The 60,948-nt window shown below is 46.3% G+C and overlaps 1 protein-coding gene across 1 annotated transcript; it reads right to left on the reverse strand.

The window, feature by feature from the left end:
* Positions 1 to 24,627: 24,627 nt before the first annotated feature.
* Positions 24,628 to 59,637, reverse strand: LOC115309655. The gene is made up of 6 exons (XM_042289851.1): positions 59,560 to 59,637; positions 46,957 to 47,062; positions 45,370 to 45,455; positions 42,401 to 42,502; positions 27,487 to 27,543; positions 24,628 to 24,813 (listed from the first exon to the last, which is right to left on the reverse strand). The coding sequence occupies exons 1-6, from the start codon at positions 59,635 to 59,637 to the stop codon at positions 24,628 to 24,630; spliced, it is 615 nt and encodes a 204-aa protein (XP_042145785.1).
* Positions 59,638 to 60,948: the final 1,311 nt, after the last annotated feature.

Consider the following 60,948-nt stretch of genomic DNA (forward strand, 5'->3'; position numbering starts at 1 on the left):
GTAACTTAACTTAAATACTTGTATCGAGTATTTTGTTCAACGCTGGTGAACTAGTCATGAAATATTTCATGAACGTTGCAGGAAGCGGTGCTATGGTGCCGGTTGTTTGTCCTCATTTGATCGGAAGTTCGCGGGGGCGTAAACTGCCGCATTGCCAAAAGCGCCCCCTTCCGGCGCATTTAATAAAAGGGTCTAAAGAGCAATCTCGCCGCACAAGTGAAAACATGCTTACCTTCCACCGAGCTTTTAATCGAGGGTGAATCGTCAAAGACCTCCGCGACCTCCTTCTGGTAAACCACCAACGTCGCATAGATGATGATGCCAACCAGGGCGTCGATCTGGAAGAAAAGAAGGCAAAGATCAACAATAGAGATCTCGGAAATACCTAAGCCATGTTGACACTGGCCATGCACGGTGTACGCTGCATGAATAAAGAACGAATTACTTGTTCACATGCCTCAAGCATGCTGAAGCGTGTTCGCTTCATACAGCTGTATGCCTTGAACATGTTTGCAGTCCTTGAGCTAGGTGCGCTCGAAGTAAACTCTTCACATTCACAGGGCACGGAAGAGGCATTGCGACACCTCTTCCATGGGGGTAGGGCATACTTGAGTAAATTACTGCAGACATTCCAAAGAACCGATTAATTTTAATGCAGCAAAAATAAAAGTATGCTTTCTGAAGAACTTCTATTTAGCATTGTACCGTTATATCCGTAGAGGTTTCACCACGCAGGTTGAGCCCTTCGCAGTTTCAAAATTTTTATATTAATGACCATACGCTTAGTTCCAACATGCTCAGGTGAATCATATATCATCGACCAGGGCAGACTCATAGCTACATTTGTCTGCATTCCAAAGAATATTTAAAAATAAAAATGACAATTGAATATGGAGAGTGTGAGACCTCACGCTCTAAAGTAATTAAATTTTATAGATTTGTTTTTAAGGTTTAGAGGTTTAAAAAAAAAGAAAAAGCCGTGAAAGCTACATTTTTGCGGCCAGGGGACATATTATAGGGGATAATCGTAATCACCAGTCGGCTGATTAAGTATAATTTGTTATTTAACTTTCTAATTAGTTAAAATAGACAAGATTCCAATTAGAAACTTGCCTTAGCGTCATCACAAACCACTCAATGAACTGTTTTTAGAAAGATACAAGGCAGGGGCATCATTTTACGGCATTCTCAAAGAACGCTCAGTTTCAGTGCGTTTCTAGGTTTCGGTTTCTTATCAGAGCGCAGCTTTGCGCCCGCGGTCCTGCCACCCGGTGGTTGCGGCACAAAGCCACCGCCTCGCCTTCCTCATAGGATGGAGGAAAGTATGGCACACGTGTGTTGCGCGTCTCGGCCACTGGGGAGCAGGACAGCAGGCGCAGAAATGCGCTCCGATAAGAAACCGAAACGTAGAAACGCGTCCAAACTAGACGTTCTTTCAGAACGCCGTAAAATGCTGGCCCTGCCTTATCTTTCTAAAACGAGTTGATGAGTGGTCTTTAATGACGCTCAGCAAGTTTCTAATTGGAACGACATGTCCATTTTCACTTATAAAAAATTAAGTAACAAATTTTACTTAATTGGTCGACCGATCGTTACGAGTGGCCCTGTGTACCTCCGGCCATATAACTAACCTGCAAAATCTGCGAAAGTGTAGCTTTCACGGCTTTTTTAAAAACAAATTTGTAAAGTTAAAAGCAAAACAAAAAAAAAACTGTATATGCTTATAGACAGGCGGAAGTTAGTCAACTCCAACGTTCATCTGGACACCCAGCTGTGCATGAAACTTTTAACCAGTACAGTACGACCGCTAGCCTGGGGTCTTAAACATGAACTAAGCAGTAGTGGTACACGACCGCACGCCGCTACGATGCTCATCCTGACCAAAACGGGCGGGGGTCTGGATTGAACCCAGGATTCCTGGGTTCAGCAGCGCGAACTTTCGTTACACGTGCTCAGATCTGTGGTGCGCTAGCACACAGAAACAAGCAGAGTGGCCATAACTGGATTATATTCCAAATAGTCGAGAAACAAACGAGACCATTTTGAAAATTCTATCAAGCGCCACTGGTGGCCGCCACGTTTTGGGAATTTTCGGTTGCCACGTTCAAAAGTCATTACGATGCTGTGTGTCACGGGAACTTCGAGGAGGGCGCGGCGAAACACGGGGCGCGTGGTCACTATAATGGACCTCTTTCTAGTAAGCAACTGCGCGTGCGTTCTGCCTTGCCCCTGCTTTCGTCCAGCGACGCTGACGTTGTCGGCACCCATTTGCCATTAGTGTTTGTATTAGTAGTATGGATTTGGGCACTTTAACTTTCCACGACATGCGCTATATATTTGTGTATGCGATCATCATTTTGGTTTCACGTTTTGTATTCAGGTGAACTTTGGTTTGTGCGCATATGAACCGTGCGATGTTTTGATACCGTGTAAGTTCTCTTTTGTGCATGCTTGCCGTTGAACAGTTTAAGGGGCACGAGGTCCAGTCAAGCTGGCTACTGCTGCTTTTTTTTTTTTTTTTTTTTTTTGATCTCCACGTCAAAATCGACGGAAATAAAAGTTAATCGACTGCATCCGAAACCGCCGACGCCCGGGACTGGCTCTCCGAAGACAACAGTATGTGGAGCGCTGAGGAATCGGAATTTCCGTCGTTCGCCGAGTTGGAACCCCTGCGCTAAATGCTAACACATTTCGTCGAGAATTAACGTAGCGACAGCAGCGATTTCCGCATCACTTTTTCGCGCTTTCGTTTTTTCATAATTTGCAGTGGGGGGCTTAAGAAGCAATGAAAACCGACAAAATGGCAAGCCAATGTGTTCTTACGGGCGGAGTGATGTTGCCGTGTCCTCCGCTGGGTTTGGTGGAGGTGAGGACAGATCTTTGACCGGCTGTTTCTCATGAAAAAACATTTTTGGTGCAATTTATTTTTTACGTTTATATCACACGTTTCTCTTTTTTTTTTTTAAGTGGTTGAGACCATAAGAAAAAGTATGGAGGTTGGGGTTGTCAGTGGCCCTTTAAAATAAAACGTCCCCAGCCAAAACGTGCTCTACACCACCACAAATTGTTGCGTAGCAACGCTGTCTTTATTAATTATTGTTTTATTTATTTATTTATTTATTTTTAGTTTTTAGAACCGTTGCAGCTTAGCACACATTATAGGTGGTATTTCTTGGAAACTATATTTGAGCGCGTTGTTCAGAACGAGCTTTCATTTTTCTGTAAACAGCGATTTATACGCCCTGGCCCCTTCCCCCAAACGGACCCTAAGGCTGTGCCCAACACTACAACAAAATTTCGTACACAAAAGTGCACCAACCTCCCACGTGCGATCATCATCGACGTGTCAGCATCCGCCGCACGGGGGCTGACCTGCCCGACGGCCGCAGCCATTGGCAACGAGGATGGCGCGAACGTTGCTGACGTCACCCGAAGACCTGTCCACTCGCCAGGATCTTTCACCGCACTCCTGGGTCTCTAATCCACACTCTTGGCGAAAAAGTCGGTGATTAATGCAGCGCTTAACCTTGGGGCCGTCCAATGAGGGCGGTCGAATTCCTCGCCGACTTTTCCGCCAAGTGTCCAGATCAGAGCCCCTGGGTGGCGCAGAACGGAACCACGTTTTGCGAGCTAGGCCGCACGCACGTGTCTCCAGCAGTCGTGGGCGGCGTGTATCTACGTCAAAACTTCCTAACGTCGGATCGGTCAGTTTTGACCAGACTTGAAAAGTAATCCGTTACAAGTAACGGATTACTTGTAAACCGTTCCCTTTTTATATATATTTGTAATTGCCACGTTACTTTCTTTCGAAAGGAATTTGTAATGTAATTTCGTTGCAAAAAAAAAAAAATTGGTAACGTATAACTTTAATTACTCGTTAATTTCTTTAAAAAAATATGAGCATAATACCGTAACTGCAGCAATGCGAGCAGAACATTCAGCACCATAAAGAGAGCAAGTTCAACAAAATGGAAAACATCAGGAAGGGAAGAATAGCTGAAAAGTAAACACGATTTTTTGTATGACCGGTCACTAGAGCCACTCGAGAAACGGCAAAGGCATGCACAAATACACGAAAGACAAAGATTAGGTATGCTTGGGAGAAGAGCGTGTTGGTTTAAGTCATGGATGAAGAAAGAATAAAACAATTAAAGCAGGGACAACACATCCACATCTTTCATGGTTGTGAAAGATGTGGTTGTGTTGTCCCTGTTTGAATTGTTTTATTCTTTCTTCATCCATGACAAAGATTAAGTAAGACAACGCCGAGTAAGCCCTGCGTCGCCTTCCATCGTGTTTTTCTTCGTTTCCCTGGCAGGAGGAAGCTCTTCGTGTTTATTTGTTTTTGACTTTTACGCCGTTTCACCCTTTTCCAACTTCTTCGACGCCTCTCGCCAACTGCAGATATACATCAGACGCGGGTCCGTACCCCTTCGATTCCCGGGATCACAACTGGCATAACAGACGATATAGCCTCGCACGAGGGAGTCAAATTTTCTTTGTCTTTGATGTGCGCTAATTTAATTTAGCACGTCCTTGAGGCACGGCTGAAAAGCGCCTGGCGCGAGGCCGAGAGCATTGTCTTCGAGGGTAGGGACGATACTTCTTTGGGTTTACTTGTTTGCGCATGGTGGTCGAGTCCACTCCATTTTACAGTCAACTGTCAACATAAAAGGGGGGGGGGGGGGGGGGGGATTAGGCCATCTAAGGAGTGCTGACAGAGAGACAGAGAGACAGAACGCGTAAAAGTGGTGTGATCCTCTTGTTGCTCTGTTTTGTGAGACCGATGTCCACTTCTCTCGCTCTCTGCGCCCTCCCCTCCTCTGGCATCCACGAATATTGGCATGAAAGTGAGAACCGATGGACGATCGATAACCCGTAACCGCCACTTTTTCTCTCTGGTCGAGTTTTCGGTCATGCAGTGTCTGTCGTCTCCATGACCATCTCTTAATGAGATCTTCAAAATCCAGAGCATTAAGGAGAACGGAATCCTAGAGTTTCAGTGCATACTTTGCTTGCCAAAAAAAACAAACACACATTGTCATCAGCTAGAAAAACAAACTCTAACATACGAAAACACATCAAGGTAAGCTGGGACACCTGCATTCTGCATTGCCTATACATTGTAACGTTAGAAAGAAGTTTTTATTTTCTTGTGAATGACAGGTGTAACACCCGAGTCAAAAGGGAGCTTTAGTAGATCGCTTCTTTAGATACTAATCTCGTAGCGGAGATAGACGCTGCTACTGAGCATGCGCACCGCTAGCTTTGTCTGCAGAATTATAGGGACTATTTCCGGAGGCCGTAAGCTAGCGGGATGGCGGGTGTGGTTGCAGCTTTCGGTGCCTTGACAGCTTACAGGTGAACGGTGTGCACCTACACTCTTTGTCTTAAATACAATGTTTCATTTTCACAAGGACTACCATAATACGGGCGTATGAGGTTTGAAAAGTAGTGTTGCGGAGCATTTTTGGAAAATATCAAAATTATTTTTCTTTGTTCTGGATAAGTTTACGTAGGTAAAAAGTAACGTGAAAGTAATCTGTAACGTAACGAGTAAAGTAATCCGTTACTTTTCAGCGAAAGTAATTTGTAACGGTAATCCATTACTTTTGGGGCTCGGTAATTTGTATTTGTAATCTATTACAGTTTTCAAGTAACGAAAACAAGTCTGGTTTTGACTTACATAAATCTCGCGCCTATACTCCACTACGGAATTGTCTCCTGCTACCTAATCAGACGACCGAAGTCCACAGTAGCTCTTGTTATCCAATCTACACCCACTACCCGCAAGGACGAACGCTAATTCTGTACCACCTCGCGCACAAGAAGGGAAAAAAAAATTCATAAACGAGGAAATATTGCTAAAAACGTCATTTCCGACAGTATTTTAATTTTTTTTCTTCGTGCGCCTAAAGTGGATGACGTTTCGCGTCTCGGTTGACACGAACCGGCAGACGCCTGAAGCTAAAACGCAAGACCAGACCGCGCGTATCAGCTGAAAAACACAAGCGGTCCAGTAACAGACACAAACATCGTCCTTCACGCTATGGGGTATCACGCAGGCGGCGGGCGAAGCTAGCTGACGGCACGATTAGCAGACGGCGCGCGTAATGAACGGGACCTTGAGCGCAACCGGAATACCTTTTTTTTGGTTTTGTGTTGTCCGTTTACGTCTGCGCGTCTCCCACAGAAATGGCGACGAGAAGTTTTGGTGGCGCCAACTCTGCGGGCGCTCTTGTGTGACGGAGTGGGTAGAATCGAGCAGACGACGCGCTATGTAAAAGCACGGAGTGGTGGCCATGTTAGTTCGCATCTATGCCGAGTAAAAATGTGCTATTTGTTAAAGAAACGCCTATGATGTTTTTGTGTGTGATCTTTGTAATGAATAACAACGCCTCAAAATTTCTTTTAAATTAAAAAGAATGTTCAAAAACAAGCCTAGAGCTTCACATTACAGCTTGCGCGGTGTACGTAAGTAATATTCAAAGCCCCTCTGATTCTTGTTCTTTCGGATCTGCGGAGGCTTTTGTAGAAAAAGCCTCCACAGATCTGCGCACGTGCACAGCGGTCATCTTAGCTGTGCACGCGCGCACAGTTGTGTTTGCAGAGCGCCGCACACTTGCTTTACCTACATTGAGCTTGTCGATTTCGACGCTTCTATCCAAGTGTGACACGACAGTTCAAATGCTCGTCAGTAACTGACGCTTAGCTCCTGCCGCATCGAATACGTGGCTAAGCCTAAAGAGATGTGGTAATCGTTGTTATGGCAACATCTCGCTACTCCGAGACTCGCGTTACCTGTAGCTTGAAATCGATTCTTCTAAAGCTTCAAAGTTACTCCCGCTAAATAAATCAGCTGCTCGCAGAGTATGCTCGCTCGCGTTCATTTTAGTTTAGTGCTGGTTGAAAACCTAAATCTTCGGCGACAGACGATCAACGCGGAGGACGAACGCCACAAACAATTCGAGAACGAGTGCTAAATTAGAGCACTACGAATTGTATAGTTTTGGCTGAAAACAGCTAACAATGTTTACACATTTTTCAAAAAACCGGCGACGATGGACGAAGATGGGAACCAACGCAAAATGTCTCAAACGCACCAACTAAACTTTTTTGACTTCATTAAATACATACCGTGTGTCACACAAGCGTCTCCCGGAATTTGCACACGTTTTTGCGGCCTTCCACCACGGTACAACTCGTCATAACCTCAATTCAAAGCAACGACCTCATCGATCGTACACAACACAACGCACGCGGATGGATGTACCGTTTATAAAAGGCCGTAGCTTGCGCCACCTAGCCTACAAAGTAAGAAAAAAAAGTGTGACTTCTTTACCTCGCCTATTTGCTTACCCTCTGTAATTTCGAAACTATCACCAGGGATTGTGGGATATCACCGGGAAGACCTTTGAGGGATGGGGCAAAAATATAACTAAAAATATCACCCCTCGCTTCTTCTCCCCAGCGAGGGAGTCGCCCATTTTCCTTCTAGTCAAAAATAATCGGTGTTACCCCGGCACCGGGCCCACTAGGAGTCAAGGTGGAGGCTTTGGGCCGAAGCCACCTGGGAGAGAGTCCCAATTGTTCTCTGTCACGCCTGACCCCCGCCCTGTCAGTTAGTTGTATGTCATTCAATTCTCCCTAGATAGTTCATACCAGTCTTCCAATCTCCTCTTTGTTAATAAATGCACTTATCATTCATTCTTCCATTCTCGTCTATAAACCCCAGCGCTCCAGTTAAATCCGTCAACCTTTCCGGGAGGGCTAGAGCAAGCCCTGTGCACCTCGACACCACATGTTCAATTGTCTCGTCTTCCATTTGACATTTTACACAGCGTGTATCCATTTCCTTATACTTTTCCCTATATGTCTTAGTCCTCAATGCTCCCCCTGTTCTAGCTTCGAATAACAACGCAATTTGCACACGTTTTAGAGCGCAGCTCTTAGGGGCCCGTTTCCGGCTTGAGCGGCGTCGCCGTCGGCGTCGGCGTCGCCGTCGCCGTCGCCGTCGCCGTCGCCGTCGCCGTCGGCGTAACCGCGCGGTGCATCATGGGAAATGTCCCATAATGCACCGCGCGAGCCCCACCAAGGTCACGTGACCTCGTGGGGGGTCACGTGACCCCCCGAAGTCACGTGACTCCCCTGAGGTCACGTGGCCCCCTCCTCGAGGTCACGTGACCCCCGCCGATGTCGCGTGACCCCCCCATGACGTCATCGTCACTGATGACGTCACCGGCATCCACATCGTCATCGTCATCATCACTGATGACGTCACCGGCATCCACATCGTCATCGTCATCATCACTGATGACGTCATCGGCATCCACATCGTCATCGTCATCACTGATGACGTCACCGGCATCCGCATCGTCATCGTCATCATCACTGATGACGTCACCGGCATCCACATCGTCATCGTCATCATCACTGATGACGTCACCGGCATCCACATCGTCATCGTCATCATCACTGATGACGTCACCGGCATCCGCATCGTCATCGTCATCATCACTGATGACGTCACCGGCATCCACATCGTCATCGTCATCATCACTGATGACGTCACCGGCATCCACATCGTCATCGTCATCATCACTGATGACGTCACCGGCATCCACATCGTCATCGTCATCATCACTGATGACGTCACCGACATCCGCATTGTCATCGTCATCATCACTGATGACGTCATCAGTGACGTCACTGATGTCGCCACCGGCATCCGCATCGTCATCGTCATCATCACTGATGACGTCATCAGCGACGTCACTGATGACGTCACCGACATTCGCATCGTCATCGTCATCATCACTGGTGAAGTCATCAGTGACGTCACTAATGACGTCATCGGTACCCGCATCGTCATCGTCACTGATGACGTCATCAGTGACGTCAGTGATGACATCATCGGCATTGGGGGTCACGTGACCCCCAAGGTAACGTGACCCCCCTGGTTAGTTTAACCCCCCCCCCCAGTGCCCTTCCCTCCTCCTCCTCAAGAGCTGCGCTCTAATTCGGCGTTACAGGGAGTTGTAAGCGGCTTTCATTTTTTTTCTTACCTTTAACAACGGTACAGACTTCATCGCTTACAGTATGGTACACGCAACAATTCAACCGTCGTCTCCATTTTTTTTTATCTGTAATTTTAATTAGTACGCCGGATTACTTATTTTTTTAAACAATATTTATACCCTCTTAAAATAGTCATTCCGCATTTTCTAATGCGGTCGCTGTCTAGAACAGAGTGGTGCCTGCACTGCGTCGTGACCAGGGTTGGGCAGAAATACTCCAAAATGTATTTGGAAATACAAATACTGGGATACATTAAAATAGTAGTTAAAATACTGATACTAAGATATATCTGTAAAAATGTATCGCGATACGTATTGGAAATACATTTTAAAAAGAGGCAAAAAGTATTTGGAAATACAAATACAGGAATACATTTTAGGGAGGGCATAAATACAAATACAGAAATACTGATAGTGCAATACATTTTCCAATTTTTTTGAGACGCCAACTGAGATGAAGCTTGAAGTTTCAAGTGGATGTTTTCGATCCTCAAATTACTTTCCTGTAGGCTTGGCACTTTGCCTTGAAGGTAGTGGTTTCGGACGACAAGGAGTCTTCAATGGGTAAAAAAAAAAAAAACGTTCCATCAAGGGCTGACCGCGGTTCCTTCTATGACATCCTGTCTATCTGACGAGGGAATCCTGTCAACATTGATCACATTATGTCACGGTGGAATAAACTAGTATTCTCCATCTGTAGGTATGGCCTTAAACATGAAACTTTACCGCGCTGCTGTATGAAAGGACAATACGTACTTTCGTTCTAGGTTATCTAGTTGAAAATCGTGCATACAGTGTCATTTGGAATTTTCGAGAATAGTGGACCACCTGAAGCATCTTGGAATACATGTCTTATCTTCTGTTTAGGGTTGAAAAAACGATACGGTAGCATCCCTGTTCTGAAGGTCCTTACTAACGACCCTTCGCCACCGACGCACGGATTGCAGTCCTCAAGTTTTGCCTAGCATTATCCAAACAGAGACCTCGTGGATCGCGAGCTGATATTGCCGGCACAGGTGCGAGCTGTCCGAGAAACAGCGGTCTCGAGACGAGTCGCGGGAGTACGTAGTCTGGGATGGCACAGCGAGGCCACTTCTGGCCTCCTTCTGGGTTTCGGATCACCAGAGCAGCGGGTCAAGTTCACGTCGGCTGATGACATACCCTTGAGCCGTGCAATGTTACGGGCGCAGCCGCAGATGCATTTGAATATGTGTTGAGCTTCACGGCATGAGACTTCCTACTATTTCAAGTCAACCACCGCCAGGCTCGTGCTGCAACGAAATGTGACTAAGCTTTGCCGGCTTGGTGTATTCTGTACGCTAAGGCGAGAGAGACGGTTAGCAGCGGGCATTGGATGCCAGCAAACAATGACTCAAGAAATCCCTACCTAAGGACCTGCTCCACTAAGATGCTCTGACTCCACTCCTGGCATGCCACCTGGTTCGAGTCCCCGACTACGCAACACTTCACAGAAGAGAGAAGAGGACGCATAGAAAAATAGTTTGCAGAATCAAAAGGAACCTTGGTCAGCATAGCAGCAATGCCCCAGCATCTCCTTGACTCTGGTGCACTCAGAGGTAAAAAAAAAAAAAAATGCGTTCGGTCTTGTTTCTTTTTTTTTTTTTTCGGGGAGGGTGGGGAGGGGAGGAGTATTTCTCAAGAAATGTAACGAAATACGTTTTATCCTTATTGTATCGCGATACAAAGAAACATTCCAAATGTATTTCGATACAGGAATACAGATACTGGTGAAAAAAAATGTATCGCGATACAAAAATACAGATACGAAATGTATTTCTGAAATACTATCGCGATACATTTGTATCGCGATACTGCCCAACCCTGGTCGTGACTCATTTCCAAGTTGCAAACACGTAACCTTAAAGCCGCGAACACAGCGAGCGAAGTTGCATCCCGTAAGCACAACCGCTCCGCTCTTCCAAACAAGAAAAAAATAGACGTTAAAGCGAGGAGAGAGTGATGCCGGTAGGAGCAACTTGAGGAAAACATTGCGCAATTCTACCACACGATCTCGCGTCGCCCCCTCAAGGCCGCCGCGGACGCTTGCACCGAACAAACAATCCACCCGCGCCCGCGACACCGTTACAACCGGCTCGTTTCCCGTGGCATGTCTCACTGGCACCGGAATAATAAGAGTTTTCTAAGGTGCCGCGAAAACAACCAGGACCGCCCCCCAAAAATAATCGCAAACGGGACATGGGTACTCACAACACTGATGATGGCCAACACTTTGGTGCCAGTTCGGACCGTCATGCAGCCGCAGCAGCAATGCGTGAGGTACGCCATGATTCTCTCCTAATCCAAGCTCGTTGTCGTACACGAACAAAGCAAGATCATTTTGAACGTTCGCTGCTTCAACGACGGAAAACACACGGAGAACTGCCTCCAGCGACAAGTCAACAAATGCGCGGCGCTCTGTCCAACGTAATGAGAAAGGATAAGCAAAAAAAAAAAAAAAATAAGGGGGGGGGGGGGGGGGGCAGAGAGCAGAAACGCGAAGGCGCTACAGTGGCGCCAAGCGCGTCGGCGGAGGACGGCACACCCTTTCCCTTCCTTTCCCACGCCGACATCGCGACACGCTCCGCCACCCGCGGCGCTGGCCACCATGACGCCATCGTACGTCATCGTAATTTGTTTTTGGGTTTTTAAAAAGACGTCACAAATCAGAACAACAGTGAAATCCTATTTAGTGGTCCCCACTCAAGGCCACTTCCGGTAATCTCGCGTAGACTGCGCTCCTCAAACTGGACGGCGACAACAACTAAACGTCTAAATCCAATAAAAAAAAAAAAAAAAAAAAAAAAAAAACGAGGTAGAAAGAATGGTAATAAAATCATTTGAGTACTCTAAGCTATTATTTTTAGAAAACATAATTATAAAGGTCCGACGTAAGAACAAGATTAAATAGCGTTTTTATTTGATCGCCTTCCTTTTTGTTTTCCTTTTTAGCTTCCTCTTTGTCGTCCTCTTTGCCTTGGAACATTACACACGCCGGGCCTTTGAACCTCAACCCTCCTGAGGCGATATGGAACCACGTTCCTAAGAGCAGTGATTTCGGTGGTGTCATTCGGTCCCAAGCGATACAGAGTCTTGAGAATTCCTTTTTGCCCGCATGTTTGGGTGACCATGTAAGGCCCAGAAAATGCAGCCTTGGACCCTTGCAATCCTTTTCGGACTAAAATCATGTCGCCTAATTGGATTTCCTGTACTGTGCTTTGGTGTCGCTTGTCGTAATTATTTTTATTGCTGAGCGATATTTTTCTTGTCGTGGGAGTTGTTTCGGTTCCTGTAATTTCATTTGGTTGGTTAAGCCCAGAAGGTGATCTGCAGGTAGCGACGGGCTCTCTCCGCACGTGGCGAAGTGTAGGCTACATTCCAGTCCAGCTCGATGGGAATTGTGGTGCGCAACGGCTGCTTCAAGCGCGGACTTCCATCCACCCGTGAAGTTAGGATACATTGCCCTGAGTTGTTTGGTGTTTCGTATCACCCCAGTGAGCTAACGGATTTCCTTCGGGGGGTACGGAGCAGTGAAGAGGAATTTAATACGCCTCGCAAGTGGGCTCATTTTCGTCTTCTGCGCATGAGAAAGGAAGTAGCGGTGACGTCAGAACGCCGAGCCCTGATTGGCTGATCGCGCCCCCCTATATGAGCGTCGTCTGCTCCTTTGCAACGTCGTCTGCTCGCAACGTCGTCTGCGTCTGTCTTACCTTTCCTGCGACTTCCCGAAGTGCAGGTCTTTACGAGCGAGCTCGACTTCGCCTTTTCGAAAGGGCAGACGAAATAACTCGAGCGGTACGTTGTTTTTGTCTAACAACTAGCAGAGGCGCATCAAGGAGGGAAATCAAAGGACGCACTGGCGAGGTGTCCCGAGGCGCCGAGGTTTGTTTGCTAAGAACCGAGAGCTGAGCGTGTTATAGCCGTGTTGTGTCCGCAAGTTTCCTTCGAAATACTTTTTCCCTCCTTTCGTGAGCGGAGAGACCCCTCATTCTTTAGCGGTGCCGGCGGGTGGGCTGCTTTACGTCTGCTAGTCAGAGCGATGGCTGCTTTACCTTTCCTGCGTCTGTTGGAGATTCACCGCTTTTTCACCGGCAAGAGTCACCGTTGCCTCGGGAAACAAGGAGATAACAAGCAGAAGAAATTGACCTCTTAATCTAAAACTGAGGTCAGCGATCAAAGTATAATACGGGAAGGGTTCACCAGGGTCGCGCGGGCATATTCCATTCAGCACACCAGCCGGTCGTGGGCAGACGGCCGCCGAGTCGCGGAGTGCCTGCTAGGCCTAACTGCCGTGCTCGCTTGGTCGCGTTCGGTGGAATCATGGCCGTTGGAGCTTTTCCCGGGTGTTTGTGGATCCAGCGTTCTTGTTCGTCGTAGTCTGTTTCAAGTACTTTTTTACTTTTTTCTTGCTGCTTGAAGTCGGGACGCGTGAGAAGCGCACGTAGAAAAATAAACTTCCGTGGGTCGTCGCTACCGCGACGCTGTCGGCCATGCTGATTTGATCGTAAGAAGTGCGTCAGACAGCTTCGGAGCTGTCGTAGGATTTTTTCGTAACCTGCGCAAAACTTACGAAAATTTCGTTTCGTGAATACGAATTTGTTCTTAAGTTTTGTCGTTTGGCGTACGATCGTTTCGTGAATCTGGCGGCCTCTGCACTTCCGAAAGTCGTTGGAAAGGTAAGGCAGACGCAGATGACGTTGCGAGCAGACGACGTTGCAAAGGAGCAGACGACGCTCAGATAGGGGGGTCGCGATCAGCCAATCAGGGCTCGGCGTGCTGACGTCACCGCTACCCCCTGCGCAAGAGGCAGACGAACTTGCTCTCCGCATTCCCTTTTCTTGCGCACATCTCTGCATCTTTTTGCTGCGAAAGGCCGGTCCATTGTCTGAGAAAATGACTTTTGTATTCCGAAATGCTTCTCGTTCCATCAGCGAAATGACAGAGTTGGCGTCTTCTTTGCCCTCCTTCGCAGCTACTACTCGCGTGCATTCATATATGGCGATCACTTGCGTTTTCTTGTCACCCTCTCCCTTCTTTTTGATTTCTTCATATCAAGATGAATGATCTTAAAGGAGACGTTAGAGTATTCGGGCGTGACCATTTCATCTCCCCAAGGTCGGTGTTCAGCCTTATTCGCTTGGCACGCGTGGCAAGTACGCACATAATTGGTGACGTCGTGCTTCATGTTCTCCCACGCGAGCCTTCGCTTCAGTTTCCAGTAGGTTCTCCTAAATCCATCATGCCCTCCTGATTCCGCATTGGTAAAGCTAGAGGATTGTAAGAACACCGGACTCTGGCACATGGAACTTGCCAACTCGCACTTCCATGTTTTGGTTGCCTTCCCGAATTCGGACATGGTGAATACTCTCGGTGAAGGTATCTTCAGGAATGTGTAGCCTGGAGAGGGCATCAGCGTCAGAAAGCTTGTCTCGGGGTCGGTGGGTTATTTATTTATTTATTCATTTATTTCTTTATTTACTCTGAGGGCCGTTAGGCGTTACAGAGAGGAGTGGTGGAAAACAAAACCATGTAGAGCAGAGAATAGTTATGATGTCAAGTGATGAAACACGGCAGACTTGAAGGCAATGTGGTCGGAGACGACGGCGGCAGGAAGGAGGTACCGGTCCACGTTGGTCTTGGGGACCAAGGAGTCGAAGTACAGGTTAGTCCTACAACTGGTACGCCAACTTTAAATCGATGATCGGAACGGGATGACACATAAAAGGGGGCTGTAAAAAGTGACTGACAAAGGCTGTCGTTTGTAAAATAGATTTTATGAAAGAGGCATAGCCTGGAGATGTGACGTCGGATAGAGAGATCGGGGAGATTTAATGTTTGTTTCATTTGAGAGACGCTAGGTAAACGGGAATAGTTGGACAAAATAAAACGGGCAGAGCGATTCTGGATAGATTCAAATATTAGAACAAGCGAGTTGATATGTGGATCCCATACAGACGAAGCTTACTCAATTTTGGAGCGCACAATAACAGTTTCAAAGAAATCGGAGCAACAGAGAAATTACGACGAAGGAAACCGAGCATGCGGTTAGCATTATTAGCAATGTACTCAATATGTGTTTGCCAGGAAAGATTAGAGCTAGTGTGAACACCCAGATATTTATAGGTAGAAACGGAAGACAAGGGGGAACAATTAAGAAGATAAGAAGGCGGATTGGATTGATTAGTTGATCTTGTGACTCTCATTACCTTGCATTTTTTCATTAGCCAAGTGTCGCACCACACGGAGAAGCTGTTAAGATCGGTTTGAAGGATAGAAGCATCAGAGGAGTTAGAAATTTCTCTATATAAAACACAATCGTCAGCAAAAAGTTGAATAGATGAGACAACAGAGTCAGGAAGGTCATTAATGTAGATGAGGAAAAGAATGGGTCCTAGGACTGACCCTTGAGGGGCGCCTGATGACACAGAAGAAAGTTGAGAATCATGATCGTTAGTTGATACATACTGGGTACGATCATGCAAAAAACACTCAATCCATCCTAATATATTGCTATCGAGGTTAAGTTTGCTAAGTTTGTAAAGTAGTAGACGATGCGGAACTGTATCAAAAGCTTTAGCGAAGTCAAGAAAAACACAATCAACGGTAGATGAACGGTGTAACACAGAAATCAAATCATTAGTAAAAACGAGTAGTTGGGTTTCACAGGAGTAATGTTTACGATAACCATGCTGGCAGGATGTAAGGAAGGTATTTGATTGAAGGAAAAGAACAAGATTAGAGTATATCACATGTTCAAGTATCTTGCATGGAATGGATGTCAAGGAAATTGGTCTGTAATTACTAGGGTTAAAAACATCACCAGATTTGTGCACTGGAACCACCTTGCCAACCTTCCAGTCACCGGGTAGGGTGGTACACAGCAATTACTGCGTAAAAATCATAGACAAGATAATAGATGAATAAGTCACAGTAGTCTTCAAAAACTTGTAACTGATGCCATCAATACCTACCAAAGATGAAATTTTCGCGTTACAAATCAGCTAAGAGATACCATCTGAGTCGATGAAAATAGGCTCCATGCGTGTAAAATCCGAATTTCGAATAACAGGTAATGCAGTAGGTCCACAATTCGTGAAGAACAATGTGAAGCTATTATTCAAAAGAACACAGCTATGACGACGTGGTATCAACAGGCCACTTTCGGATTTTAGACGGATGTCTTTACGTTCACGCATACTGACGACATTCCAGAACTTGCGTGGGTCAGTGGATAACAAAGATGGGAGCGTGTTATAAAAAAAGCGTACTTGGCGTTGACAATAGCTTGTTTATATTCCGACGCCACGGACAGATAAGCTGACCAACGTTCGCCTCTCTTGGATTCCTTACAGCGACGAAAAAGACGCTTTTTTTTTTTTGTTCTGAAGACGTTTTAACGATAGGTTGAACCACGGGGATTTTCGGGAACAGGATATTCGACGAAGAGGAATATATTAATCAACGAGAGTAGTGACGTTGGTTTTAAATAGATCCCAATTTTCATAAATCGATCGTTCCCAGAAATGCGGAAAGAAAGCATCAGCAAAAATTGCCCACTAAGCGTTGATTGCTCGAAAATCCACTTTGCCATAGTCGCGAATTAGTTTATACCGCCTAGGAAGGCGGGGGGAACTGGATTGTAAAGTGAAGTGAATAGCAGAGTGGTCGCTTAAACCAGGCAGAAGAAATAGAGATGAGACAGATTCAGGTGTAGTGGTCAAAACGAGGTCAAGAACATTAGCTGATGAGCTAGTAACGCGAGTAGGTACATTTACAAGTTGGGAGAGGTTAAACATAGAACAAGTGCTAATGAAAGCTGAACACTCCGGCGAACCAGAAGTTACAATAGGGCAGCAATCTTTCCACGATATGCCAGGAAAATTAAAATCACCTAGCAGGAATAAGGGGGCCTTAGGGCATCTAATAGCCACATTATTGGGGCAATTATTATGTCAAACGAGAACTGTTGTATCTCGCCGATCTACCCGGCCAGTCCTCCCTTCGGTTGAGTTAAACTTTAGAGATAAGTAAGTGCTTGGTTGTCCGTGAAAGGTTTAAAATGGCGACCTTCAAGGTAACTTCGGAAATATCTCAACGCCATGATCACCGCTAGAGCTTCTTTCTTTGTGGTGACATAGTTTTCCTGGCTCTTGAAAAACGTGTATGAGTAGTATCCAACTACTTTTAACTGACGGTTTGGAGGTTTTGTCAAGTGTTTCTGGTAGAGGGCGGCTCCTGCGCCATAGTGTGAAGCGTCCGCAGAAAGTGTGAAAAGCAGTTGATAGTCGGGTAGCACAAGGATTTAGTCAGAAGAAATTACCTTGACCAGGCAGTCGTATGCCCTTTCGCACTCATCAGACCAGATAAATAGAGTATCCTTGTTGGTAAAACTGCTTAGACACTTTGTCTTCGTGGCATAATCTTTAATGAATGCTCGAAAATGTCCAGCCAGCCCCACAAAAACGCGGAGTGAGTGCAGGTCATAAGGTTTTGTCAGCCTGGAGACTCCCTGCACTAATTGCTCCTTTATGCTTTTCGTTTGGCTGTCAAAAACTCTTCCGACGGGCTCTGATCTCTTTTGGAAGAATTCGCTTTTCTTCATGTTGATCTTCAACTTGGATATGCTCAGTGCTTCAAGAACCCGGGACAGGCGATTGACGTGCTCTTTTCTTTTCCGGGAATAAATGATAATGTCATCGACATAGACGTTACAGAAATTACCCAAGAACTTCTTGAGCACTTCATTCATCATCTTCTGAAACCAGGCTCCTGAGTTCTTCCATCCAAATGGTAGCCGATCATATTCGTAGACATGAAATGGCGTCCAGAAGGCAGTAAGTCTCTTAGTTTCTTTTTCTACAGGGACTTACCAATACCCCTTGCAGAGGTCAATCCGTAAAAACCACGAGCATCCTCCCGTCTCGTTGATGATGTCATGCACGCGTGGCATTGGGAACGGGAATGAAGTAAAGTGAGCGAGACCGACCCATCGACCGGCATGGTAGCAACTCGTTTATTTCTTAGCCGCGCCCGTAAATATAACAATAAGGTAAGATAAGACAACAAGGATAACACCCCCAGGCCGATACGGACAAGCACGTGGTGTTGCCGCTTGGTCCTTCGCCAGTGTGATGGCTAGCTGCATCGTCACTTCCCAACACTCCTTTCCCCCTATAAAAAAGGCGAGCCGGTGGACGTCGAACTTGACTGGATCTTCTTGGAGATCCGACTGCCGGTGTACTTCTGTGGTCGGAGATGACGCTTGGTTGTTGCTCTGGAGATGCTTGTAACACGGCATCTTCCGTCGCTGCGTCGACCGGTGATACTTGTTGGGATTCGTCATTACGGAGGCAAACTTGGTCTGCATGCCCAAGTCGCTCTCCCTCGGGCGAGCTGACGTGCACCAACCGATGGCCGCAGGTTTCTTTCGCAGTGCCGGGCAGCCACTTGTCCCCTGGGCTATGGTTTTTGACTGACACCGCCTGTCCAGGACGGAATGGGTTAGCAGACACAATGGGAGTTCTCGATGAAGGCACTAGCACAAGGGTATCAATACGAGATCGAATAGTATATCCGAGTAACCGTTGTGAGAGGGTTTGCCCGTCTTTTCCTAGTGTTCCCCGATAACCGTGCTGGAATCGGGCCAACCGGGTTTGCATGTTATTCTCCTTCATTTTTTTTAAATCCTTCTTTCACGGTTTTCACGGCACGCTCGGCTAAGCCGTTTGACCGTGGGGAATATGGAGCAGTGCGTACATGTTGAATATTGTTGAGTGAGCAAAATTCTTTAAATTCGACGCTCACGAACTGGAGAGCATTCTCCGAAACAATGGTCCGCGGTAGGCCGAACGGGTCGAATATTGTACGTAGCGCCGAAATAGTGAATTGCGCTTTGGTCGTCTTTAATGACGCTACCTCGATCCACTTGCTGTGTGAGTCCACAACTATTAGCAACATGAAGCCATCGACCGGCCCCGCAATATCGATGTCCCCTAAGGCCCATCTTTCTTTGGTTTCTGGCCAGGGTACTGACACTTGAGATGGCGGTAGCGAAGCTACTTGCGCGCACGCGGGACACCTTCGCGCGGCTTGTTCGAGATCGTTATCCACCCCTGGGTACCATAACAAAGTTCTCACAAAGGCTTTCATTCCGCACACGCCCCTATGAGCGTCGTGCAGTAATTTCAACATTGTCTTCGTGCGGTTTCCGGAATGACCACCTGCTGTCCCCAAAATACCAATCCGTGGGACGCTGTCAGCTCGTCCTTCCCAGCGTAGTACGGTCCTAGCTGCCGGTCGACCTTGTGCTGATCGTTTGGTGAGCCCTTCAGGATCTATCTTATCACCTGGTGTAGAACGGAGTCTTCCCTCGTCTGGCGCTGGAGTTCTGTGGTAGGAATAAATTCGTCATCTAACGCCTCCATGACTAGCATATACTCTTGCAAGTCTGCGGACGACACTTCTCCGGATTCCGGTTGCAGAAATCTACTCAGGGCATCCGCGTTTTGGTTCAATTCTCCTCTCACAAATTTGCAGACATCTATAATAATTCTAAGAAAGTCTGGGATACTGTTAACACCCTTATGTAAAAAAAAACAAAAAAAAACAACAACTGCGGTATTACTGAGCTTACTGTCGAAGGCATGCCCATCACTGGGGCTATGCTTGCTGACGAATTGAACAAACACATTCTGGAGTCTGGTGCGCCCAGTAGGAACGCTTCAAACATTACTCATTACGAGTGTTATATCACATCTAGCACAGAAAGTTAGATTTTTATGTTTCCAACTACGGAATTAGAAATAAGCAACTTAGTACAAAAACTAAAGAATAATAGCGCTTGTGGGGACGATGGCATAAAAGCTAGACCTATAACATCAGTTGCCAACTTGATTAGCCAAAAACAATCACATATATGGAACCTAGTCTTGGGCACAGGTGTATTTCCAAGTAAATTAAAAATTGCTAGGGCATCAGTGATACATAAAAGAGGGGATAAAAGTGATTTAAACAATTATAGACCAAGTTTTGTTCTTCCAGTTTTTTTTTTTTTTTCGAACATTATAGAACAAGTTATCAATGAACGATTTTTAAACTATTTTAAAAAGATAAATCTTATATCAGAACAAAAGTACGGCTTCCAGAAGCAAAAGTCGGCGGAACTGGCAATGTAGAGGATAAAAGAGAATAATTGCTAATTTTGAACACCAACTGTATACAGTAGGCGTATTCATTGACTTAAAAAAAAAGCGTTCGATTCAATCAAGCACGACATTCTATTGGGAATACTTCATAGATGTGGGATTAATGGGAATTCACTTAGCCTAATAAATAGTTATTTATCTAACTGGTTTAAATATACAGACGTTAATAACCCGAAGTCAAATATGGGTAAAATAAAGCACAGTGTCCCGCAGGGCTCTATCCTTCGGCCGCTGTTATTTTTCGTGTATATCAACGACTTAATTAACGTCCCGCTTTCTTGAGATATAATTATTTACGCTGATGACACTAATATTTTTTTTTTCTCGGAAAAACCTACAAGGAGATTGAGCACCATACCAATACGTGGCTCGGAAATGTATCATTATGGCTCATAGCAAATAAGCTAGAATTAAGCACTAGAAAAACTAAGTATACTATTTTTAAAACCCGCGATAAATGTGTCCAGCGAGAAATTCTCATACAATATCACGGCGAAATTATTGAACGGGTTGTTTCGCACAAATTCCTTGCGGTTTGTTTTTTTGGTTTTTTTCATGAAAAATTAAGCTGGTATTTTCATGTAGACACACTAAGAACCGAGATCTCGCGCTTCATTCGACTTATTTGTAGAGTTAGATATTTATTGCCACGTCGAATAAAGAAACAGTTATACTACAGATTGATTCATTCTCGTTTTATCTACTGCCTACTCGTATGGGGAACAACACCAAAAACAAATATAGACAGCCTATATACACTGCGAGAGAAAGTCTTACGTTTAATAGCAAATACGCCGTACAGAAGTCATACAGCTCCGCTTTTCAGAAAGCACCAGTTATTAACACTGCAAATAGTTATGAAAAATAAATTATCTTTAATCATCTATAATCAAATAAAGTCCGAGCCAACAGCCTTCTTTTAGCAGTACATTAGGAGAGAACATACTTAAAATCTTAGATCTACAAACTACACAAGAGAAAAAGTACGCACAAAGTACGGAAACCGGAAACTATCTAACCAAATAACCATCCTTCTAAATGACCATCCTGATCTGGTGGCTATAATCGAAGATAGTGCGTCAATTCAGGAATTAAAAAGAAACTTTAATATGCACTTTCTGTCATATCAAGAGTGTCTGCGTTCTCTTTTCTTTTTTCTTCTCTTTGGAGAGCTAAAATATATGCTGTGCCATGTTTTATACTTTTTTATCGTGGCGTGTTATTTGTTGTTTTCTTTACCTTTATGCATTGTTATCCCGTGTGCATTGTTATGTTTATGCTTTTCATATTGTTGTTTACGTTTCGCAAGGTTTCCTTATACCCTGACAGACGGAAAAGTAAATGTCATGTTGATCGAATGTCATTCACCGCTCGGCGAATCAGTCTCGCTCTTGCTTTCGATCGCGCTACTCCGCCGGCTTTCGACTCTTTCGACGCAATCTTTTTGTATTTCTGTTCTCGATACAAGTTCGCCAAATTAAACGCTTATTTTCTGTTCCTTCGCTGCCTCGTCATTTGTCATTCGTTACAATATCTGTCACGTGCCTTTCCGACTTCTGATCTAGTGGAACGAAAGCGACCTCTGGGACAGACCTCTGGGACACACAAAAGAGGGTCTGGGTAAGAGGAGAGCTCATCCTTCCCTTCTCCGACTGCTTAGGTTATGATCTCGCCCCTGTAACTTTGGGGACGGATGCCACGTGTTTGGCCACCGTCGCTCAGACAGGCACAAGCGTTCGCTCAGACAGGCACAGGCGTTCGCTCCTTTCCAAGCCACATTGAAACGAAGTATATAGCAGCACCTCTTTCATGGGTCTTTCAATTCATCGCCGCTGGATGTAACCAGCCAGCCACACAAACTTCACGTTCCTGCTCTCAGTGCCAAACAAGTAAGCAACACTGGATTTAGAGGAACAGCTTTATTTAAACGCAGAAATATAAAATGTAGAAAGTGACAGCCCAATTGGTGTAAATGAGAAGTTATTGCGATGAAATTTGCACAAGGTACTAACAACGTAACTGCAGCTCACGTGGGCCTCGTTAAGAGTAACAAAAAAAAAAGCGGAACGGAAACAGTTCTTTCATACAAACATTGTGAATGTCCCACACTGCACAACAAGCACACTTGTGGTAGGAATTTAATTTGGCAGGTACGGAGCAATAAGCAGTTAAACAAAAAAAAATGCCGAGTGGAGGAAGGCATTTTGTCATAGCTCACAAAACTTAGATGTCAAGTTTTTTTTTTCACTTTGGCTGTTACAGAACACCTGTAAAGAATCATTTTGTGAAATGTCTTCTTCGATATGCCATATCATATATGCCCTCACACTAAGGAACGATAACACGGTATATGCACAATTTGATTTACTTCCTATAACAACTGCAGGTGACCACCACTCTTGTAATAAGTTTAATGAAGCATGTAATACATCACGAGCTTCCGCGAAAATGCCGGACGGCGCCAATTCGCCACAACTACACGAATTTGGTTGCTAAAAACCGAAGCACGACTATGTAAAATTCAGACAAGTGGCCAATATCGGTTTAATCATGTGGCTGAGAAGAAATGGCGAATCTACCACCAGGTTTAATTTGACTAGAATGCCTTCAAAAGTAGACAATGAATGCAGCATCACTATAAAAAAATACTCTCCATCCATCTTTGTCTTGGTAAACCTCCGCGTGAAAAGCACCTTAGAGCAAATGAATCACTTGAACAGGTGGCAACCCTGAAAAAGTGAGTATTTATAACATTGGCTAGCGTAGCTACTAGTCAGGCTAGATCCAGCGCTGCTGAGATCCCCGACACAAAGGGGTTAGCTCCAAATTCAATCCAATCAAATACAGCGACCACAGCCAGAAAGCAGCAAGCAAAACCAATTTTTTCTCATTTCAACAAGAATGCCCTTTATCTCCACCGCTTTTTGCTACTAAAATAATCAGTAGCCTAGAAACAGGGCCTGGCGTAAACGGCATTCCTTGTATACATAGCAGCTTTAAAGGCAACGGTGCTTACATAATAGCTCACAAGAAACCTGGGAATACAAGAGATCTCTGGTCAAAACAAGAAATAACAATAGTGAACACCAGAGAAGGCTTGGGCATATATCATAGAAGCCTATATTATTTGGTGTGCACCCACAAAACCTATTTTCAAAGAATGCGCATCCGGAACTGGGCTCGGGTGTGCAAGTTTGGCCGTATGTGTCCGGGCTTCTTAGCCTCTTTTACTCTCATAGTACAGTTCATGTAGCCACTACAAGCACTTTTTTTAAAAGTATAGTATGCCAGGTTTGCAGGTACACGGCGAATTTTGAATGCAGCTTGCTAGCACCACTTGCACATTCAATCGAAAGCCAATTCTATGAGAATCCCTTTTAGAAGACGAGCTTTGTGTGGACTAGTTTTACGACTCGATTAAGAAAAGTAAAGTTGCGTTCTACATTATATGTATAATTGCCATGATGGTATGATCCAGATGAGTCCCAATTTAACAAATTATGTTAACCAAGTCTGTTCAATCTTCGAGGAGCAGAACAGTTCACCAGGATGGCAACACTTGTGCCAAGCTAGACCCAATTCAACGTCTCATGTACAATAGAGTTTGTTTATTCACCCAGTACAAAGCCATACACCCGACGCCAGGCAAAAGTGCCGACATTACATCTATGGCCAAATGCTGGCCTAATAACACCATGCAGCGAACCGCAAGGCAGCAGAACAGCAGCAAACCAGAAGAAAAAACTTTAAATAACTGCCTAGCCTTTACACCCGTGTGCAAAAGACCAATTCCAAAAGTCAAGCCAATCTCAGAACAATGTTGTAACGACCAGAACACAAAAAATATCGCACATCCTATAGGAAAGGTACAAAAATAAGAGTCCCAGAAGACTGAATAAAGGGGGGGGGGGAGATAGGTACAATAACTTAACAGTAAAACAAAACAAACAAACAAAAATAAAGATGTTTACAAATCTCTGTAACGCGAAATTAGAACGCAGCTCTTGAGGAGGAGGGGAAGGTATGGAGGGGAGGGTTGCCGCTCCTCCTCCTCCGTGCCTCTCTTCCTCCCCCTCCTTTCCTCCACCTCCTCTCTCCTCCACCTCTTTTCCGCCTCTTCCTCCGAACCTTCCTCCTCCTCCACACGTAACGTCAATTTTCCCGCTAGATCTAGTGGAGAATCTGAATTTGTTCATAGGTGACGTGACACCACGTCATGTGACGTCATTTTCCCCGCTAAATTTAGCGCGGTTACGCCAACGCCGCGAAACCCGGGAACAGGCGCCTAAGAGCTGCTCTCTAAAAGTAACAAGACAGGTTTGTGCTTTTCACACAAGGGTCATCTTGGAGTCCGAGTAGCACTGGGGTGTCGGGGCAGCGGGACTGTAGCTCTGAGGTGGCACATAGATGCTAGGAGGGCCATGCTGAGCCGAAGGCGCCGTGCCAATGGCCGGGTTCTTTGCAGCATTTGCCAGCTGCTTGTAAAAGGACAGCACCACCACGAAGAAGTAGCACTAAAATGAAAGGAGTTTCTGTTATAAAAATCAGCGAGCCACTCCAACGAACCTAGGAAGATGCTTATGTCGATATGAATACAAGGAGTCTACCATTCTTATGCTTCGAAATTTCCAAAACTCTCCCAGGTCATCCCTGGTCAATTCAAAGAGGAAAAAAGAAGACATCAGACCAGAAATATAATGAATCTGGTATTGCACTGATAGAAAACATGCTTAAGCAGCAGGATGCACTCTACCCTTGGGCAAAAAACAAATGTTCACGGCGTCATCTTTTACCGTAGAACGAGTGTAAAGTTTGGTTGTTCCCTGAACTGTTTTTTTAGACATTTCTGGCATTTTTTTATATCAACTGAACAGATGTGGGTGCGTCGTATATTTCCCACTATTTTAATTCTTAGAAAACCTCCCAAGGTTCCTCGTTTTTTCCTACACTATGGAGGTTCCCTAACCCTCATGCCCTCAAGAAAATATTAGAGATTATCTAGAAATTTTGAGGGGATGTCATAATTTTAGGGTAAGTAGAGTTCCGGGTTATTCAAATTGATTTTAGTGAAATGCGGAGACTATCTTTTCAGGTTTGGCTTCTGAAAATTTCGCATTTCTTGGAGTTACACTCTGTAGTATCCACAATTCAAGCAGCATGCAAATGAATAAAAAAAATACCCACATTCAAATGCACCAAAATATGCAAAAAGGTCATTTCTATTGAGAACAATATTTACATAAATATGTCAACAAAAATCGATTGAGTGCACTCTCGAACTGGTGCGTTTTGATGATTTTTAAAATTGCCCGAGAAAACACAATAGTCGAGTACGAGATTTTTTTTTTTTGTGCAGTGCCCTTTTTCTTTTACTAAGTTTCCCCTTTTACCACAGTCTCAGCTAATTTCCAACATGATAAAAAATGTAGTATCTGGACTCCACCGTTATCATGATGCCATAACTTCATTCCTACAAGAGACCGAAATGCCACAAAGGTCTAAACTCGAAACCAGAACAGTTGCTAGGAGACTTCCACATACTTCAACTGCCCTCTATCGTTTTGAATTTATGCTGAATTCACCCTTTGTTAAGGGCACATTCCATACTTTCCTAATATGAACGGCTGCGTAACGCCACCGAGACTGGGCAACAGCGTCAGTGCCTGGCCAATTTAGCCCCTTTTTCTTACGGCTATGGTGCAAGGAACAAGTGCTCGACTGGTGTGTTTACTCCGCTCTAAAAAGTGGTCCCTCGATTTCTGCCCGATGACATCATACAAGTGTCATGTTGTCACCAGCCACGATCCTGGCAGCGTCACTGTAGCAGTGGTGGATGTGGCAGACGCCTGTTCTGATGCAGGTCATCCTCCTGCTGCTTGAAGGGCTACGGAAGGGTTTGTCAGCCGGGAGTTGGGACGTCACGACGACAGCGACACATGCGCTCACTCTTGCTTTTCATGCTATAGCATTCTTTAACTACACCCCCCCCCCCCCCCCCCCCCGAGTTTTTTGGATTTCCTGGCCTCCTCATGCCAAGTAGATATGTGCATCTTGATGCCGTCCTATATGTCGTCCTTAATGTCGTTCTTGATGTCGCTGTAATAGTCGTTCTTTATATCGTCCTATACGAATGCTATTCAATTCATACAGAAACAAAAATAGTGGTTTCTGCAGCAATTTTTTTCTAGAACATCTATGACCAGGCGCCAGGATCGCAACATCCTACATCATAACACTCCGACTCTTCCGATGCCGTATGTTGCCATATGGGACCACTTTTGAAGCTTGAACAAAATGGCGGTATAGGACTCTAAAGGCTCTGTTATACTCCGACGTAACGCGCGCGCAGGCGAACGCCAGCCGAAGTCGGCTACGTCACGTCAGTCACGCCGAGCGCGTCAAAAATTCGCCCTCTTTATACTCCGGCGGCCCTGGCGACTCCCGCGGCTGTGCGAAGGTGGGCCGCCGGCGTGGCGCATGCGCAGAATCTGACTACGAGGGCACGTTTCCTGTGAGAGTGCGCCACTTCCGGTCCCTTTCCTTTCCAATAGCAGACGACAATTCTCGCACTTCTTGAGCGCCAAGTTCGAGCGATGGCGTGGACGTACCTTGCACGACGAAAACTCGCGCTTGCACTGTTGGCGCACCACATGCGCCGCAAGCGTAGGCGGTCAATGTACATACGGTACATCTTTGACAAGCGCAAGGTCTACGGTACTCAAGCTTCTTCGTGTCGTAGACACACGGGTGAGGACGAATTCCCTCGATGAGCTTCTCGACGACCGAGTCCGATTCTTCAAACATGACGCCACACGGAGTGGTGCTCCAGTCGTCTGCTATTGCTCGTATTCGCCGCGCTTCCCGCGTGAGGGCTGCCGGGAGCCAGCGCGTGATGCATCCTGGTCCGGCGTCGCCGGCGCGGCCGGCGCGGAATACCGCACGCTCCATTTTGGCGTCGAGGCGGTCAGGGTGCGTCGAACGCCGCCGGTCGCGTCGGTTACGCCACGACGCCGGAGTATAGAGCGTCGGGTTTTCGCCGACGTGACGTCGCTGTGACGCGCTCGCGCGCGCGCACGCGTTACGTCGGAGTATAACAGAGCTTAAAATACCAGTCGGAGACGTATTCCGGGCACAGTACTACAGCTTTCCAATACAGATGTCGCAGCCAGTCACGGAGAAACACTCACCCAAATGCACATCCAGAGCACAAGAAAGCAGACGAGCCAAAGAACCTGGGTGGCACGCTGCAATTCAACAGAAACGTTGCAGATGAATTCAGTGCAACAGGGTTGGCAGAAACACTTCAATGCAAATGATGGAATAAATATTTAAGAAGAAGGGGGGAACAAATAGGAATGAAGACCTGCACATGTCAGCCTTCTTTCCTATGTTATCCGCACTTTCATTTCATGGAGTTTATGATATAATAATAGAATTCTTAAAGGGGAGCTCAGACGTTGTTGTTGTTGTTTGTTCAGTTGTTTTAAACTACAAGCATTTTCAGAATACCTAGGCTTTACTGTTCCGGGCATGCTGTTTATTATCTAAAAAATGAAAGACGTTTACAATCCCCTGTAACGCCAAATTAGAGCGCAGCTCTTGAGGAGGAGGAGGAGGGAAGGGTACTGAGGGGAGAAGATGGAAAGTCCCCCACTACTAACCTGGGTGTGTATCGACATGTGCTTAACCCAAGTCGCAGAAAATGCACATCTTTAGTGAGAGCATCGCGTGCAAATTTGGCGGGAATTTAGCGGGGCTATTTCTTCCCCTAACTTTAGCGGGGAATTGTTTACACTATATTTAGCGGAGAACTTTTTCCGCTAAATTTGGTGGAGAAATTTTTTTCCGCTAGACGTAGCGGGAAATTTTTTTTCCGCTAAATTTAGCGGGGAAATTATTTCCGCTAGGGGAAATTTTTTCCGCTTAATTTAGGGGGGAATTTAGAGTCATCCTCATCGTCATCGCAATCGTCACTGATGACGTCATCAGTGACGATGAGGATGATGTCATCGCGATGACGCTATCGTCATCGTTACTAATCACGTCATCAGTGACGTCACGTATGACGTCATCGGTGACGATGAGGAAGACGGCATCCTCACCGTCATCGTCATCCTCACCGTCGTCGTCATCGCGCGGTTACGCCGACGGCAACACCGACGGCAAGGCCGACGGCGAGGGCGACGCCGCTCAGGCCGGAATCAGGCGCCTAAGAGCTGCGCTCTAAAATTAAAGATCGCTATCGAAAAAATTGCAATACAAGGTTATGCCGAAACCAACATTCAAATTTTTCCGCACCTTCCAGTGGAGCGACATAACATGTGTATTTATAATACCCCCGCCAGACGAACTCATTTGGTGTCACTTCAAGCGAGTGCACTTCAGAGTATCCAATATCCCTTGAAGTGCTTTAATGCTACGCGGCGAAATTTAGTGTCACTCGGAAATGATGGCGAAGACGATCGGTGAAGTAAGGAGCCCACTAATTACCCAAATATGCGCGCAGATTTCTCAGTGTTTTCGCGCTACGGAGGTCTTCCAGGCGGCCTTCCCACAGTATGATCACAGCAAAGGTCTCCTGCTCGGACCATGGGCGATTTCGGGTTCACGCTGCTGCGGCCGACTCCATATTACAATCCGAGGTTTGCGGTTACACAATCAACCAGTACCTCTTCGGCTCGACTTAAAAAAAAAAAATAACAGAAATGGCCATCGAGCGTTGTTGCCCAATCGAGGGCAATATGCACGACCTACTGTAATTCTGACCTGCCCAAAGAATGCCACCCTATGGAAGACGCTGTCGCCAATGAAGTGCCTCGCTTTGCCGCAGGAGGCGCTCAGCAAAGGCGTTCTGCGACCCAAACTAGGTTCACAGCCTGCCTAACTCGCGCAAGGTCTGCACGACTGGTGATATCCGACTAGTCATGCTGTTCTTCGAGAACACCTGCCGGAGCGTGGCTCCAGTGGGCTGCAGTAGCAGACTACAGCAAGGAGAGTCACCGGCATCGCTCTCATGGTTGTTTAGATCAAAACAGCGCGTTCCTCAGGCACGGAAGAGCAAGGACGTTTTTAGCCCCGACTGCTCTTGTGCCATCGTCAAAATGAGGTGCGTCTCGGATCACCCATAAATAGTCACTGTGCTAGCAGCCGGCGCCTCTAGTGACCAATCTGTCACTGACTAACGAGATCCCGCGAGGATATCAGGTCAGGACCATAGGTCGGCATTTTAAGCTGTCCTCACTCAAACTCACGATCACTATTTTTTCCTCAATCAGGACTCACGCCCACTCACGATCACGATTTATTCAAAATAGGGTCATCACCCGGACTCACCCTCACGGTTCAACACAAAACCAAAACTCACTCGCCGTCATCATCGCGGTCGTCACGCTCCCATCACGCTCACAGGTCACCACAAATCATCAGACTCACAGGCCATCAGACTCACAGGTCATCACACTGACAGGTCCTCACGGTCCTCACACTCACAGGTCATCACGGTCCTCGCACTCACAGGTCCTCACGGATCTCACACTCACACAGGCCCTCACACTCACAGGTCCTCACGGATCTCACACTCACACAGGCCCTCACGGCCCTCACACTCACAGGCCATCACGGTCCTTGCACTCACAGGTCCTCACACTCACAGCTCCTCACGGTTCTCACACTCACAAGTCCTCACGGTCCTCGCACTCGCACAGGTCCTCACGGTCCTCACACTCACAGGTCATCACGGTCCTCGCACTCACAGGTCCTCACACTCACAGCTCCTCATGGTCCTCACATGTCCTCACGGTCCTCACACTCACACAGGTCTTCACGCTCATCTTACCCACAGGTCCTCACACTCACAGGTCATCACGCTTACAGGTTGTTTTCTTTGTTTTTCTTTTGTTCCTCGCAAGCCGTTGGTCTGTCTCCGCGTGAGTCGTGCGACGGGGAAACTACCCTAAAACACTGAACTTCTGAACCGCTTATCCAATTTGAAAGAAATGTACTATGTTTATGCTCCGCACATTTCTACCAAATCTCGTTCACCCTGATTAGTTACGAAAATAACTAAATGCAAGCTGACGAAATTGGGTGTGTTGAACTTTCGCCTGCTGACAAGGGGCAGCAAAAAAACACAAACGCGCCTTCCGACAGCTTACACAGACAACGTCGCAGTGATTAGAGCATCGCCTCGCTGTGCATACCTCGCTCATTTGTACACATATTAACGATTAATACATATATCATCGCCGTTTCTTTTTTCGCGTGCCACCCACACGTAATTCTACGGAAGTTTATGCAGCATATATATAATAAACATATGCACTGACCAAATTTTTTTTCCCTTTTTTTTTCTTTGGGGGGGGGGGGGGCGGTATTGTTAGGTAGGGTGATGTCCGTCTGGTTTGAAATATCACCATAATCCCTGTTGGATGTGTTGGGTGAGGGGTTCCGCAGTTCTGTGGTGTCCGTCAGTCGTATGCTGTTCTATGAGCAGAGACCGTTGGAGGCCGAGTTTTCCTTTTCACTCGAGCTTCTTCTGCTTTTGTTGATCGACCGTGCTTGCCGCACTAGGCTGCGATTTAAGGAATCATCAGCCGACATTGTTTTTCAGTCATCTCGGCCTTTATAAAATACTGGCAGCATTTATTATCTTGATACGTGCAGCCGTACTTGGATTGGTTTCATTTGGATTGGTTTGGCATGGCTTTGCTTAATTTGGTTTAGAGTGGGTCGGGGGTTTGGGGTCGTCTCCGTGTGTCTCTTTGTCGCGCTCTCGATCACGTAGGGTGCGCCACTTTTTATGTGGCAAGCCGCGCCATTCTTGGCGCGCAGTTCATCGAACAAGTTTTTATAGACAGATCGTTTCATTGACACTGCGATGTGTCATCGGCAGACCGTTTCTTCGACATTCGATGCATGACAGAGTTTGCTACATTTCGTCGGCACTTCTCTTTTTTTTTTTTTTTTTTTGTTTTTACTCGGACGTCTAGACGACATTTATCTTTCTCTCTCCTTCATCGACGCGGCTTCTTGGCGTCTCGCGTTCTTCGCATGTTCGCAGCGCACTACGGTGGTGTCCGCTACGGGCAGGGCGCAGGTGGCGCAAGCGCAAATGCTCCTCACTCTTTGTACGCAGTGCGCTGTGCGCTTACGTTGCTGAAATGGTGCGTGCGGCGAGGCGTTCTTTTGGACACGTTTGGCTGTACGGGCGCGTGCTCGGCCTGTCTAGCGGCTATTTGTTTACGTAAGGAGCTTGCCCTATGAAGCCGAGGCTCGGCACTCGACAGCCAGACGGCCGGACGTAATTGTTGCTCGCTGTCGTGCTCTTGGCTGCGTGCACACTCGAAGCTCGCGAGATGCATAATCGTTCCAAACTTTTTCTAAAGGAGTGTTTCTCGACGCGGTGGTGGCCTCGTATACCGCTCTTTTTTTTTTTTTTTTGTAGAATTATGTAAGGTTTATTTTGTGCCCAGCAATACACGCAAAATACCAAAACTGATGTTTTGCATTCTCGTCTTGCAAGTTTTCCGAAAAAGGTAGTAATGTGGTAGAGGTAAACCTGTCGGTTTCGGTAGTCTTTAAGAGTCGATGAACAAGGTATTTACATTGTTGTAGTGTGTAGAGTTGGAGCTGGCGGAGATCTATCGCCTACGTCGTCTTCTTTGCCATTGGGCAGCTGACCGATTCTACGTGCTGGAGCTCTCGCTTGAAGCGTGATCCTATTTATATAGTATTCAACAGTGCTCATCCATGTGTACTGTAGTGAACATTTCAGGCCGACATATCAATAGTTTCTTGTTATCAAACAGGAAAACGGAATATCTGTAAACACCTCCCGTCAAAAAATGAAAACCAGAGCTCGCCGTTCGCTTTGACCAGTAGGCCGATCTCCCACACTCTCACGGCTACCACAATGACAATTGTGGTAGCCGTCAAACGCGAACGTAATCGCACCTTCGCTTCGCGGCGACGCGACAGACCTGTGTGACTCATATGAGTCCTGAAAGAGACACAACTAACAGCTAGATTGCGCGCGTCGCTGTTTCCCATGAGCTATGATCTGCCCAACGCTCTACATTTCCTCTCCAACTTTTTCCTCACATACGTTGATTGATTGGCACTCTTCCGCATATTTGCGGCCAATTATTCTTACCAAACCCCTCTCTCATCTTTCTTTCCCCCTTCCTGGAGGATAACAATCTGCATAGGCATTAAACACCTTTTCCCGTTTTATACAACCCCCTCCCCCCTCACCAACCGTCTGGAGCGTGGGTGACGCAGCCATATATATAGTTGTACTTCACAGGAGGCAGTGGTAGTGCACGAGACGGCTCGTGATCGACACTCGCAAGCCTACAGCGGCGTTGACCCTCGTGCGGAAAGGCTACTCTTCCTGCAATGCATTGCGCCGGAGGAGGCGTAGCGAAACTGGCGGTGGGTCGGTCTATTACCTCAAGCCCGGTTCACACATCTGCGTTCCGAGCGACAGAAACAACACGAACGACATCACACCGGGACGATTCTGTTCGTATAACAGAACGTGACAAATATGGCAAAGAGCAGCTTTATCAAGCGATCATGTGTCACGGTGGTCCCGGTGTCATGTCGTTCGTATCGTTTCGGTCGTTCCTCTAGATCGGAACGCAGCACATGAAGGCACCCTAGAACGCAGATGTGTGAACCGGCCTTTACGAGCCTACTCTGATGTTACGCTTGAACGTCACGGAAAATAGGTCTTCCCGCCTTTTCGAGGCGTCGCCACGGGTACGAATACTGGTGGGGTCTATTTAAGTGATTTCTTCGGCACACAAGCGTCAGTACAGGTTATGAGTTATGACTAGGGATGCCCCGAACTTCTTTCGAACCGAAGGTTTGATGATCGATTCAAGCGGTTCGAAATATTTGAAACTTTTGGACTTTACATATCGAGAAATTCGACGGAAATCGAATTTTCGAACTTGTTAAACTAAGAAGTTTGAAGCTTTTAGAAATTTCGAACTTTACACGTTCAGAAACGCAATGTTTTTCGAACCTTCGAACTTTTTACGCTAAAAAGTTATATCCTTCTCGAACTTATTACGCTGTGAAATTGGATGCTTGTCAAACTTTCGAACTTGATAGACTAAAAAATCGATGATTTTCGAACTTTCGAATTTCTTCCACTAAAATGGTTGAAACTTTTGGAACTTTTGAACTCCCTACGCTAAGAAATTCGATCATTTTCGAACTTTCGAACTTGACGGTGACAGCGCAGGGAAAACCAATATCAAACCAGACACTCAGGAAGACAAGCATACGCGCTTGTCTTCCTGAGTGTCTGGTGTGAGGTTGGTTTTCCCTGCGCTGTCACCGTCATGTATGGTTCACCAACTCGCCCAAGCATCCATCCTATCAAAGAACTTTCGAATTTATTTATCTAAAGAATTCGAAAATTTTCGAACTTTCGATTCCTGAAAAGTCAAAAGTTCGAAGAACTTCGAACTTTTAGGGTAAAAGTTTCAAGTTCGTCGAACTTCGAAAGACGGGCGGGCGGTTTCATTTGGATTCAAGCCGTACGATGTACATTCGTAATTTCTCTTCTCAAATTTCGACATGCGGTGCCGCATTCCTTGCGAAAGACAATGCCATTTATTTCAATTATCTGGCATGCTTGGTTTTAAAGAAATAAATTCCCGAAGGAGCAAGCAAGGACGACGGGTTTTTGACAATTGTCGTTCGTTCCATATTTGAAGCACGTTATAGCCGAAGCTCTGTATGGTACAGATGTTAAACTTTTTAAGACTTATCTATGTATAGCCTAGGTAAGTGTCGTCTTTAGGTAAGAATACTGCTGTTCAAGATGAGTTTCGAAGAAATGTCCAAACATGTATCTACGGGCGATTAGGCCCTAAACTCGGTAATTGTTTTCGTCTCGCATTTAAATTAACACCACAGACAGTACATATTATTGCCATCTGCAGAATACAAAATGATTTATTTATTGTTTTTTTCACGTTGAGGAATAAATTAACTCATGGGGGAAGGTTTGTAATACTGTTCAAGTTCAAGACGTCATTAAAAAAAAAATCTTTTTTTTTTGTCGTTTTACGTTTTTGGAACGTGTTTCTTTTAGCCTGTAAACATTTTGGTAGGAGAAACCTGTTTCGTAGTTCTGGGCCTCAGAATCTGCAAGAATACAACACTTCCGGCAAATTCTTGATAGTTTCTTTTTTCTCGCCAGCTTTTTATTCCCGCATTTATTGTTATGTTTAATTTTTTTATTATTATTATTATTGGCATTGTTATATAGGTTGCAAAGACATAGCTTTGAACTTCCGAACCACTGAGCATGTGACGAGTAGTGACGAGTTTCTAACAACGACCATCTACGCGATCTTTAATGCTGTGTAGGACGACAGTAGCTATACATATGCATAAATAATTTCAGATTAAAATAAGCTCGAACACACCGTCTTTCCCCGTATAGCTTTCTTTAACAATCCAAAATCCCCCCCCCCTCTTTTTTTTTTTCTTTGTCCCCAGTTTTTACTTTTCTGGCGTCACTGGTACGGTAGAACGCTCCTCGACCTCGAGTTGTGTCGGCTTCTGTGCGTTTTGCTCGGCGTTTCTTCCGTCCCGGAAAATAAGCATCTAGAGCAATTACAAACTGAAAAATTGCCAAGGTGCAGGCGAGCTGGTGTATGTTGATCGTGATGCAAAATCCTGAGACTGGATATGAAATTTGAAAGAAAAAGTGTAAGAAGACAGAAAAAATGGGACAGGACAACGTCTCAAACTCGACGTTGTCCTGAGCTAGCTGAGTTTGAGACGTTCTCCTCTCGTTTTTCTTTCTTCGTACAATTTTTCTTTCAAAGTTCATTCCATCATGGTTTTGCATCATGTGCAAACTAATATTACTATATGCCAGCGTCACTCGGGCGGCGTTCGATCGGATTACTATCAGCGTGCAAGGGGGTAGGGAGGCAGTTTGCCAGATCGCTTCAAGCTTTTCTGAGCCTCAATCGTTTGCCTTCCCCTGGCCGTTTCATACTGGATGAGTATCGACTGTATCGTTAAGCATTGCGTTCGTGTGATCACTACTGCGTGATGCACGTTAATTACCCCCCCCCCCCCCCCGGGCTGGCGGTCACAATCACTGTTCTATGGTCACACGTCGCTCTGCACTGGCAAATATTCCAGTACATCCGGGACACTCGACGTCTCATTTAATTGCCTGACCAACTTCGCACAGTCTAAATATCACACCCGAACTTTTCTAAACCTGATTTCACGAAAACCACTGAGGCGTGAAAACAATATTTGAAACTGAAACTGTGGAGGAACATGAAAACCCGACTTCGAACTTTGCGCACTTGGACTTTAAAGAAATTCGAAACCTTCTAAGTTCTTTTCGAGCTTAGCCTTAAAAGAAAATTGAATCCTTCGAACTTTAGAACTTTGTACAGAAATAAATTCGAAATCTTCGAATTTCTCGAACTTTATGTCTATAAAAATTTGAAACGTTCGAATTTTTCGAAATTCAGATCAAACGAAAAATTCGAAATCCTCAAATTTTCGAAATTCAGATGCAAAGAAGTCGAAATGTTCGCAGTTTTCTAACTTTAGATCCTAAGAAGTTTTAAATTTTCGAATCTCTCGAATTTCAAGTTAGGAAAGTTGGAAATCTTCGAATTTCTCAAATAACAAGTAAAGAAATATTCAAAACAAGCGAATCCGAATTTGAAGAAACCGTAAAAGCTTCGAACTTTTTGATTGCGAAACTCCGCGGTGTTTGAAAGTTCCGAACTTTTCTAATTCGAACCTCGGTATTGTTGAAAATATCGAAATATTTCGATTTCGAACCTCAATTCGGTTCGAAAATATCGAAACCTTTCGATATCGAACCGACGGTGGTTCGCGGCCTCCCTAGTTATGACTTTGTCAAGATTGCCGGAAGCCTATTCCAATTGTAAAATAAAATATCGAAGGTGCACGTGTCTTCATGGTCCTTTTAAGTGTGCGTGCTTGCACGACATGAAGTGTCACAGCTTTGCGACCACAACAGCTTACGCGGGCACAATCAAAATTGAACTGGTCAGTGTTCTTAAACACAATATTTAACATTATTTCGCGCATTTAGTTCCCGGAAATTGGCAGCAGATTCGGGAAGTTGAAGTTGAGTGGCATTCTTTTTTTCATAACTGGCAGAAATTATGACAAACGGTTTTTTTAGTCATTTGGTTGCACATTCACAAGAGATATTATAATTTATGTTACATAATTGTCAAACCTGCGTCGTTTCTGTGGCCATCGGTTCAAGATAGGTTTTCTGTCGCTCGGTTGACAAGTATTCATTCAACGCAGTAGCGTACTTCATGTCTTCAACGACCCGCTGATCAATCTTGCCCTGTGCTACACCATTGTAAAATTTTATTACGGGCTTGAATCATCGCGATATGTGTCATAGGCCTTCAAGCGATAAGAAGTGTTTTAGAATTTAATCAATATAATTGTAAAAAGTTGATTCTCAAATATATTATTTTTGTTTTACAAGAAGTTCTTACCACCCTCTAAATGCCCATACATTCAACCATAATAACGTAAAAACGCAGCATGAGTAAACAAAGGGCAAGGGGAGCACAGCGTCATGCACGAAGCCCGAGAAGCCCGGGCAATTGGCGCCTCGCAGTCGCGCCCAGCCGGAGCGCCGGCAACCCGGCCGTGGCCGTGGGGCAGGCGCCTCGACGTTGCGGCGCCGCGCGCCGCCGTCCTCTACTTCTCAGTGTAAGCACGGCACACGGCGAATTCTACGCATCCCGTGGAGCCAGTGAATTCATTGGAGTGAGACAGGTGGGCGACCCGGGTCGCACGGGGACTGCGGGCGGGCGCGTTCAGGAACCGCGGGTGAACGTGGCATTTCGGATCGGCGTGAGCCTTTTTGGAACCGTTTTTCGTAAAAGTAAGCTCAACTTCACGTCTCCATGACCTCACCGAAATCCTGTGACATTTCGCCTACTCGTAGAGTTTCCCCAAAAAATAAACGTCGTTATTGCTGCGTGAAAGACTGCCACAGTCGCGAAGGTGACTCAAGCGTCAAACTTTACCGCTTCCCTTCAAGATTTTGGGAAGCGACACGGCGACAGTAGTGGATTACTGCAGTGCGACGCATCAAGTAAGTGAATTTTATATTAATTGTTGAATTGAACGAAAATAGATGTGCAGGTTTGGAAAGTGGTCTGGCAAACTCGTTTTGCAGACTACTCGGCAAAATAACATATTGAACAAGTTGTTTTACGAGTCTCTGAGACAGCCACATAGAGAAATACGGTGGGAAAAATCGGGCCGATTGTTCGCTGTGTCATCGAGGATCAGGCGATCAGGTCTTCAGGCGAGATGCCCGTTGCCCCGTTCCGGTACTCGTAGTTCTAAGCGTGCATTTGGTCGCGACCGCGCGAGCCGTTCGGCACGCGCGGTCGCAACCAAAACCTTCCAAACCTGCAAGTTTTCAAATAGTGGATTTTCGTAGAAAAAATGCTTTGTTTGTTTCGGCTACAAAATTTAATCCTGAGTCTGGTAAAAAATGTGACGGCGTGCAAAAATTAGGACGCAAAAGGTTTTCTTTTGAAAAAGCTCATGCGAAGCGTAAATATCCTTCTCACGTGCACTTTGTTGCCTGTCGCCTTTTTACACCAGGCTTGTGTACTGTTCTCTAGCATGCAGAGTTCGGTTCTAATTATCCACATTTTATTCTAGTGCCATGGGGGCGTCGGGAGAAGAAGAGGACGGCCGAGCGAGGCGCGAGCGGGGGCCAGCCGGCGAGGAAAGAGGAAGAGCGTGCTGCACGAGGCTGTGGCCGAGCAGGAACGATACGGCCGTTCTGGCTGGTCCGGGCCATGTCGATCCCCGGAGCATTCCACCAGCGAGGTTCGGATCAGGACTGGCGGAAATGGCGAGCCCTTCGTCCTATAGGCCATGACGGTCCAGGAGTGGTTCTGCAGCGAGACTCTGACTGTGATAGCCCGGAACAGCTAGCCAACGCAGCGCTGGCGTGGGAAGGACGATCCGCAGGCCTGGACACGGACTCCGACTGCGAGCTATGAACGACGGGCAACAACTATGGTCGGCGGGTCCGACTGCCGGCTCTCGAAGACGGGCAACCGGGAAGTGTAGTAAACCCATTCGCTGCCTTCTCGCTGTCTTCTCAGACCGATCGGGCGGCGATTATTATGGAGCGACCCCACAAGGTGATGAAGACAACTCAAACTGGTGTTCAAATGACAACTCTAGAATATGCTCCAAACATAAAATAAACAGGGACATGGCGCGCACGTGCACACAGGAACTGCTGAAATTAGGGTCGCCGCCGCTCGCCACGGCCTGACGGGAAGATTGGCCGCCCCATTAACAGAGGCACCTCCGCTTGTGGAGCTGAATGCAGCACTCTCGTGGCTCCGCCTGGCCATTGCTGGCTGGATATCATGCGCTTGTGCTATCTTGCCCCGAACGACACATACAAGCACGATATCGCACAATGTAAAACATCTCACTCGAAGCTTTGATCTATCATGACACCGCCTTTGTTGCACTTTTTGAGTGTTAACTCATATGCGAAAAGTACGGTGAGGTGTGCGGAAAGATAAAATTGTTTGTTCGATTGGGTGATGATGAGGATCAAGCGAGTCACTTAATTTTGTCGCAACCGTGCGAGCGGTATAGTTGACGCAATTATAAAATTCTATGCGCACCGGCACCAACTTGGCAACAGGAGCCGAAATCCACACGAGCCTTTCTATGCCACAGAGAGAGGAGCGCTAACCGTTTGGAGCGCTTTCCCAACTCCGGCGTTATCGCATCGCCACGAGGCGCCGTCAGTCCGTTGGCGTCTCGCCGTCTGCCGAGAAGCGGAGAGCGAACGCCGAGGAGAGACGAAAGCGACCCCCCCCTCCCCTCCCCCATACTCCCTCTGCCCTCCACAGCTGGTTGAGACATTGCTGAGGGCGCTGGCGAGGAGGAGCCTGCAAGAGCAAGCACCCCCCTCCTTTCCTCCACCCTCCACAGGACCCAGCGCGCTTACATGGCGGAGGAGCAGGTGAGCGACACCCAAACCAACCCTGAGCCCCACACAGTAGTTGCGAAGTGGGAGTCTCCTCGCACACTAAGATGGCCCGGCAGCTCTCACTTCATCAGGCAGACTAATGCAACAACCGGGCTCATATCTGCCCTAACCACTCATTCACACTGGAAGCGGACATCCGTTCGCAAAACGGTTGCGAACGCGGTTGTATAAAGATCCAGTACAACTGCACGCGCACTCGATGGCATCAAGTGCGCGTGCAATTGTACTGGATCTTTATACCACAACCGCGTTCGCAACCGCTTTGCGAACGCGGATCCGCTTCCAGTGTGAATGAGCGGTAAGACTCACGTCTTGATCCAGGCTCATGCTCATGAGCCTTGAAACTCACAATCACACTCAAGAGATCGCAAAACTCCCGCTCATGAGTACTTCACTTAGAACTCAAGCTCACACTCACACTCATGAGTCCTCAGAACTCACGCTTATCAGTTTTCAGAACTCACACTCAAACTCATGAGTTCTCTGGACTCAAACTCACGTTCAATGGTTTTCAGAACTCACGATCACACTCACGATTAAACTCACGCTCATGTGTTCGCAGGACTCGCACTCACACTCACACTCATGAGTTTTCAGTATTCACGATCACACTCCCAATCAGACTCACGCTCATGAGCTCTCAGGACTCACACTCACGTTCACACTCATGAGTTCACATAACTTACGATCACACTCACACTCACACTCATGAATTCACATAACTCACGATCCCACTCCCACTCACGCTCACAATTTTTCGAGACTCGCGGCCTCACTCACGATCACCTCAAATATGATGGTGAGCGTGAGTGATCGTGAGTGCTCGCACTCATGAGTGAGAATGCCGAGGTATGGTCAGGACCAGATAACGCCACTGCACCTTGCGCGCCTTCGACTGATATGCGGAAACCTTAGGAAACAAAAAGGCCTTTGTACAGCGCCGTGAAGTCATAGCGTGACAAAATGCTGCGGCGGGGGCCTGTAGTACAAGGTGCGCGCTGGCACACGTTTCTGTGGGTAGGTAAGGATTACACTAGGTTGTGGCAATGTGTAGGTCAAAAAGGCTGAGCTAGAGTAGCCCTTTGTTTTTCCATGATAAGTTACTTTTTGTTGGCATGAAACAAGTGATTATTGGTACGAATGACAGATGATGAGGCGACGAATGAACAGAAACTGGCGAACTTGTGCCACCGGAGTTGCACGATCAAGAGGAAGAGCGACTGACTTGTACGGAGCGGTGCAGCTTTTTATGCCTTCCCTGGAAGCCTAGAATAATCTGCGTCGATCCTTCTCGAACTATACATTCTCAACATGAATAAGATAGACAATTACCTAACCTTGTCGTATCCTTCTAGTTTCATAAAGAAAGACAAAACGACACGCAGTGCCGGGAATCGAAATTGAGCCGCCTGCGTGTGAGCCAAACACGCTGTCGACTCTGCTACGTAAGCGCGTGTCATAACTCTCCCCCTTTAAGAAGAGTATCACCCCGATGCCAACACGAAACAAAACAAGGCAAATCGAAAGAATGGTAAAGTTCACTGTCCTATCGAGTGAAGAATGATGCGACCGCTTCCTGGATTCTCGGGTTCTTCGAAAAGAGGTCTTCTTGTAGGGCTTGGGATAGGACTTGGCTGACGAGTTCTAAGATTAGTGGTGAACATCCTTATCCCGCACCTCCACCAAAATGTCACGAATGACAGCTGATGAGGTGACGAATGAACAGAAACTAAACATTTAATTTGACGAACTTGTAACGAAAAAAAAAGACGTCTACAAACCTCTGTAGCGTGAAATTAGAGCGCAGCTCTTGAGGAAGAAGAGGAGAGGGTACGGATTGGAGGGTATGGCCATCCGCATCCTCCGTACCCACTCCTCCTCTCCTCCATTTCCCTCCTCCTCCTTCCAACCTCCTCCTCTCCCCTCCTCTTCCTCCTCCTTCCTTCCTCCTACCCTCCTCCTCCTCCGTGCTTTTCCCTCCTCCTCCTGCATACCCTCCAATCCTCCTCCTCCATAACCCCCCTTTTCCTCCTTCATACCCTCCCCTCCTCCCAGAGTTTCCCCACTCAATTTAGCTGAAAAATTGACGCCACATGACCTCAACAGCAATTCAATTCCACGCTACATTTAGCGGTGAATTGGATATCTGCTGAGGTCAAGTGACGTAAATTTTCCCGCCAAATCTAGCGGAGAAACTGAATTTGTTCACAGGTGACGTTACACCAAATCATGGGACGTCATTTTTCCCGCTAAATTTAGCGCGGTTACGCCGACGCTTTCGGCGACACCGCGAAACCCAGAAACGGGCGCCTGAGAGCTGCGCTCTACAATACAAAGAGGTAGCGTCGCAGACGTCGAAGGTCGGCGGAGTAGCACGATCGAGCGCAAGAGCGAGACTGACTTGTACGGTGCGGCGCAGCTTTTTTTAAGCCTTCCCTGAGACCTGCAATATTCTGCCTCGATCCTTCTCGAACTATACCTTCTGGACATGAATAAGCTGGACTTTTCTCCGGTCTTCTCGCATCTTCTACTTTTAGAAAGAAAAAAAAAAAAACGACACGCGGTGCCAGGAATCGAACCGGAACCACCTGCGTGTGAGCCAAACGCACTGCCGACTCTGCTACGTAAGCACGCAGCAATATCAAATAGTACTCTCTAAAAATTAGATTCTATTTATGCTTTTTTTATAGTTTTCTACTAGGTTTTCTCTTTACTCATGAAACACTGGTATGGACGCCACACAGGGGGTCTCTTGGATCGAGTGTAGCGAGTTCGGTGAGCGACAATAAAAGTTAACGTGTGACACCTCACGAGTGACACTAAGAGCGAAGTGTACTCTCTTCAAGTGACACTAAATTATGGACATGGCAGCTTGGGTAAGTTGGATACTAAATTATCCAGTGCGACAGAGGCATAACTTTCAAGGAAAGAAGCCAGTCTCAGAAGCGCAGCATTTGTCGCAAGGACAACTCCAACAATGGCACACTTCGGGGCTACACGCAACTCACGTTGACTATGACTACGATGATCAACAAGATGACAAGGATCGCCTGGACCACGAGTACCATGACTGCAAACACTAAGTAAGGCAGGATGTAGTGTCGCTGATCCTGCAAAGGTAAAAATCGGCATAACACAACGCGCTTTGAAGCTTTTTTCATTCTTATAACTATCAGAATCAGAATCAGTTTATTTTGCCACAGCGCTTTTACACATATGTTACAAGGGGACCAGGAAAAAAACTTCAGGTTTGCAGCTTTACGGGTCCCTGCCCCAATACACAGGACAGAGCGGCACTGACATCAAAAACACGAAGAAAAAAAAAACGCAATGGAACCAACTTATGAAACGTGACATATAAAAATAAAATAAGTTGCATTTCAATACACACTGAAAAAGATAAATGGAACAAACATCGAGCAAAATATTCTCATTTTAACCGGAAAGTTTGAATTGTACGGGTTTTTAATGAAAAATTACAAACACTGACTTCAAAACACGAAAGAAAAACACAATGAAGATAACTTATATACGATGCCATATAAAATGAGTTGCATTGAAAATAGGTTACATTTCAAAAACACACCGGAGTCAATAGATATAACAAACATGAAACAAACGTTTTCACTCAATATAGGAAAGTGTGGATTGCATGAGCATTTAATGAAGGTGAATCAAAAACTTGAAAAAATATGTTGTTTAAGAGTGACGGTAAACTGTAACTCAACCTCTGGAAGCCAAAATTTGTTCGAGATGATGGGACGCGCCATGGATACCGATGACGTGAGGAATATAATGATAGAATATTTTCAAGTTTGGCGAGGTCTAAAATAGTTGTAATATGTTCGTTAAGAAAGGTTGACACGTGACAGTTAATCTATTAGAGTACATGTTAGATACGTCAAGTATGTTGTGCTTTATAAATAAGGGACGAGAAGTAGAGAACTGTGATCGCATGGGACATTTTAATTATCCTTATTTGTTGTTCTTTTTGTTTTTTTCATTAACCTCAATCTGTTAAAGTTACTTTTAGTTGTCCCCCAGACCAGATGACAATAACAAAGAACAGAATGGAAAAGAGAATTATATATTGAGTTCTATAATAGTTACATGAAATGATATGGTAACGATGCCCAATAACAATATTAGGGAGTTTCAGTAGATAAATATTTTATTGACCTCCTGTCTGATGTAGGGACCCTAAGAGTCGGCAATCGCGTCATATAGACCAAAAAGAGTCCAAAAACTCTGAGTGAAAATAACTTGCAGTGGTGTTTGAGATGCTTCTGCCCTGTCTCCCATTTTCCCCTGTTTCCCTTTCTGCGGGTTTTGCAGTAATTAAGTTCAAAGTAGTTCTCTCAGGATTCTTTTGTTGTGGTCGTTTCGTAGGTGTACTATTTAGAGCTACATAATATTTCCTGAGGAGGGGAGGAGGGGCGTGTTTTGTGGTTGGTGGTTTTTACTTTGCGTATCTGTGAAAAAGGTGAAAAATCACTAACCCGTTTTAGGTCCGGAGTATTCTTCTATCGCTATCTACTCTAACTACTCCCTCACTGAAGCGAAAACGGCAGGGTGTCTTTTGAATGCCTGCGTGGACTCCAGCACGCACTGCATGTCTTCCGCCGTGCTTTGGATGTGCAGACACGCTCGAGGTTTACAAGATCACGGAGCACCGTAGAATAGCTTCAGACGTCTGCTCGTCATTTTTCTTTCTCTGCCCATTTAGGTTTCCTTTGTCACAGCCGTCTCTGGTTGATGCCATCATCGTTTCAAGAAACGTTTGTATCGGAAGATGTGATTACGAAATCCGAAAGCTTGACTACTTCGTTTCGCCTCAAGTCCAGACGCACCCGAGCTGATGGGGCCAATCAGACATAAAAAGCGCACCATCAATGCGCTCATCATATGTCTGTTGGTGTTCTATCATCGCTCAACCAATCGTAAAAAGAAAAGGCCCCGTGATGCGCGTTTTTGACGCTAATTGATTCGTCCTACTCTCTCGTAGCGTCTGTTGCGTCTGAACGTAAGCTGAAACGAAGTATATGCCAAACTTTTCACAAATTCTTCATTTTCTGTGTACAGTCATGCCTCGTTGATATGGAACTCGTTAATATAGATACCTCGCTATATGGGCACCATTCTAAGGGACAAAATGGGAAAACACGTGCAATTCTGTCTGTTCATTATGGACAACTCACATTCTGGACGATCTTTAGGGGATTGAAGGTGTTTATAATAATGAGACATCACCATCCGCCAAGTGGAGAAAGAAACACCTGTTCCTATTAACTAAACGAGGGAAGAGCAGTCACAACTGGCACAGACTGTGACTTAACAATCATCTCTTTTTTTTTTCTTTTTGCGCCTTCACTTTTCGCACATGCTTGACAAAATGAGATCAAGACTGTCACTCATCGTGGCAAAACGTGGAGTTCAAACACCTCATACAAATCATGGGCTTAAATTGCTAAAATATGTTATTGAACTAGATGCCGATAATGTGAGCATCCGTGAGAAAACAAATGTTAAATCACAGTCTTACCGATAACCTAATTTTCAATCTGTCACCTCAGAATGGTGTGCAGAGTAACGTATAAGCTGCGGAATATTTTTTCTTAATTGAAAGAGTCTGTTTACGTGTCCATGAGCACTCATCTATCGGTACTCTCATTTCTCAAAGAAAAGAAGAAACAAATCACTAACCCGTTTTAGGTCCGGAGTATTCTTCTATCGCTATCTACTCTAAGCCTCGTAAAAAAAAAAAAGCTGCTGCAAACGCTTTTTTTTTTTTTACACACAATGTTGTTTTTAGTTAGTGTGTTGGGCATCAGCACCCGGGTTTTCACTCAGGACGTTCTCCCCCTTTGAAAAAAAGAAAAAGAAGAATGTCAAGGGTTTTATTATAATTCCTACTATTATTATGAAATCTGGCTTTCCTGAAGCTCGAACGACAAAACGCAGGAAAGTGGCGCCTTACCGTGTAAGCGCCCCTGACACAGAGGCTGGACACGATGAGCCCGATGACGCAGATGACGGTGTAAGTGACGTATACGCCAAAAACAGCTGCAGAGAATGCAAGAATCATGTCAGCACAACCTAAAGAGTAATTCTGACGCGTGTTTATTTAGAAAACAGGAGTTAGTCGTCCCTAGTGGGTTCCTGGTGTCTTCCCTGCAGATAATAAATTTAGACTGCAGCACCACCGCCAGCCAGGAGTCTTTACCGTGCATACCGCAGTAGTGATACGTGACGACACGCTGGAACGGTGCTCGTCCCTATCAAAACGTGCAGGAGTTGAGATTGAACACGGGGTCTCTGGGCTGTGCAGGCATACGATCGTTGACGCCAGGTGCCCCGAGTTGCGGTTCGTTAACGCGCTCGGCCACCGGTGCCCCGGCACAACCCGCTTTGACGGCCGGGCTTCTGTCGAAGCATTTTGCGCGTGCCTTGATTGTTGTGCCAAGACGATTCACAAGGGCCCGGCAATTTAGAAAACACATCTGCGACATAAAATCTAGCTTTTTTTTTTTTTTTTTTCACACGAAAATCGCCGGCTTAGAGTCGGCTGCGGGGGCTCTGCTCGCTATTTTTCTTAGTCAGGTGCTAAGACTACGCACAAATCGAAATATTTTCGAACAAATATATTATTTGTGGCGTATCTTTATCTATGATAATAATAATAATAATAATAATAATAACCTATATTATATAACTAAGAACCACTGAAACACTAGAAACGCAATACAATCCAAGTTACTCCTAGTAACTCTCAACATCTCCGACATTCGACTCGCTAAGCTTTCTCAGCAATCCACCCATCTTGAAGACACGGTTCTAGAGGTTGTGGTATGAAAGCACATGTTTGCGTTCCATGGTTGGCTTGTGCCAGCGCCCGTGGTGTGCATGGACGTGCGTTTTCTGCCCCAACACCTCGAAGTGGTGATTTTTGAAAAAAGAGGATTACGCGACTCTGCTGCAAGAAATTTCTTTGGGTAATGTTTTGAGAACACACAGTGTGTTTTGGCTGTCCCCCATAGGCAAGGAGCTGTCACAAAGCTTCGCCTGTGTCGATCCGATTGGCTCGAGGTGGCCGCAGCGCTCGCTGTTTGCCAAGCTGCGGCAAAATAAAGTATAGGCCATTTTACTGTTTACGAACGCAAGCCGTCTCTTCCGCCCCATGAGACTTCCAGTCGCGTCATTTCGGCAGGCTTTTCGAGCCTGTCAATATTTCTGAAACGTTAAAATCACCAAGTTCTGTATAGCTTAGGGATTTCTGTTCTTCTATTAAACAAATAAGAAGAGATTGGTCGTCTTACAGGTGTTTTCAAACCTACAAATATCTCGCTAATTAATCCTTTAGCTGATCATTTGGTGAACTAGTCATGAAATATTTCATGAAAGTTGAAAGAAGCAGTGCTGTGGTGCCGGTTGTTTGTCCTCATTTGATCGGAAGTTCACGGGGATGTAAATTGCCCCATGGCTAAAAGCGCAGCCCTCTGGCGCATTCAATGAAATGGTCTAAAGAGCAATCTCGTCGCACAAGTGAAAACAGGGGCGTGCTTACCTTCCGCCATGCTCTTAACCTCGGGTAAATCGTCAAAGGCCTCCGCGACCTCCTTCTGGAAAACCGCGAACGTGGCATAGATGATGATGCCAATCAGGGAGTCGATCTGGAACGAAAGAAGGGGAAAGGTCAACAATAGAGATCCCGAAAATCCCTAAAGCCAGCAGACCTCCTCCGTACTACCCTTCAATGACTCATCACAGACACCAACCGTCCTTCATCGAACAACAAAACACCCAGCCACACACGCCCGGCTTGCATTCCATACGTGCATAATACGTCCCACCGCCTGAAGAGTCTCGCTGCCCGGTTTGACATGAAGGTGGTATTCCAATGTAGGCTGAAGCTAAAACAAATATGCCAAAGGGTGAACAATGAAAGTCGTCAACCAGAATGCACGATCAAGCACTCCAACAAATACGTTAAATGCCAAGAACAGACAATTTAATATATTCCACTCAGTTGTGGCAGCCAATACATCGGCCAGACAGGACGATGCCTGAACGTTCTCCTCAAGGAACGCTTTCTAGAAGTTACCAAGGCGTCATACGACTCTTACCACCCAATTGTTGTGCACGCCCGCACCTGCCAAGATTGCAGCCCTATAGCTATGAAAACACTACCGTGCTCGGCTCACACAAGGACAACTATGGGCGAGAAATAATTGAAGCATTTAAGACCAAGACTGCCGCAGACAATGTTTCCAAGCCCTCGTTGTCGTTATCGACACCAGAGCTGGAATTCCTAGCACCAGAGTTGTCATAAAAAGAGCATCCTCCAATATTCATCTTCTTCCCTTTCAGGAAGTTGAATTCAGCTATTTTAATTTTTATCTTTTCCGAGTATCTTTTTCTAGTATTTTCGTCTTCCCTTAATTTTCTGTGACCAAGTGTGATGGGCATCATTTAATTGTCGCTGCTTGTAGAAAGAACTGTGTGTCTGTCCCTCGTATATTTTCAGTGTTTTTAACTGTACTCTATCCAACACGCTCTGCTACGAGTGCGTGCACGTAGCGGTTTCCCAATGCAGTTTGAGTCCGCCGCAATTTCAAAATCTCATATTCATAACCATAAAGCTTTGTTCCAACATGCTAAGGTACATCATATATCATTGGCCAGGGCAGACTCATAGCTACATTTGTCTGCATACCAAAGAAAATTTAAAAATAAAGAAATAAAAATTGTATATGGGCACTCTGAGACCTCACACCCTAAGGTAATTTGGTTGTATACAGTTTTCTTTTTTTTTTTTTTGTAAGCTTTACAGATTTGTTTAAAAAGATCCGTGAAAACTACATTTATGCGGTTTGTACAGGTGAGCTATAGGGCCAGGGGACATAGTATAGGGGCTAATCGTAACCATCAGTCGGCTAATTAAGCATATTTTGTTCATTATATTTTTAATTAGTTAAAATATACTAGATTCGAATTCCAAACTGGCATTAGCGTCATCAAAAACCACTCAATCACCTCTTTTCTGGAAAGATACAAGGCAGCTGGGGCAGCATTTTACGGCGTTCTGAAAAAATGCTCAGTTTGGAGGCGTTTCTATAGGTTTTGGTTTCTTATCGGAGTGCACCTTTGCGCCCGCGGTCCTGCTGCCCGATGGTTGTGGCACGAAGCCACCGCCTCGCCTTCCTCATATGATGGAGAGAAGTATTCCGCACGTGGTGTTGCGCGTCTTGGCCACTGAGGAGCAGGACAGCAGGCGCAGAGATGCGCTCCGACAAGAAACCGAAACATAGAAACGCGTCCAAGCTGAGCGTTCTTTCAGAACACCGTAAAATGCTGCCCCTGGCTTATCTTTCCAAAAGGAGTTGATTTACTGATGACGCTCAGCAAGTTTTTAATTGGAACCATATGCCCATTTTCACTAAATAAAAAGTTAATTAACAAATTTTACTCGTTACGAGTAGCCCCATGTCTCTCTAGCCATATAACTCACCTGCAGAAACCGCGCCAGTGTAGCTTTCACGGTTTTTTTTTTAAACAGATCTGAAAAGTTAAAAAAAAAACTGTATATGTTTATACACCTTTCCCAGAAACACTCGACCCTAGGGGCAACAAACCGTTGTCGAGCGCAGTCACTGGGTTTGTGACTGGACTCTCACCGGCGTCCCTGCTAACCCTAACCGACTGGACTGATTTCGATAGGCGCAGCCAGCGTAGGCGCAGTTTCAAGCACTGCTGGCGGCTGAATTCTCGTCTTTTCCCGCTGTACTGTGTGCTTCATGGTGTATGTATTTTCCCGAGGATATTGCCGCGCGCTGTTTTGACCGAGCGGAGTCCGTGGTGGTGGAGGGGCGACTCGAGCCGGGCACTGGGCTGGAGCTCAGCGGGAACAACGATGAGCCGCGATCTCTCTCGAAATGTACACTGTTTATTTACATGATGTACAGTTGGTTCAAGACCAGAGAAGATATTTGCTTGTCAAAGTTCGCTCATTTTAAACACTTGGTTCTCCCTAGGTCCCTAGGTAGGGACCCCTACATCGGCGGATAGTCGGCCAATCACAGAAAGGTGTCTCGTTGAAACACCGCCCCACATTCCATTATTACGCACACTGAGCCGCCGTAGACACTTCACCGTCGGTCTAGACGGCGCCGAGAATCTCACCAAAACACCGGCTCGTTGGAATTCACGCAGCTGGTCAAAACACCGTCCGGGGCCGAGTCGTGACGTGCCGACATTCGACTCTTCGTTTCTACGCGTTGAATGAAGGCGTCCTGATGATTTCATCGCCCCGGATCGTGCCCTGGTGTGAAACCCAAGCCGTTGTTTTCCCTCTTCGGAGGCTATATCCAGACCTGTACACGGTAAAGACAGGCTATATCACGGCGCCCGTTTGGTGCGTCCGCGGGGCAGGCGTGCTTCCGAAGCGATGCTTGCGCCAGGCTCGCTGAGTCAGATGACCTTTAACCCGCGGGAGGCGCTCGACGAAAACAAACGGCCAGATGTAAACATTGTGAACATGGTCCGGCGGCCATTCATAACAGCTCTCCACCGACGGGGAGACGGTCAAGAGGTTGAGCGGTCTGCAACTGCTCTGCCGAAAGCCGTAGCACTGGTGCCGTCTCCTGAGATCCCAGCTCTTGCGCTGCAACTTGGGTCACTTTTCCACCACGTGATTAGCTTGCGACTCCCAGGATCACAAAACACGAAACACGGGAAGCAAGCGAGCGTCCACCCCGCCCGGGAATTCGCCAAGTGAAAAAAAAGAACAGTGTCACTAATATATTTCTCTAACGTGAGTGCGTCACGATCAAGATACGACAATACTGAACTATAACTTCATAACGAGAAACCAGCCTCCATAAAATATCAGGCTAAAGTACAATAAAACGTAATAAAACCGGACTCCCGTGAAAATAAAGCCACCAACTATTACTGAAGTAACACCGCGTCTCCTATAGACCGTTTTATCGTGGGTAGCGCCATTTTGAGAGCAAGAGAGAAAAGGGGAAAGGGCTACCGGCACTTTCCCCCTTTCTGATTGTGTAGAAAGAGTGGAAGCCCCGGATGAGAGGCATGGCCGGTGTTGGGCGTCTGCAGTGCCCCAACTTCGTTCGCGCTTTCTTCTACGTTTCAAGCTCCCAAACTTAATTAGAGCCATGGTCTTTGATGGCGACAGTCCCCCGGTCATCATGACACCATTGCTGGGTGATAGGGTGCACGAATAACGACAGAAAGCGTCGAATACTGTCCGAGGGCTTATATGTAGCTTGCATGGAATCCGGCAAGGCAAGTACGGCTGGAATGTTTTTAAGCTCCATTGCTTTCCGCATGACTGGAAATGATGAACCATTTATACATTTTTGCTTGCAATGGGCCTATTTCAACGTAGCCGCTTTTAGTTGTAATCAACAAGCGATACACAAAACGGGAACCTCAGTTAACTTTGTAAACGCCCGGAGCTGCTACATATCGTCTTGCTGTGCTGTTTTTATCTTCGTGTCCCTGTTCTTATATTTCCTTGTGAATGAACGACGAAGACGCTCTAGATGTACTTTTATCGAACCGCAGAAAGCCTTGAAGCAGCCACAATTACTTTACAATTTGATGCAACATTTTGTGTACTCACCTCCAATTTCTATAGCTGGCACGTTCGCTGCCGCTGTTCCCCCCGTCGCCACACTGGCGGATGCCATGACTCAAACAAAGAAACGTGCACACTGGGCTCGAAAACACAGATCGCAACACACGAGACGTTCCCTGCAGCGACTATCAAGCGCCTCAAAGCGCCTTAGTCAACGGAAACAACCCACCAGGGGCACTCCAAGGAGAGCTTTTGCCGGCTCTCTAATATCGCACAGGAAATCGCGATTAAAAAAAAAACACACACAATAGAACTACGTTTTCAACAATTTCCAGCCTCACCCGGCGGCGGAAATAAGCCTTCAACTAAGTGTTGTAGATGATAAAATCGATTCAGTCACCACTGCAAATTATCACTATTAAGATAAATTCAGTTACGAAATCTTACAAGCTGAAATAGCAGTTATCATGAGAAAACTCGCACGCACATTGCAAGCGTACCCCATGTTCATCGGCGGTACAGCGTTCGGTGCGCGCTCCATTCACGAAATGTTCCGAGCGAAGTCGAGAGGATGTCGTTGAGGAAACGCCTTTTCGGTTTACGGACGCAATCCACTGCCTTCGGAGACAGGGGTCATGTGAAAAGCGATGGAGCTCAAAGACATTGCAGCCGCTCTCGCCTTGCTGGATTCCTTGCAAGCTACATATGTCCTCGGAGAGTATTCTATGCTTTCTGTGTTTATTCGTGCACCCTATGACCCAGCAATGGTGTCCCGATGACCGGGGGACTGTTGCCATCGAAGCCTATGGCTCTAATTAAGTTTGCGAGTTTAAAACAAAAAAGAAAGCGCGAACGAAGTTCGCGCACAGCAGACACCCAACACCGGCGAAGCCTCTCATCCGGGACTTTCACTCTTTCTACACAATCAGAAAGGCGGAAAGCGCCAGTAGCCCTTTTCCCTTTTCTCTCTTGCCCTCTTTCAGTAAAACGGTCTATAATGAACAAATAAAGAAAAAAAACAGCAACCGTGTTACAAAAACAAAACTTGGCTTGCATACAAAACGCTCTGAAGCTGCACAAAACGGTATTACCAAGAAAAGGGAAAGAAAAGCCCCAAACGCATCTTACATATCTTAACTGATATAAGCTTAACTCCACTTTTCTATCTGCCGAGTGCGGGTGGCATTCGAAGCAAGGCCCAAAATTCAAAATCAATACAATCACTGGAAACTCTACAAGCTCTTTTAAGAACGCTTTTAGTGCATGCGACTTAGGGTGTCGGCGTTAGAATTCAGCTTTCCTCGCTGGTAAGTTACGCGGAAGTTAAATTCCTGCAACGCTAAACTCCACCGCAGGAGCCGTCCGTTTTTGGGTGACATCTGCTGCAGCCATGTCAGAGGACAGTGGTCCGTTTCGAAGGTGAGCATGGCACCTGCCAGGTAACAGGACAACTTTTGCGCGGCCCAGACCAAACAAGCACACTCCTTTTCAGAGGCGCTATACGCCTCCTCCCTTGTGGTTAGCTTGCGGCTCGCGTAGAGGATTGGGTGGTCCTTGTTCTTGATTTTCTGGCATAAAACCACACCCAGTCCCCGGTCGCTCGCGTCGCACTGGACGAAAAATGGCTGAGCATAGTCAGGTGCTCTTAGCACCGGTCGCCGTGTGAGCGCGGTCTTTAGGTTTCGGAAAGCCTGCTCCATTTTCTCGTCCCAGATGACCTTGTTGGGCTCATGCTTTCTGAGAGCATCTGTGAGTGGGCTAGCTGTCTGAGAATAATTTGCGATATATCGCTGGTAGCATCCCGTCAGGCCTAAAAACGAGCGGATCTGCGTTTTTGTTTCGGGTCTCGGGAAACCGTCAACGGCCGCAACCTTGATCTCCGAGGGTCGTCGACGCCCTTGTCCAATGACGTGACCTAGGTAGGTCACCTCAGCACGCCCCAGCTGACATTTTTCGGCTTTTACCGTAAGGCCCGCTTCACGTAGCCTACCAAACACTTGACGTAAGTGCGAAACGTGTTCTTGCCATGTTTCCGAAAAAATCGCGATGTCGTCGAGATATGGCAGTGCGAACCCCTGCATCCCGCAAAGGACGCTGTCCATGAGTTTTTAAAAACAAAATGGGGCGTTCTTAAGCCCGAAACTGAGCATCAGTGGAGGGAACGTTCCGAGTGGTGAAACAAATGCCGCATAGCGGCCTGCCCGTTCCGTCAGGGTCACCTGCCAATACCCGCGAATCAGATCCAATGTGGAAATGTACCGGGCTGCACTTACACGCTCCACCCTCTCCTCTATGTTAGGGATGGGGTAGGTTTGGTCTCTGGTGATCGCGTTTAGTCTCCGATAATCGATGCACGGGCGAGGATTTTTGCCCGGCACTTCCACGAGTATGAGGGGAGAAGTGTAGTCACTTTCGGCGGCCTCTATAACTCCGAGCTCAAGCATGCGTCTGATCTCTTGGGCTAGTATGTCACGTTGTCTTGGAGAGACCCTGTATGCTTTCGATCGAACTGGGGTGCGTCTGTGAGCTCGATGTCATGGCACACCAGAACAGTACGACCAGGTCGATCGGAAAACACTTTACCGAATTCCTCGATCACATTGCGCAGGTCGCTCACCTGATCTTCAGTAAGAACTTCGGTTTTTAGTGCCTTGGCCACTACCGTGTCTACATCGTACAGTCCCCTTTTTGTACTCTTCGGCGTCTTCCCTGCTCAATCGCGCGACCACGTCCGCGGCCTCACACGGGAGGAGCGTCAGCAGTCTTTGTGGCCAAGTTTCTCACCCGAAGCCAATTTTCTCGCAGGTACGCTCAAAGTTCGCCAGAAAGAGCCCAATGTCCTCTTCTACTTTGAAAGGCTGCATAAGCTTCGACATGTTGAAACCCTCGACTTTCCCTTGACTTGAGCGCTCTGAGCTAGCCTGCCCGCTGTCGAGTTTCTTTTGCTCCACCTCAAGTTTTTGACGCTCAATCTCGATCTCCTTTTCTTTCAAGTCCTGTTCCCGCTTATTGAAATTGAGTTGCTGCTGTTGTTTGATTGCTCTTTTCTCGACCTCTTCCCAGCTCTCCAAAATCTCCTCATTTTCAAAAACCTAATGCACGAATCATATCAATGAGCTGCTGCTTTTTGGTCGTTTTTGCTACTTGAAGTCCCAATTCCTCTGAAAGCTGGAACAATTCCCGTTTCTTTAATTTTTCCCACTCCATGCCGGCCATGAATGCCACTCACGCTCGGGATATCTCTCTACTTAGAAGTATTATAAAAACACTCTTCTCTAGTAGCCCCTAAGTTCGCCAAAACGTCACTGACAAATTCCTAGCTAAGGAACGACACTTGGCGAACCCCCGAACGAAATGAACACTCACCGACCTCCAATGTCCGATGCTCGTGAGACCATCCCACCGCTGCCACCAGTTGTTTTGACCGAGCGGAGTCCGTGGTGGTGGAGGGGCGACTCGAGCCAGGCACTGGGCTGGAGCTCAGCGGGAACAACGATGAGCCGCGATCTCTCTCGAAATGAACACTGTTTATTTACATGATGTACAGTTGGTTCAAGACCAGAGAAGATATTTGCTTGTCAAAGTTCGCTCATTTTAAACACTTGGTTCTCCCTAGGTCCCTAGGTAGGGACCCCTACATCGGCGGATAGTCGGCCAATCACAGAAAGGTGTCTCGTTGAAACACCGCCCCACATTCCATTATTACGCACACTGAACCGCCGTAGACACTTCACCGTCGGTCTAGACGGCGCCGAGAGTCTCACCAAAACACCGGCTCGTTGGAATTCACGCAGCTGGTCAAAACACCGTCCGGGGCCGAGACGTGACGTGCCGACATTCGACTCTTCGTGTCTACGCGTTGAATGAAGGCGTCCTGATGATTTCATCGCCCCGGATCGTGCCCTGGTGTGAAACCGGAGACTTTGTTTTCCCTCTTCGGAGTCTATATCCAGACCTGTACACGGTAAAGTCTGGCTATATCACGGCGCCCGTCTGGTGCGTCCGCGGGGCAGGCGTGCTTCCGAAGCGATGCTTGCGCCAGGCTCGCTGAGTCAGATGACCTTGATCCCGCGGGAGGCGCTCGACGAAAACAAACGGCAAGATGTAGACATTGTGAACATGGTCCGGCGGCCATTCATAACAGCGCGCAGCTGGCCAAGCAGGCAGCGCGCGCGTGGCCTAACGGTTATCGTACCTGGCTCCCACGCGAAAAGCCAGAGTTCGATTCCTGGGAGCGGCGCATCGTTTTGTTTATTCCCGCAGACTAGTATTCTGGTAAAATCGAGAATCCTGTTGGCTTGTTCGAGGTCCGAATGTTCTACGCATCGAACTTTCTACGCCGATAATTCCAGAAGCCGACGCATGTACATAAGGGGCTCCTCGTATACGAACCACAGTCAGTTTCGCCCCAGCGTTCGATTTTGCTGTCACGCCGACTTCGACGCCCGCGACGCTCTACTTTCTTCTGTTCCCTTTTTATTTTTGGGGGCACAAGTTCGCCCCATTAAACGTTTAGTTTTCTTCAGTTTTTATCGCATCATCACTTGTCATTCGTGACAATATTGAGAAAGCATTATACCAAATTAAAAAAAAAGTTTTGTAAACTATTTTTGTTGGGTACGCGCGCGACAAAACAAATACGACTAGAATGTTGGTTGTTGTTTTTTTACGATAAGTTGTGATGGTGGTGCCCGATTAACCGAGTGTCAAACGACAAATCGCTTAGCTGTCCAACATAATTTAGAACAAAAGGCAGCCGAAAAGCATGCATTTTTCACGCTCACAAATAACGCGTTTACCAATGGACTGGACACGAACATACCATTAACAAGTGTTAATATTCGAACAATATATTGTTCGTACCACACGATGCAGCGTTATTTGGAAAAGAATTTATTCGAGCAAGCTTTCAAATAACACAGTCACAGCCGACGACAGTCACGTCGTGACGATCGGACGGAATCCAAGATGACTTCGTTTTGGGGAAAGATTTTTTTCACACCAGCACAGAGGCAAAGGAACGGGCGCGACTGACTCCAACCCGAACAACTATTCTTGGCTATGACCGAGAAGGACTATAAGCGGATTAGCTCTGGGAGAGGGGAGAACAGTCGTCATTCCTCGCAAAATCGCGTCGAAAGCCGTTCGACGTCCTTCCCCTCCTTCGTGTCCCGTGAATGCCGAGCAACAACGCTTGAATTGCAGGCACTTACCAGCCATATTTGATATTTCTCACAGTGGAAGATAACACAGAAGGGGTACGCAGCAGGCATCAGAAAAATTAAGTGGGAACTTCAAGAGGTGCCAGAAAACATGGAATGCAAAACAGCAAAACATAGGTAGAGAGTTGCGCTGAGCCATAGCCTCCTCTATAATGAAAAAGCCCGGCAGATCGTCACGTGACGCGGCCACCGAACATGAAAAGCTAGAGCGGCAGACAAGAGTCATGTAACGGGCACCCCGCTGCGGCGAGTCACCGAAACACACTTGTCCCGAGCAGTGGAATGTCCGCTCGTGCTTCTCGCGTTCCTCGGGCTACCGCTTCTTTTCTCGTCGGTTTTGAAAACCATGTTTCGGGTCCTCGCCTCTGCAAAAGCTGTGCGCTGAATACCAGACTCCCCGAGAAATGCTCTGTGCCAGCGACCCGATCCTGGCGCTCTAATTTTGCGACCGGGCACTCTATGGCTCCGTCATCGAACTACAAGGCTTCGTGAGTATAGAGGGGGCTATGGCTGAGCGGGTTTGCACAGTCCAAGAGCTTGGCAGAAAATTTCTAGCTGATAAGGGGCGCGAGAGTTGCACCAGCCGCATCAGCATCAGCAACATGACGGCGGCCCCGCTCTTGCTATATATATATAACCTAGCATTTTCAAGTGGCCAATTTCCGGATAACATGAAACTTACGAGTTTCAGTTTTGCATAAAGGTGGAGATAAAAAATTTAGTTACAAATTAGAGACCCATCTCGGTTCTTCTAATATTTTCCAAAAGGCTGGAAAAAATTATATCGTTTACACAATTTTTTTTACCCAGAAATCAGTGCTAACTGACTCCCAGTTCGGATTTCGCAAGGGAAAATCCGCGGGAAAAGGTTTGATATCGCAGAAGGAAATAATATTACATAATATAAAATGCAAACGGCTGACTCTGGGAATATCTATCGATCTTAGTAAAGCGTTTGATTCTCTTAACCATTCAACGCTCCTTGATAAGCTTTAGTGTTATGGCATACGAGGCACGCCTTTCATACTTATTCATTCGTATTTAGAACATCGTAAGCAATGCGTCTCAGTGAATGATCATGTTTCCTCTTTGCAAATCTTGAAGTTTTGTGTGCCCAAAGGCAGCATACTCGGCCCTTTGCTGTTCTATGCGTATATAAGTGATCTAGTAAATATCTGCAACCAAGCACGTTTTTTTTACTGTATGCAGATGACACCAGTATATTTCTATCTGCAGCGAATATGGACGAACTTATACCTTGGGAAACTTAGTTCTGGAAAAGTTTATTTCGTAGTGAACAATAAATAGTCTTAAAATAAACACTGTAAAGTCTGAAGCAATTTGGTTGAGACCTGTAAATAAGCACATCATTAGTAATTATGCTCTAGAGATTGACACCGACTAGGTTGAAATACTTAACCAGCACAAAACGCTAGGTGTCATTTTTTCAGAACACATGCAATGGGATAATCACATCGAATTCTTAGTTAAGAAACGGCCAAAAGTTGTTGGAATCGTATGTCACTGTCGCTCCTTGTTGCCTGTAAATATTAAAATGCAAATTTATGATGCTCTGTTTAGCTCACATATTAGCTATTGTCATTTGGTTTGGGGCACAAAAATAAATCTAATATTAACAAACTTACGATCCAACAAACGAAAATGCCGCGTTTTATTGCAAACGCGCCTCATACGGAACCTCATACGGAACCATTATTTCTTAAATTTAATGTTATGAGGATTGCCAGTGTGTACGAATACCGTTTGTTACGTTCTTATTTATTTTCGACCGATGAGTTTATTTAGTTTTTGTCTAATGTATCTCACCTGAGAAAACGTGAATCTTCTATGCTTTTCAGACGCAGAAAGCTCTGGAATGTGCCTCATTTTCGTACAAATTATGCACTGCTATCTATTGCGCATAACCTGCTTACATTACTTAACAAGTTCATAATAGACCACAGTAATATACATTGTTTAAAAAAATGATGTACGCGTTTGTTTTATTTAGACAAAGTGTAGCGTATATTAGTTCTTTTTTATACCATGCATGGGTAAGTAGAGGAGTACCAGACCCGGACAAGCTACTTTATGAAAGCGTTTTGTCTGGTGCCCTTAGCACAATATTTCTGGAAATAAGCATTACTTACTTAAATACTTACTATAAGTTGTTCGGTTGATAAGACTTGTTGAATTTCATGTTGTGAGCGAGGAATACCCATGCAGTTCGGCTATCTTGTGGTGTGTTAAAAAATCTTCGGCAGTTATTAAGACCTTTGTTGATTGACACGGCTTAAAATATGGTGCCGTAAAAAAATCCGCATAAAATGAAACAAACGTTCCAGTTGCATTTGTTCCTTCTCGCACGGACTCACCCAAATTAGTTGTAATTTCTTTGTGTTTGTTCCCAAAAACAGTGCAATGCTTTCTTAAAAACATCGAGGCATTCTCTTCGCCATAGAACACAAAATAAAAAATAAAAAGAGGCACTATAGCCGCCAGCAGCGTCCGGAATTTGCGCCTACGCACGCTACCACAGCCCACTGACGAGAAAACCCACGGCCCAGCGCAGTCAGGCAACACTGGCGTACACTCTCAAAACCAGAGTCACGCGCTGTGAATCGCTTCGTTCGAGACTCCCTCTGGAGAGGTATATAAGCCGGCGACGCCACGCTGTTCCGTTCGGGTCCCGCAATTTCTTAGAGGCGCCCGAACGTTGAGACCCCCATTTTAAAAGCCTCCTAAAATAGCTCGTTCGCCTTTTCAATTGCGGTCGCTGCCTACAACAGAGTGGCGCCTGCACTGCGTCTGGACTCATTTCCAAGTTTCAACCATGTAACGCTAAAGCCGCGAACACACCTGGCGAAGTCGCATGCCATAACATAACCGCTCCGCTCTTCCAAGTACCTACACACGCTAAAGGAAGAAAAAAAAAACAAAAAAAAAATCGAAAGCGGCGTTAAAGCGAGAAGAGCGTGATGCCGGTAGGAGCAACTTGAGGAAAACATTGCGCAATTCTACCACACGCTTTCGCGTCGCCCCCTCAAGGCCGCCGCGGACGCTTGCACCGAACAAACATCCACCCGCGACCGCTGTCACCGTTACAACCGCCTCGTTTCCCGTGGCATCTCTCACTGGCACCGGTATAATAAAATTTTCCAAGGTCAAAAGCACCTTCCCACGAAAACAACAAAAACAGCCCCCCCCCTCCCCCCCCCTCCCAACCTCTCCCCCCCCCCCCCCCCCCCCCAAATAGAGTCTGTATAGAATTCCAAGGTCAAACGCATCCTGCCACGAAAAAACACCGAGCCCCCAAAATTATGGCAAACAGGACGCGGGTACTCACAACACTGAGGATGGCCAACACTTTAGTGCCAGTTCGGACCGTCATGCAGCCGCAGCAGCAATGCGTGAGGTACGCCATGATTCTCTCCTAATCCAAACTCGTTGTCGTACACGAAAACAAGATCATTTTGAACGATCGCTGCTTCAACGGCGGAAAACACACGGACAGCCGCCTCCAGCGACAAATCGACACATCGACGTGCGACAAATCGACAAATGCGAACGCAATGAGAAAAGATGACAAAAAAAAATGAACAACAGAAACGCGAAGGCGCTACAGTGGCGCCAGTCGCGTCGGCGGTGGACGGCACATCCTTTCCCTTCCTTTCCCCCGCCGACAGCGCCATGCCCCACCATCCGCGGCGCTGGCTACCAGGGAGTCATCGCACGTCACCGTAATTTGTTTCGCTGTTTTAGAGACGTCACAGATCAAGGCCACTTCCGGTAATCGCACATAGACTGCGCTCCTCAAACCGGATGGCGACAACGACAGGACGTTTATAACCAAGAAAAAACATAAACGAGGTAGAAAGAATCGTAATAAAATTAATTGAGTACTCTATGTTATTAGTTTTCGAAAACATAATTATAAAGGTCCAAAGTACGTAACAGGACTAAAAGGCGTTTTCCTTTTTAGCTACCTCTATGTTCTCTTTCTTTGCCTTTGAAGATAAAGGCGCGTTCACACTCTTGCAACCGAGTACGACCGAGAAAGACTTCTTGGGACCGGATGCACTGAGCGGAGCTGGTCCTAAGAGATCGCAAAAGGCTTAAAAACCGGTTTGGTCTCTCTCGGTCGCACTCGGTTGCAAGAGTGTGAACGGGCCTTTACACACGCCGGGCCTTTTGTCCTCAACCCTCCTGATGTGATATGGAACCTCGTTCCTAAGAGCTGTGATTTTGGTGGTGTCATTCGGTCCCAAGTAATACAGAGTCTAGAGAATTCCTTTTTGCCTGCATGTTTGGGTGACCATGTAAGGCCCAGAAAATGCGGCCTTGGACCCTTGCAATCCTTTTCGGACTAAAATCATGTCGCTTGGTCGGAGTTCTGGTACTGTGCTTTGGTGTCGCTTGCCGTAATTATTTTTATTGCTGACCGATATTTTTCTTGTTGCCGAGGGAGTTGTTTCTGTTCCTGCAATTTGATTTTGTTGGTTAAGCCCAGAAGGTGATCTGCAGGTAGCCACGGGCTCTCTCCGCACGCGGCGAAGTGTAGGCTACATCCCGGTCCAGCTGTGTGGGAATTGTTGTGTTGCGCAACGGCTGCTTCAAGCGTGCACTTCGATCCATCCGTGAAGTTAGGATACATTGCCATGAATTATTTGGTGTCTCGTATCACACGCTCAGCTATCGAATTTGCTTCTGGGTGATACGGAGCAGTTACTTGGAA

This window comes from Ixodes scapularis, unplaced genomic scaffold (genome assembly GCF_016920785.2).
Source record: "Ixodes scapularis isolate PalLabHiFi unplaced genomic scaffold, ASM1692078v2 PGA_scaffold13__105_contigs__length_92229423, whole genome shotgun sequence".
NCBI lineage: Eukaryota > Metazoa > Arthropoda > Arachnida > Ixodida > Ixodidae > Ixodes > Ixodes scapularis.

Excerpts from the sequence above, each read along its gene's own strand:
- LOC115309655 (XM_042289851.1), bottom strand. The coding sequence starts at position 59,637 with ATGGCGTACCTCACGCATTGCTGCTGCGGCTGCATGACGGTCCGAACT. Across the intron at positions 42,503-45,369 it reads GTGTCAGGGGCGCTTACACG|GATCAGCGACACTACATCCT; the intron begins GTAAGGCGCCAC and ends TTACCTTTGCAG. Across the intron at positions 27,544-42,400 it reads TCATCGTAGTCATAGTCAAC|CGTGCCACCCAGGTTCTTTG; the intron begins GTGAGTTGCGTG and ends GTTGAATTGCAG.